A 66955-nucleotide genomic window follows, 5' to 3' on the forward strand; every position below is an offset into this window, starting at 1 on the left:
TGGGAACCCAGCTGGCAGTGTGGGGGTCACCAGCCTCCCTTCCAGGCTGACTCTGCCTCTGTCTCCCCAAGTAGGGTCCGGGTGAGTGGACTCCATGGGGTTCCTGGAGCCGCTGTTCTAGCTCTTGCGGGCGAGGGCTCTCCGTGCGCAGCCGGCAATGCATCCGGTGAGGAGGCTCCTGGGACCCGGCTGGGTGGGATGGGAGGGGGTCCCTGCCCCTCCTCTCTTGTCAGGCTGGACCAGCCCCTGGCCGCACCCTCGACCTGCCCACACAAGCTGTGCCTTTTAATCCCGCTAATCCAGCTGGAATGTGGGTGGGGTTAGCGGGGGTGGATGGGTGGGCAGGCTGGCTCTGGGGAAGGGTTTCTGGAGGTGCTGACCGCAGTCTGGCCACCCTGCTCCTCGAAGGTTTCCCAGGGAAGAGCTGTGCTGGGGGGACACCCACGAGTACCGCCTCTGCCAACTGCCCGTAAGTTCTATCCAACCACCCCCCAGACTGAGTTCTCCCTGGAGCCCTCCTGCTTCCCTACTCATGCCCCCAAATATCCTTGCCACCATGCCAGATTCTCTGGGCATCCCCGGGGCTGTCCCAGCCTCTGCTCCACCGATCTGTGTCCCCAGGAATGTCCCCCAGGGGCCGTGCCCTTCCGAGACCTCCAATGCGCCCTCTACAATGGCCACCCTGTCCTGGGCACCCAGAAGACCTACCAATGGGTGCCCTTCTATGGTGGTGAGTAGCCTATGCTCCTGTTAGTCCAGCTCCCTCAGAGCTGGCAGGGAAAAGTGGCTGCTAAGAAGGAAGGGGGACTTGGAGGGGTGCAAGAAGGGGGCATTGGCACTGGGGCTTTCAGGGATATGTAGGAGTTAGTGAAGTGAAGGGTGGAAAGCAAGTGTGAGTTGTGAAGAGGGGCAGAAGGAGGCAGGGTCTATTCTGCACAGGGTCGAACACGAAGCTGAGGATTTACTGGGAGCTGTATCCAGAGGCCAACATTTCTCAAACTTACACCAGTAGCAGGAAATATTGCCGCACTGAGCTGAAAATAGCGAGTTATATAATTGTGTGCCTGGGGCGGTGCGCCTCCAGATTTAAGGGAAACAGGCAGCTTCAGACGCCAGGGTGGGGGTAGACACAGATAAGAAAATCCTAGAATGGAGAAAGTTCCAACCATCAACCTCACAGATTTTTATTTCCTTCGCCCTAAGAATTGGCGGAAACTTGCCATGATTTCACCCCCACAAAGGCCCGCCAGGGCCAGCTCAGGCCCTATTCCAGGCTGGGTCTGCCAGCCAGCCTCAGGGCATCGGGAGCCAGAGGGAGCCTGAGCAGGGGGAGCAGGGATCAGGTCTGTGGGCCTCGGGTGTGGTCAGACTGTCCATTATGCCCCACTGCCAGGCGGAGGGGAAAACTGAGTCCCGGGGAGGGCCAGCAACATACCCAGGCTATGCAGGACTCAGTCAGAACTGGCCAAAACCTTTTTGGGGGCACCTTCTGGGTGCAGAGCCCAAGTGCCGAGTGTGTTCTGCCCACCTCAGTGCCCCAGAGCCTAGAACATTGTCTGGAAAATAGTAGGTGCTCGATGAGTGTTTGTGGAATGAACGTATGGAAGAATGAGTGAAGAATGGGTGATGATGTTAATAGTAGGCCCCTAATATTAGGACTGAACATGAATGAATGAATGAACGAATGAGTGCAGGCCCAGGATACTTGCCTGGGACAGTCCCAGCGAACGGGAAACAGAATGCCTAAGTTCCAGTCCTGGCTCTGCCTCAGCCTCCATGTGTGGCTTTGGCTGAGTCTCTGGGCCTCATCTGCCCAAGAGGATGGCTGCCTGAGGGGAGACTGGCAGGAAGGGGGCTGGAACTCAGATATGTCCCCCACTGCCACCGACTCCTCCCATCCCCAGCACCCAACCAGTGCGACCTCAACTGCCTGGCGGAGGGGCACGACTTCTATCACAGCTTCGGCCGCGTGCTGGACGGTACCCCCTGCAGCCCGGGCACCCAGGGACTCTGCGTGGCCGGCCGCTGCCTCGTAAGAACTCCAGGCCCCGCCCCCATCCCTGCCCCTTCTAGGTTCCACCCGGCCTATTCCCTCCAGGCCCCGCACCCAGACCCCATTCGCTAAGTTCCTGGTCCCGCCCTCTTCCCTAGGCCCCGCCCCCTACCAAGTCTCCGACCTCCCCTGCCCCACCTATCACTAGGCCTCATCCCCAGCCTCCTCCCACTAGGGCCCGCCCCCCAGGTTCCATCCTTTTAGTTCTTGGTCCTGTCTTCTTCCATGGGCCCCGCCCCTTCGACGGCAGGGCCCGTCTGACGGCGCGCGTGCCCTCCCCACCCCTTTAGAGAGCCGGCTGTGACGGTTTGCTGGGTTCTGATGCCCGCGAAGACCGCTGCGGCCGCTGCGGCGGCGCCAACGACTCGTGCCTCTTCGTGCAGCGCGTATTCCGGGATGCCGGTGACCGCCCTCCCCGTCCTCGCGCTCTCCCAGAGCGGGCCCTTTAAGACGTTCCGCGCTGATTGGGCAGTCTGCGGCCCAGCCCCCCTCGCTCAACGGTCTGATTGGTCATTGCTCAGTCCCCCCCTTGTTCATCGTTCTGATTGGTCATTGCCAGATTGTCCCGCCCTTCCCAGAGCAGACGGGGTTTAACTCCTTTGCTGCCGCACTTAAGTGATAATCATCGTAACTCCAATCCTTTAGGAAGCGTTTTCGAAGTACCAGGGCCTTGGCTAACCTTCTTACCGCAGTATCTCACTTAATCCTCAAATCATCCTTCAAATACACCCCACCTGCTCCCCAACGCCGTCCTTCCCTCCCGGCCAGGTGCCTTCGCTGGGTACTGGAACGTGACCCTGATTCCTGAGGGCGCCAGGCACATCCGCGCCGCCCACCGGAGCCGGAACCACCTGGGTATCGCAGGGTCCGAGGGAGGAGGCGCCCTGCTGGCTGCCCGAATCCAGCGGGGCGGGGCGACAGGGTCGGGAGGCGGGCGGGGCCTCTTCCGGGAAGCCCGGGCTGACCCTTCCCTTGCAGCGCTGATGGGGGGCGACGGGCGCTACGTGTTCAACGGGAACTGGGCGGTCAGCCCTCCCGGGACCTACGAGGCAGCGGGCACCCGCGTGGTCTACACCCGCGTCACAGGATCAGAGGAGACGCTGCGCGCCGCCGGGCCCACCTCCGAAGACCTGCTCCTGCAGGTGGGGACGGGCCTCTGAGAGGGCGTCTAGGAGTGTGGGGTTAAAGAATCCGTTGGGAAGCAGGGGGCGGGGCGGGGGGGGGGCTGGGTAGAGTGTGTGTTGGGGGACGCTGGGCCATCAGGTCCGAGGGCAGCTCCCTAGTATGTGACACCCCCCCACCCCCGCCGCCCAGGTCCTCCTGCAGGAGCCCAACCCCGGCGTTGAATTCGAGTTCTGGCTCCCCCGGGAGCGTTATGGCCCCTTCCAGGCGCAGGCTCAGGCCCAGGGCTGGTCCCTGCGGCAGCCGCAGCCTCGGGAGGTAGATCCTCAGCCCCCTGAGTCTCCCGCTGCCCCCACTGTTATCCCCCCACGGACCCCAGGCCCCACCCCAGGTGAGCTGGGGACAGCCTGGGCGGGGGCGAGCAGGGAGGCAAGGCCTGTGCCCCTGACTGCACTGCCCCCGCAGACCCCTGCCCACCCTGCCCTGACACCCGCGGTCGTGCCCACCGGCTGCTCCACTATTGCGGCAGCGACTTTGGTGAGAGGCCCTTGACCCCATCCCTCACCTGGCCCCTAATTGACCTGAACTTGACCCTTATCCAGCTGACCTCTGACCCTGGTCAGACTTTGTCTTTCACTCCTTGACCTGACTCCAGCTTGACCCCTCCTGACGCTCATTTGACTCCCTGATCTAATCCTTTGCCCTAATCTGACTCCTAACCCCTCACTGATCCTTGAGCTGACCCTTACCCCAGGCCTCAGCTGACCACAGTCCCCAAGGGCCCCCAATGCCCCACCTGACCCCCAGTTCCCTCGTCTGGAAAGGGGTGTGTGGATGGGCCCCGGGGCGGAGCGTCCAGCCGGGCTCAGCACCACCCTGCCCGCAGTGTTCCGGGCCCGCGTGCTGGGCCGCGTCCGGCAGGCCCAGGAGACCCGATATGAGGTGCACGTGCAGCTCATCTACAAGAACCGCTCGCCACTGCGGGCCCTCGAGTATGTGTGGGCGCCGAGCCGCTGCCCCTGCCCACCGCTGGCCCTCCATCGGGACTACCTGCTGGCGGCCCGGCGCCTCATCAGCCCCGATGGCACTCAGGACTGGCTGCTGCTCCCTCATGCTGGCTACGCCCGGCCGTGGAGCCCCGCCGAGGACAGCCGCGTGCGCCTGGCCGCCAGACGCTGCCCCCTCTGAGCCCCTGGACCAGGCTCAAAGTCAGCATATTTCCCCTATTGCCATAGCTTCCAGGGAGCTCAGAACTATCTCCCACCTGCAGCTCTGTGACTCCCCACCACACACACTCAGACACCCCTGCACTCAGTCAGATCCACTGTCGGAAGCAGGCACGCACTGGTGAGGAGGATACACTAAATGGACTCTTTAGCTCTGATTTTCTCTCTCACCCTGGAAACTCAGTTATTTTACTCTCAGAGACTCTGTGTCTGCTTTTATTCCCCTTGCCTCACACTCATTTGCTGGGAGACACTGTCACACACAAGCATGACCCCGATGAAGACATGCCTGAGGAGACCTTGTAATGTATCCATTTCCCCTCTTGCCCTGGCTACCAGGAAGCTCACAACTCTTTAACCCCCTGACACTCTGTCTCTCCCTTCTCATTGCCACTTAACACATGCACCCTCACGTATTCAGAGACACTGTTAAAAACAGGCATGACCCCCTAGTAAACATGCCTACCCAGGCACTGTCACGTACCAGTTTCCCCTTTTGCCCTGGCTACCAGGGAGTTCAGAGATAATCTTGACAGCTTCCGCAATTCGGGGGGAGGCGGGAGGGTTCCCTCCAGGCAACACTGCTGTTCACCCCTTTTTTGTTCCTATTTAATTTTTTTTTTTTTTTTTGCGGTATGCGGGCCTCTCACTGTTGTGGCCTCTCCTGTTGCGGAGCACAGGCTCCAGACGCAGAGGCTCAGCGGCCATGGCTCACGGGCCCAGCCGCTCTGCGCCATGTGGGATCTTCCCGGACCGGGGCACGAACCCGTGTCCCCTGCATCGGCAGGTGGACTCTCAACCACTGCGCCACCAGGGAAGCCCTATTCCTATTTAATTTTTACAAGCAGTTTTTTTTTTTAACAAGGGCACCCCAGTTTCACATACTTGGCTGCAGACACTTCAGGATGCCCTGTTACTCAGATCCACAGCCACGTTGTCACCACCTGTACACACGCAATCACGTGCACCTCATCCCCTCCTCCTGGTCCAGCCCCCACCTCCCCCCAGTGTGTCTGACCCTGGGGCAACCCTGAGGACGGGGAATATAAGCGGATGGGGGAAGGCGGGACTTTCTGAGGTTCCAAGCCCCCTCCCGATGCCCCTTGGGGCCACATATTCCTCTCAGGCCGTTCAGGGGGCCCCCTCCCCACCCCCGCGCAGAGCAGGCTGGTCAGAGCCCCCACCCTCAGCGTGTGCCCTGCCCTCATGTGTCCTGGATGTAGTCTCCTCATAGATTCTAGAGACAGGAAGGCAGGCCTAGATCGTGTGTGGATTGGAAGTGTCAGTGGGGTGTCACATAGTCACCCAGCAAACCCCCCCTTCTGCCTCCCCATCCTGCGTGGGGTGACTCACACCGTGATCTGGGACAACCTGCTCGTCTGTACCATCTGTGGTTGTGTCTTCCTCTGGGGCGCGGGATGGTGGGAGTGTGCAAGGGGTGCTGGACATGTGGGTCTCAAGGGACTCGGCCCCTGACTTTGGGGGTGACCTCAGGCCAAGCCCTGCCCCTCTCTGGGCCTCAGTTTCCCCATCTGTGTATACCCTTTCAGCCCCTCCCGGCCCTGACCTTGGGAACCTCACTCTTCCAGACTCCTTCCCTAGCCCTTCTGTTCATTCGTGCATTCCTCCAAAGAGTATTTATTGAGCACCTACTGTATGCCTGGGACCCAGCAGCGCCTGGGGCGGCCCCGGCCTGGCCCTGTCTTCTGTAACAAGTGCTGAAGCCGGAGAATCTCCTGAACTCCCCCCTCCCGTGGGGCAGAGTGGGGCACAGTTCTGGAGGGAGGCATGGGGTCTGGGCGCCCGCTGGTGGCAGGACGGGGGGGTGGGGGTGGGAGAAGGAATTAAGCGTTTCAGGTGTTACCTGCAGCCCCCAAGGGCTTCAGGTCCCCGATGGCCCCAGATGGTCCCCTCTGCCTCACTGCAGTGTGGGAGTGTGTTCAGTGTCTGGAAATGGGAGCCTCCGGCCTCTTCTTCCCCGGAGCTCTGTGGGGCAACCCTGCCATCTACTACCCAACTAGCGGGACCGCTTTGCAGGGGTGAGGTTCCTGCCGGGTTAGAGGCCAATGCAGGGCCCACTCTAGCAGACAGGATGGCCTGTGGCCACAGGAGCCACGATTTCCCACATGCCGTTCTCCGAGCAGCAACATTGTTTCCGGTAATGGTCATGTAACAAACAATCAATGGAACCATTTAAAGAGAGAAGAAAACATTGCAATTTTAAAGATACTCAAAATCAGCAACCCAGTTGAAGGTAGAACTAGCATTTGCACTTACTTGCCCAGCAAAAATTCCACGCTGCTTTGATGCTTTACTTTTAAAGACGAATAAAAACTCCAGGTGCAACAACAGAAACGGAGAGACTCAAGATCTGCATCTTTGTGTCTTTACAATCCCTGGCTCTGGGGTTTTATTATTTACTGTGTCCCTGTAGGAACACGCAGGGCCCATTTGGTTTAGAGATTGGATTGCTGCCCGAGGACACCACAGGTGATTACAGACCGAACTGCTTCTCAAGGGAAGCGCTCACAGCTGAGTCCTCAAGGGTCCAGAACAGGGAATTCCCCAAATGGACTTCCCGCAGGAAGCGATGTTTATTAAAGGATAAAGAATGAAAACGGGCAAGCTTGAAACTTGTGTCTATGTTAATAAAACAACAGTAATCACAACAGTTCTTTCATCAACCCCACAAAATATTGTATTCAACAAACTTGTGGAGTACCAGCTCTGGGGGGTGCGATGCTTTTCTTACTGTTTTGAATTCTCCGCAGACAGCACCCCTCTGTTGTCTGCGCTTCTCTCTCACCGACCCTGTACCAGTTGGCTCACCCACAGGAGGACATGAGTCCGGTTGAAGGGCTGCCGAAAACCCCTGGACTGTCTCACACCCTGAGGGTTAGTTGAGGGTTACAATGGCTTGACCACCTGGGAAAACAGTTTGACTGTTTCTGCTACAGCTGAACGCACACTTGTGTACAAGTTTGAATAATCATGTCCACGCCCTAACCCCTGGAACCTGTGAACAGAACTTTATTGGAAAACAGACTTTTGAGGATGTAATTTTTTTTGTTTGTTTGTTTTTTGTTTTTGCGGTACGCGGGCCTCTCACTGCTGTGGCCCCTCCCGTTGCGGAGCACAGGCTCCGGATGCGCAGGCTCAGTGGCCATGGCTCACGGGCCCAGCCGCTCCGTGGCATGTGGGATCTTCCCGGACTGGGGCGCGAACCCGGGTCTCCTGCATCGGCAGGTGGACTCTCAACCACTGCGCCACCAGGGAAGCCCCTGAGGATGTAATTAAGAGTCTCAAGAAGATCATTCTGGAGTATCCAGATGGACGCTAAATGCAGTGACAAGTGACTTGTAAGAGACACACAGAGGAAAGAGAGAGAAGACACCCGTGTGAAGACAGAGGCAGAGATCGGAGGGATGCAGCCACAAGCCCAGGGATGCCTGGGGCTCCCAGAAGCTGGAAGAGTCAGGAAGGACCATCTCCTGGAGCCTCCAGAGGGAGCACAGCCCTGTGACACCTTGATCTTGAACTTCCGGCCTCCGGATGGTGAAAGGAAAAATTCCTGTTGTCCCAAGCTACCCAGTTGGTGGTGACTGGTTACAGCAGCCCCAGGAGACTCAGAGGCTCACCCTACACCCTGCAGTCTCTGACAGGTATACGCCCAAGACAAATGAGAGCTCCGCTCACCAAAGGCTGCTTCTAGAATGTTCCTAGCAGCTTTAGTCACAATAGGCCCCTCTGGAAACAACTGTAACACCCATCAGCAGTGGACTGAATCATTCTCTGACCCTCACAGAATGACATGCTCTCTGCCAATGAAAAAGGATGATGCAGCAATCATTCCCGCAGCAGCGTGGTGAGTCTGAGTCAGACAGGAGGGGACAGAAGACCCCGTGGACATGACACAAGTGACCTTCAAGGCCAGAGGCAATGGAGGCAGGATGGGGGCTACCTTGAGGGGGAAGTGACTGGGAGGGGCCGGCCCTGTTGTCAGACTTGCCCCCACGTCGCGGGTTACACTCTTCTGTACACTTAAATTAAAACCAAAACAAATCTGAGGGGCTAAGTCAACGTCACTGCTTCCACCTGGGGAGACAGGTGTGTGTCCGCTCACCTGTGCTCCCAGGTGACCTGACCGGGGGGGCGGGGCCCAAGGACAATCTTCAAGGGGCACAGGGGGTGGGGCAAGGCCCCGTCTCCTGCCCTGGACCCAGGCCACACCACCTGCTTCAAACACCTGGGCCAGCAATAAGCAGATTAAGGGATCACTGTCCCCAGAGCCCAGGTGGACTTCTCAGCAGGGTGGGGGCTCATTAATAATTACCCTTGATCCTTTCCTCCCAACAAATCCAACATTCTCAAGTAAAAGCCAAAGTCCTCACCACACCTTCCAGGCAGGCACCTGCGTGGTCCACCCCCCAGACCCACCTCGTCTCTCGCCCTGGCCCATGTGGTTCCAGCCACACCAGCCTGCCTGCTTTTCTTCTAACCCAACAGGCACGGTCCTGCCTCAGGGCCTTTGCAGTGACTGATTGAATGAACTGGACCCACTGCTCACCAGTAGCACTCGCTCCGTGCTTCTTCCTCTCTCGCTGGTGTTCTCAAGGATGAGGACACAGAGCTGCCTCCTTTTCAGGAAAACTGTCTGTGATGGACAGGGTCACCACCAGCTGGGGACAAGCTGGGCTGCTCAGTGGGGAGAGGGATGACACGTCAAAGGATTGCAGTACTTGGCTGATGTGTTTGGGCAGGAATCAAAAGTGTCTCCAGATATGGCCCGATGGCCCTGGGACAGAATCACTTCCAGTTGAGAACCACTGACTTATGGCCTTGAAAGCCACTGCCCTGTCGGGGTTCATGGTTTCTCCTCCTAACCCTCCCCTTGTGTTGGCCCCAGAAGTTGTCACCAACCAGAATCTGGGAGAAGCAGAGCTCCGGTGTGTGTGGGCAGGGGGCGGAATGTGACAGGCGCTACAGTGTCCTCCCAGCTGTGGCTGCAGCTGCCTCACGGGAGATTTGTCTCTGGGCGACGGTAGCTGCCACTCGGAGATGCCCATGGGGTTAAGGCCCCCTCCCGGGGGTGGGCTGAAACCAGTGACTGACAGATGTGGAGGCACAAAACACGGGCCCCTGGGCTCCAGGGGGCCGATTCCAGGTGCAGTACCAGCTCCAGACCCTCCCCCCACCACCACTGCTTCACTCAGCTCCCCCCACCCCCCAGCTTCCAACTCAGGCTGTGCTTCCGGGGACATGAAGTTGAACGGGGCAGTGGGGGCAGAGTGTTCTGGTTCTTCATATCCTGTTGGGTTGGATTTGCTATTTTTTGCTTAAATGTTTTTGCGTCCATATCCACATGACAGGTGCATCACATTCCTTACTTGTTCTGTCTCTGCCTGTTTTTACAATCAGGGTTGTGCTGGCCTCACAAAGGAAAGCAACGGCAGGTCCTAGGAGGTCCTGTCCGTGCCCACCCAGCTCCCGCCTCCCAGTTTCCATGAAGGCCAGGCTGACGTCCACGGCCAGCCTCCCGGGGCCTCTTTGCTGAAGGCTGCCTGGCCCTGGCCCCTATGCTGCCTGCGGGGGCGCTGGGTGGAGTGAATGGATACCGCTCCCCCCAGTGACCGGCAGGGTGGTGGATCCAGCCCCTCAGGACCTGGACAGGATAAGTCTCAGGTGTGCATTCAACATGGGAGGGAGAGCCACGGGCCGGCAGGTGTGCTGGGTTTAGCCACACCTGCCTTATTGGCTTCTTTCCCCTCCCACCTCAATCTTCTCCCTCTCGGCTCTTCCTGGGATCCCTCCCACGTAAAGGACTTGTACTCAAATTCCTGCCCTGCCATCTGCTTCTAGAGGGAACGCAAGTGAGGTGGGGCTATTGCCTCTAGCTTGCTTGTCTGGAAGAGTTTTCACAACAAGGGGGTTATGGGGACTTCCCTGGCGGTCCAGTGGTTAAGGCTCTGTGCTTCCACTGCAGGGGGCATGGGTTCGACCCCTGGGCAGGGAACTAAGATCCCGCATGCCGCACGGCACAGCCAAAAAAAAAGAAGGGGATTGTGGTGAGTGGGCCTGAGAGCTACCCCAGGAGGGGAGAGAGAAAGCGTGAGGACAAGGATTGCCCGGGCTCATGTCCTTCTCAGCCACTTGGTGAGACCTCCATTCTGAACCTCGGTTTTCTCATCTGTAAAGTGGGGCTGCCCAGCACCTGCCCTGGTTGGAGGAGACCCTGTGCCCAAGAAGCCCCGCCCCCTGGAGCCCAGCGGACAGAAGGTGAGCTAAGGCTGGTCCAGATGAGCTTTACTGAGCCCTCCCTAGCAGGCCAGGCGTTTCAGCCGCCAGCAGTGCTGCAGGTAGTGGAATCCGTGACTGTGGTGGGGCCAGATGCAGGTGACTTCAGTGCTGAACTCGGATTGGCAGGAGACAGGCAGCTTGGGCATCGAGGTGCTGCTGGTGGCTTTAGTTATGGGCCGTTTCTGATGCCGTCTGCTGGACTTGGGGGTTGAGGCCTCTGGTCCATCGGGGGTCTTGTTGGGGGGCTGAGGGGGGATGGTGATGCCACTGGGAGACTGCACAAGGGGGTGTCCCTGGCTGGAGGAGGTGCTGGGACGCTGCGCGGAGCCTGAGGACTGGTGGGCCGTCTGGGAAGGGCCAGAGGAAGTGATGGAGGGCCGGGCGCACTGCTGGCCGTGGACCTGGGGCTGTCGGGGGGACTGGGACTGCCCGGGAGCCTGGGGCTGCCCTGGGGCCTGGGGCTGGCTGGAGGAGTTGGCTCGAGACAGAAGCCCACCCCGGAGCTTGCTGGGCAGCTGGGTGCCATTGGCAGAGCCAGTGGCAGGGGATTGAGGCTGGGAGTGGCCCAAGTTGGTGGAGCTCCTGAGGGCTGGCTTGCTTGGGGACGAGGGGCTGGTGGTGGACTCCACTGGGGAGGCGGCTGGGGAATCCACAGAGGACTTGGAGTGTAACGCGTCCTCCAGCTGGCCGGCCGGCTTTTCTGCACAGGGGCTGGGCAGGGACTTCACCTGTTCTTCGGGAGCTGAGTCACGCTTGCTTTGACTGTGGAGAGAGCGCCCTGAGGGTGAGTGAGGCGGGTCTGGCTGTGTCCAGGGGCCCAAGGGCTGCGCTAAGCCAGTGGAGACTGGGACAGAGGCTGCTGGGGACTGCTGGGGGCCAGCTTCACTTGAGTGGCCAACAGCCGTCCTTGGCAGGGAGAGAGGCAGGTGCCGGCACTCACACACACATGCACACACGCACGTGCGCACACACGTGTGGGCCCTCGCTACCTCCCAGGGGCGGGCATTACGTACAGTCGGCTCCGAGGGCAGTGAGGGGCCCACTGCCGCAGCCGCCGGGGTGATGAGAGCCCGGCTGCGGGCCAGGGCCTGCAGGACTGGTTCCGGAGAGCGTAAGAGACAGAGGCAGACAGTGAGAGGGGAAGATTTAGCGAGCACCCAGCGGAGGCGGTCCAGACGCCAGACAGAGCCCAGTCAGAGTCAGGAGGACAGCAGGCAGGAATGAAGGTGAGTGGGGCAGGGGGAGCCGGGAGACAGACAGACAGACAGAGACCGGAGAGACAGACACCCCTCGCCCTGCGAGCACGCACTGTCCCTCGTTATTCCGGCTGCCACGTCCAGGGTCCGCCCGCTGAGGTCGCTCACGATGCTGTCCACGGCCTCGTGATGCTTTAGAAACAGTGGACGTATGACGCGATGATACAGCATGTGAGCCCCGTTCCAGGGGCCAGGAACCATGCAGAACAACAGGAAGGCGCACTGCGGACACAGGGCAGGAGTTACACTCGGCCCCCACTCTGCGCCTCGGGTTGGGGGGGGTCTCCTCCATCAGATGCTGGGCTGGGGTGGACCTGGCCTCCGCATCAGACACCCCTGGGGATGGGCCTGGCCTACCCCGTCAGACACCCCTGGGTACCCGCTCCTGGGAACCCCAGCCACCACGGTGTGTCCCGGGTGGTGCCCACCTTGCCCGCATAGTAGAAAGGGAACCAGGACAGGAGTAGATCGCTGAAGAACTCGGCCAGCCCAAACAGGCTGTACACCACCCAGTAGGTAAGCCACACAGTGTCGTCCTCTTTGCTTGGGCTCTCGATAGCTTTGATCCTGGGGGAGGCAAGGCAGGGTCAGGGACTGCTCAGAGCCCCAGACGCCCCTCCCCACGCCCCCAAACCAGCGGGCACTCACGAAGCATATGCGGGGTATGCAAAGCCGATGAGGTTGCACAGCAGAGACGCCCCGTACCCGAACAGAAGATACAGGCTTAGCAGAGTGGCGGCTCCTGCGGAGAGGGGGCTGGGTGTGGGCTGCACGTACTGAGCCCAGTCTCCAGAGCCCCCTTGGCCTGGCCCATGCAGCCTGCATCCATCACTCCTCCCAGAAGCCTCGGCGGCCCCTCTAGGAGGGGTTATTGCCCTGCAGCACCTGGGCAACCCTCATCGTGGCCCTGAACCCCACTAACATGTTAGTTTCCACCACGGGACTGTGAGCTCCCCAAGGGCAGGCCGGCACCTTAGGACTGGTCTGTACTGAGTGGCTGCCCCGTGTTTGTTGAATGAATATGTGATCTCCACAATTATAACCACCTCACTCTGGGTCCTATAGGAGGGGCTGAGCACAAGAGGCTAGAGTTTGAATATAAGTAAATGGGAGAAAAACCAAGACATGATTCCTGGAGAGCGGAGAAAGGCAACAATTTCTAACTTTTTTCTTAGTCCAGGGTCTCTTCCCCTCACCACTGCTGACTCTGGGGCAGAGGGAACCACCCTGGGCACTGCATCTGGGGTGTGGAGCAGCATCCCTGGTCCCCACCCACTTGATGCCAGGAGCCCCCCACAGTCGTGACCATCAGATGTCCCCAGACATCGCCCGGTGTCTCCTGAGGGCTGCACGGCCCCCTCTGAGAGCCCTTGTCTTAGTGGGAGGATGCAAAGCGCCGTATTGAGAGTCCCCCTGACTGAGGAGAGCCCTCACCCACTATGAGACACCTAGCAAGTGTCTCTCTGTTTGCAGCCTCAGTTTCCCCAACTGTCAGTGGGGCGTTTAGTGGCCCTGTCTCCTAGCGCTGCTGTGGAGTTAGCTAAACAAGACTCAGTAGAAGGGACCCCGCCCTACACTTCTAGGGAACCCCTTCCGGTGGCCCAAGCACACTCCCAGCAATGAGGGCTCAGAGGAGAACGGTGTGGGGCATGGGGGCCAGGAGCGTTAGCCACTCTGAAATCATAATGGTCGCTGCTGCATTTATGAAGCGCTTCTTGTGTGCAGGTCTCTGTCCCTCCCTGCTCTGTCTCATTCAACAGCCAGGACGAAACGGAAGCTGGGTGTGGGGGGGGCTGAAGAGGCTCATGCTCATAACTCGGGGAGCCTCTGGCTCCTGGGAGCATTTACAGCCTCTTCCCCCACCTCCAGGCTGTTATCTGCAGAGAGAGACAGAGGCCACTAGTGGACCAAAGGGCAGAGTTCCCTCCACCCTCCTCTCCACCTGCATTAGCCTTTATCCTGGGGGTTTGGGGTCAGGAGAGGGAGGGGAATCCCCAGCTGGCCCTAGGAGGCCTGGTCACTGCCTCTTCTGGGTTTCCTCCTCGGTTACCTGGGAGGGGGTATTTTGGCCGTCTCAGGCCGGTGGGGCCCAAGGGTTCCGACATCTGGGAGAGGGGGTGGGGGAAATAGCACCCCTCCCCTGGCGATTGCTGCTAGCTGGGGAGAAGCAGCTCTCCCAGGGCCCCTCTCCACTGAATCCCTATTCCTGCAGCCTCAGCAAAGGGAGGATGACCTTGGACATGGGCGGGGACAGTCCAATCAGCAGCATATGGGGCGGGGGTGGGGTGGGGGTGGATGCTGCAGACAGGGCAGACAGCAGGGGCAGCCTCCCACTCCAGGCCTCGGTTTCCTCCCTGTGACCCCCCAGCCAACCCAGCAGGCCCCTCCCAACAGGCCCCTCCCCTGTGTTCTGTGACCTAAATTCCCCGCCCACTGGTATCAGGGATGTTGAAAACCAGGCAGGAGGTCAAGGGCTTGCTCCCAGGGGCAGGTCCCTGGCTGACCCGACACATATTGGGCACTAGGAAGCTGGGGGGACAGGTTTTGGACCTTCCTTGGGCTGTCTGGCATGGGAATCCCCCAGCTGGCAGGGAAATGGGAGGAAAGGGGACTCTAAGGATCTGTACACAGGTGCTCAAAACACGTGGCATGTCCTCAGCCAGAGCTGCCCCCCAGTGTCCGAACAAAGTGTCCTGTGATTCATTCCAGGGGGGCTTCCTGGAAGAGGTGGCAGAGGGCAGTCGGGTCTGAAGCACCAAAAAAGAGGGGAGGCACTTAAGGGACACTTACTGGACAGTTTCAGAGGGTGGCAGGGGCCACCCAAGGTCATTGAGGAAGAAAGGCAGAGGAGGGACTGGAATGGAAGTGACAATCGGGTTGGCTGGACCTCCCTCTCCGTGGGCCCCATCCAACCTTTCTTCAACCCCACCACAGCAGTCAAACAGCCCAACTCCGGATGGGGGAGGGGAGAGGGCAGGCCAAGGGCAGGGGTAGGGGGTGATATTAGCAGGAAAACAACCTGAGGGGAGGTGGGAGTGACCCTTCCCCTCCACGTCTGGAGCATCCCCTGGAAAACGGGAAGATCTCTACACTTGCTTCCATGCTGGAGTCCATCGGGGAAGAGGGTGGCAAGACTGGCAGGGCACTGGCTGCCTACCTGCCCCGTCCTCCCACGGGGCCAGCAGGACAACTGGAAGAACCGGACTTCTGCCTGGCGGGCACCCAGGGCCCGGAGGGAGGGAGCAGAGGACGGCTGCGGGGCCGAGAGAGGGGGTGGTCCTCGACCGAGGTCGCACAGCGGGGACGGGGAGGGGCTGCGGGTAGACCCAAGGTCCCGGTCCACGACCCTACCCAGGATCTCAGTCTCCTTCCTGAACTGTGGGCGCGCCCCGCCGCCTGAGCTGGACCCCGCAGCCGGAGCTGGCCGGAGGGTGCAGGTCCGAGGCCCCGGTAGCCCACGGCCTCAGTGTGCCCGTCGGCGAAATGGGGCGGCGGCCCCGAGAGCGCCCCCGAAGTCTCACCTGCGGCCAAGTACCGCTTGTCGACACCGGTCTTGGCTTCGAGCGCCCCTAGCGCTTCGGTGGCCAAATTCCTCTGTTCCAGAAAGCGCTCGAAGCGCTGGCGCAGGCCATCCATGGCACCGGCGGGCCCGGGGCTGGCAGCTTGAACTTGACCGCCACCCCGCGCACCTGCCGTAGAGCCTGCGCGCTGCCTTCCCTCCACGCGAGCCGCACCGCCGAACCCCGGGGCCACTCTCCGCCCCCGGGCTGGTCTCCGCCCCCGGGCTGGTCTCCGCCCCCGGGCTGGTCTCCGCCCCCGGGCTGGTCTCCGCCTCCTGTCCCCCTCTCTGGCCAATGGGAGGGCAGGGAGGGCAAAGGAGGTGGGGCCTGCCCCGTCTCCTCCGCCGCATTGCCCCAGGGCCGGCCGCGGCTACCGCAGCCGCCCCTTTGGAGGAAGGGGGCGGGGCGCGGGGACTGAGGGCGCCGATTGGCCCAGCGGTAGTGGGACGTAACTGATTGGAGGGGCGGGGTCATGGCCGGGGATTATTCGCTGAGCCGTTGTGGGTGGAGCTGGGTGAGGAGAGAAGAGTGCTGGGGAGGCGGAGCTGGTGGGAGGGGCTGGAGAAAGGCCAGAGCTGATTGGAGAAACGAGAAGAGATTCATTAGCAAAAACAGAGAGGGGGCGGGGCTGAACGTAAAGGAGGAGGGACGGAATCTGAAAGGCAGGGATGGGGCGGAGCTAAGATGAGGAGGTGGGACTTATTCGAAAGAGCAATTCTGGTTGGACTGGAGAGGAGGCAAGGCTTATTCTAGGGGGAGGGGATGTATAGGAAAGTAGGCGGGGCAAAATAAGGGGCGGGGTCAATTATAGCAACAGTGAACCCGCACCTCTGGGTCAGAAGAATTGGTGAATCATTGTACAAATGGGGAGACTGAGGCTCCAGAGGGTTCGAGTCTGCGGAAGAACAGGGTGAGCATGTCTCTCCCCCACCCTGCTGTCAGATCTTCGCGCCCATCAAGTTGGGGAGCTGCAAGGCCCCCTGGGAGTTGAAGGCTTTCAGGGGTTGCTATGGCGCCGGGGGCGGGGCGGGCGCTTGGGCCATCTCGGCGGTTTGGCCAGGAGGAGGGGCTTTTCTGAGGCCCCGCCCCCGCCGGCATGCGGCCCGCCCGGAGTGCGCTCTGGCTGCGCCTGACCTTGGCCTTGGGCCTGGCACTCGTTGGCCCCATGGCTGTGGTGTGGGCCTCACCCCGGGCTCCCATCTATGTCAGTAGCTGGGCCGTGCGGGTGTCCCAGGGTTACCAGGAAATCGAGCGCCTGGCGCGCAAATTCGGCTTCGTCAACCTGGGGCCGGTGGGTGGGACCCGGACTGACGGGAGGGGGCGAGGGCTGGACGACCCCAGACCCCGGCAGATGAGAGCGTACCTCGCTAGGTTCCCCAGATATCAAGGACCCCCCAGCTCACTACTGCCTAGACCATCTCCAGATCCTGGGACCCTCAGAGGGCATCTGAAGCTCCCACCTGGGCACCTGGTTGGGGGAAACGTAAGGAAGGGGGGCTGGCCCCTGTCCTGGGAGGGACTCCATCAGGGGAACCAGGTCCCAGCCATGCAGCTGCTCCCCTTTATTCCCAGATCTTCCCTGATGGGCAGTATTTCCATCTGCGGCACCGGGGTGTGGTCCAGCAGTCCCTTACCCCACACTGGGGCCACCGCCTGCGCCTGAAGAAAGACCCCAAGGTGAGCCTGGCCTTGAGGCTGCCTCCTGAGGGATGTCAGCACCTCTCGTTATTCTTGTAATTGTAATAAATGTCTGTGTGACCTTCGGCAAGTCACCAGCTCTCTCTGAGTCTTGGTGTCCATTTGGCCCCCTAGTCTATACAGTGGGGAGTCAAATGGGGAAGATCTGTGCAGAGCACTCACCCCAGGGCAGGTGCACTGTCAACAATTTCTTGTCACCTCCCCTTCCCTCCTCTATCTCACCCTGAAAGATCAAAGTTCCCAGGTACCCCATAAAGAGGCTGGGTTGGGGGAGGGGTGCTGATTGGTAAGGAGGCAAGAAGCATGACAGATGGAAACCCCACCGGGAGCACTGGGACAGAGAGGAGTGGTTGGTTCGAGACGTGGTTTGCAGGACAGAGGCCAGGGCTTGCTGATGGATTGGATGTGTGGGACAGAGAGAAATCAGGATCTGGAGCTGAGAAAACGGGGAGAAGATGGCCCTGATTGCTGAGATAGGGACGGGGGAACATGAACCAGGTTGAGGGGGTATTGGGAGCAGAACAAGGAAAAAGGGGAAAGGGCAAAGGTCTGAGAAAGGGCGGCCTGGGGCAGGCAGAAGGGCATGTGCAAAGGCCCTGGGGTGAGGCAGCCACTGTGGCTGCAGCAGAGGAAGGCTGCTGGGGGCCAGACAGGCAGGGGGCCTTGTGGGCTTTGGAGAGGTGTTGGACAGGCACGGGTTTCACAGAGAGGGTTCCACAGAAAGTAATGCTGCAGTGTGCCAAGAATGGGCTGTAGAGAGGCAGCAGGGCAGGGCTGCTGGAAGACCAGGGAGGAGGTGGGTGTGGCCATACAGGAGTGTCCTGCACCAGGGAGGGTGCGGTTGAAAGAAGTGAATACTGCAAGGGGATATGGGCATGTCTTGGAGAGAGGGATTCTAGAACAGGGATGGGGACGGGGGCAGAGGTGGGACCCCAGGAGCCGCAACCAGCCTGAATAGCAGCCACCACATGTCTGTGGGCCACCGGGGATGGGTGCTCTGAGGGCTTCAGTCCCCTCTGGAGCCAGAGCCCCAGGCACACGGGGACCCCCAAGAGCAGCCCCAGCAAACACGGGGTCCCTGGCCCCATCACACACCACGTGGGCCCCAGGACAAGTAGGTGACAGCCCAGACACATTAAGCCTCAGCCCCACACCGCTGACCCTTGGCAGATCCAGGGAAGAGGCCGATGCCAGACCCTGGAAGCAGATTTGGGCGCTTTGACCAGGAACTGGTGGAAGGGCTGAGGGGCAGGGCCCTCTAAAGCAGCCTGGTGTGAGGGCAGGAAGCTGGGAGGAGGGTGGGCTGCTCGTGGGTCCAGCCCCTCCCATGGTGTGGTCTCCCCACCCCCAGGTGCAGTGGTTCCAGCAGCAGACGGTGCAGCGGCGGGTGAAACGCTCCTTGGTGGTGCCCACGGACCCCTGGTTCTCCAAGCAGTGGTACATGGTGAGCTGGCCGGGCTGGGCGGCGGGGCCAGGCCAGGCCAGAGTCCCACTGACCCCGGCCCCGCCTTGCACAGAACAAGGAGGTGCAGCCGGACCTGAACATCCTGCAGGTCTGGAGCCAGGGGCTTTCTGGCCAGGGCATCGTGGTTTCTGTCCTGGACGACGGCATCGAGAAGGACCACCCAGACCTCTGGGCCAACTATGTGAGCCTGTGGGGCTGGGGTGGGGGCTGCCCCAGGTCCCACGGCTGGTCACAGCCCCTCATGTCTCCAACCCCCAGGACCCCCTAGCCAGCTACGACTTCAATGACTATGACCCGGACCCCCAGCCGCGATACACATCCAGCGATGAGAACCGGTGAGCCCAGCATCCCACAGGGCATGGGGGCAGCCCCCACTACCCTACGAGGGGCCAAGGGGCTGTGACGGGCACCTGTCTCTGTCCTGGCGCCAGGCATGGGACCCGCTGTGCTGGGGAAGTGGCAGCGACGGCAAACAACAGGTTCTGTGGTGCTGGCGTCGCCTACAATGCCCGAATTGGAGGTACTCAGGCCAGGAGGGTGGCGGGGCGCCTCTTGGCCCCACACTAGCCACTGGGCCATGTCAGGGCCCCAGGCTAAGGTCGGGGAGAGCTGAAACCCCCACAGACACCTCCATCCCCAGGGCGGGGAGAGTGCATGGCGCAGGCGGGGTGTTCACCAAGGCCGCCTGTGCAGGGGTGCGCATGCTGGATGGCACCATCACTGACGTGATCGAGGCCCAGTCGCTGAGCCTGCAGCCGCAGCACATCCACATCTACAGCGCCAGCTGGGGCCCCGAGGACGACGGCCGCACAGTGGACGGCCCGGGCATCCTCACCCGAGAGGCCTTCAGGCGCGGCGTGACCAAGGTGAGCTGGTATGGGGCACGGAGGGCCAGGGCCAGCATGCGAGGCCCACACCCCGTCCCCGTCTCTGGCCTGGTTCTCCATCTGCAGGGCCGAGGTGGGCTGGGCACCCTTTTCATCTGGGCGTCGGGCAATGGCGGCCTGCACTATGACAACTGCAACTGTGACGGCTACACCAACAGCATCCACACGCTCTCGGTGGGCAGCACCACCCAGCAGGGCCGCGTGCCCTGGTACAGCGAGGCCTGCGCCTCCACGCTCACCACTACCTACAGCAGCGGCGTTGCTGCCAACCCCCAAATCGTAAGCACCCGCCCCACCCGGTGCCCTGCCTTCCCTCCTGTCCCCTACCTTGCCTCTTCCCAGGGCTGCCCGGTTCACGTCTGACACATAGACTGGGGTTCAGGGACCAGGCCCCACGGTTGGCGCCCCTTCACATGCCCTCGTGTGTCCCAGGCAGGGCTGGCAGCTGGGCGGCTGTGTTCACGGCCCCAGACCTGCTGTCGTGCTCTGAGGTGCCTCTTCCTTTGAGCACTTGGGCCGTTTTGAACAAGGGCTGGGTTTTCCTGTGCACCAGGCGCCTGAGTCCCTCTCTGTGCACCCAGGTCACAACAGACCTGCACCACCGGTGCACGGACAAGCACACGGGCACCTCAGCCTCTGCCCCGCTGGCTGCGGGCATGATCGCCCTGGCTCTGGAGGCCAAGTAGGTGATGGAGGGGTCTCGCCTACTGCCGGAGCTCCCCAGCGTGGCCCCGGCTCACCCTCCCTCACCCACCCCCAGCCCGTTCTTGACGTGGAGGGACATGCAGCATCTGGTGGTCCGGGCGTCCAGGCCAGCGCAGCTCCAGGCCGAGGACTGGAGGACCAACGGCGTGGGGCGCCAAGGTGCGGCAGGACGGGCGGGGTTGGGGACGCCACGCCCACAGGACGATGACCACGCCCCTCCACACAGTTAGCCACCACTACGGCTACGGGCTGCTGGACGCCGGGCTGCTGGTGGACTTGGCTCGCTCGTGGCTGCCCACACAGCCCCAGAGGAAATGCACCATCAGCATCGTGCACACCCCCACGTGAGCGCCCTCCTCTGCCCCCTGCACGCCCACATCTAACCCCAGCCACGTCCCCACTGCCACGTCCCCAGACCTCTCCCCCAACCCTGGTGGGTGGACACGTGGAGGCAGGCCCCGCGGTCTCAGTTCACCCATCTGTACAAGGAAAGGGCAGGATCTGAGCCCAGACCCTGCCTGCTGGCCGCCCATCTCCCAGCAGGCCAGCAGGAGGGGCCCTCACCTCACGTGCTGCAGCCCCCAGCCCCATCCTGCGGGTGATGCGCGTGAGGAAGAACGTGTCGGCCTGCTTCGGCCACGCCAACTACATCCGCTCGCTGGAGCACGTGCAGGTGCTGCTGTCCCTGTCCTACAGCCGCCGTGGGGACTTGGAGATCTCGCTCACCAGCCCCATGGGCACCCGCTCCACGCTTGTGGCCATCAGGTGCGGGGGCAGGGGACCGGGCCACAAACTCTCTTTCCTGAGCAACCCCACGAGGAAGAGACAAGTGCCCCGTGGGGTCAGGCGGGCTGGACCCCACCCCTTGGCATCACAGACACTTACTGTGCTCGCGGCTTGTCAGGACTCTGGTTGTGAAGCCCCCCCTTATCCCCCCGCCTGCCTGTCTGTCCCAGACCCTTTGACGTCAGTGGCCAAGGCTACAACAACTGGATCTTCATGTCCACCCACTTCTGGGACGAGGACCCGCGCGGCTTGTGGACCCTGGTCCTGGAGAACAAGGGCTACTATTTCAACACAGGTGAGAGCCGGGCACAGGCTGGGGCTCGAGCCCCACCTGCCCCATGCTCTAGAGCTGGCGGCCTCCTTACTGCCCCCAAGCCCAAGGCACAGGGCTCCCGCTGGTGTCCTCTGAGAGACTGAGCACACAGGGCTGGAATGTAATAGGTGTCTGGTTACCAGTGCACAGTAGGGGTTCAGGTATTAGGGGCAGGAGGTATCCAGTTACCAGCGCTTAGAGGGTACTGGGCGACCCTGGGCACCATCTGAGTCTGGGGATCCGGGGAGGGTGCAGGCCCAGAATGGCAGGACGAGGCTGCCGACAGCCTTTCCCTCTTCTCCCTGTGCCCACCACGACCCCTGCCCAGGGATGCTGTACCGCTACACGCTGCTGCTCTATGGGACGGCCGAGGACATGACTGCGCGGCCCTCGGGCCCCCAGGTGACCAGCAGCGCGTGTGTGCAGCGGGACACAGAGGGGCCGTGCCAGGGTGAGTGTCCGGTGCCGCATGGCCCACCTGCTGGGAGGCGGCAGGCGGGCAGTGCGCGTGTGCGGCCTGGGGCAGGGGACGGGCGGGCCGGGGCAGCAGGTCGTGGCCTCACAGCCCGGTGGACGTGTCCCTCCCTCGTGCAGAATGCCAGAGCCCCGCCTACATCCTGGGCCACCTCTGCCTCACCTACTGCCCACCGAGGTACTTCAACCACACCCAGCAGGCGGTGACGGCTGAACCTGGGCGCCCAGCCGCGCCTGCCCTGCGGGTCTGCTCCAGCTGCCACCCGTCCTGTTACACCTGCCGCGGCAGCTCCCCGCTGGACTGTACCACTTGCCCCCCGCCGTCCATGCTGGACGCGCAGCGGGGCTCCTGCTCGGGACCCGACCCCCCTGAGGGCCCCCCCCAGCCCACTGCAACCGCCTGCCCCTGCCGCCACGGCCCGGCGCAGGCCGTGGTGCTGGCCCTGTTGGCCGTGGCCTTCGGGAGCCCCCTCCTCTGCCGCGTCCTCCTTGTAGGCTGCCCGCCACCATGGGTGGGACCCCCTGGAGCAGGGGGCCACTCCCATCACCACTCCAGACCCCGCTGCAAGCTGGAACCCAGAGCTGGTTGACAAGGACAGCTAACGTGCGCCTCCACCCAGGTCCCTGGTGGGCACCGCTGCCCCACTGTCCAGACGGGTGCCCTGTGGGAACCTGCCCTGGTAAGGCCCTGGCTGCCACCGAGGCCGTGGGCCAGGGGTGGCCGCGTGGGACCCTGCACCCCGGACTTGGCAGGTCCAGGTGAAAGAGGGGGAGAGAGAGAGAGAGAAGTCTCGTTGCACAGTTTGGATAGGGAGAGGGTAGGCTGGGGCAGAGCCCGGCAGTGACCACCATCCCTTCCCTTTCCAGAATGGAGGAAGCGGGAAGGAGAGCAGATGACACCATCCAGGGTCTCGGGTACCACGTGCGACCTCAGAGTTTGCAAATAAAGGTTGAATAGGAGGTGCAAGTCTGTGGGCTCCTTTGGGGCACCGGCCCCTTCTCCATGGCATGGTTGTGGGAATCCCCTGCGTATCATGTGGAATCTGCCTTCCCCGGGGCGTCTGTCCCTGGAGAAGGGGTCAGCTGGGGTTTTGGGGGTGGGGTAGGGTAGGGTCCCAAGTGATACCCACCCATGTGCTGCAAAGCCTCTGAGGCCCCACGATGCGGCCTGGCCCCCTGTGGCTCTGGCTCCTCTTCCATCTTTTTTTTTTTTTTTTTTTTCATTTATTTTTGGCTGTGTTGGGTCTTCGCTGCTGCGTGTGGGTTTTCTCTACTTGCGGCAAGTGGGAGCTGTTCTTCGTTGCAGCGCACGGGCTTCAGTAGTTGTGGCTCACGGGCTCTAGGCACATGGGCTTCAGTAGTTATGGCGCACGGGCTTAGTTGCTCCGTGGCATGTGGGATCCTCCTGGACCAGGGCTCAAACCCATGTCCCCTGCATTGACAGGTGGGTTCTTAAACACTGCGCCACCAGGAAAGCCCTCCTCTTCCATCTTTATGCGTGAGTTTCTCTTTAACGTGGAGAGCTAACAGAAGTGCAATTTGCAAAGGACAGTTCACGCAGCGTTCCATCCACTCAGCCTGTCTACCAGCTTCCAGTAATTACACCTTTGTCTATTTTCTGAGGTCGTCGGGATGCTGAGGGAATTATGAGCTGGGGTACATTGATCTTACTCCTTCAGGCCTCGACCTCCTCATCTGGAAGATGGGTTCTCTACCTCTCTGGAACAGAAGGAGGATCCTGAGGTGCAGGGGTTTGGGTGTGGGTGTGGGGTAAGTCATGGATGGAGTTAGTAAGAGTCCCTCCTCTGTCCTCACACACACCAGTGGGGTGGGGACATGTTCCTCTTGATTTTCAGAGCGGGGAGGCAATTTCCACAAGGAAGTGGAGGCTGGTTATGCCTTGACCATGGGCTGCACTTGAACTCCAAGGGGCGGTCCTGGTTTGTTTCAGGAGCCCCAGAGACAGCCCCGGTATCCAGTGGCCCTGGGCCCCTGAGAATCTCCTTGGCCACCAGGCCCAGGTTGGCCAGCCTCAAGCCATGAAGGAAATGAGGCTCTGTCTAGGGCTGCAGCTGGACCCAATGGAAGCAGGTGGCTAGTGAGGGAGGGGAGACAGCCAGCTGCTCTCCGAGTCCTGCCCACGGCCCCCAGAGTCCCACCAAGCTCAGCCCCTAGTTCTGAAGTTAGGTCCAGTCTGTGTGTCCAGAGGCACCCGGCCTCCCTCTCAGAGCCTCGGTGGCTGCACCCGTGCAACAGCATTAAGTCTGGCACCTGCCTCACCAAATACTCTCAAGGATCCAAAGAGGTAGTTTTCCCGCCTGGCACATAGTAAGTGCCCAAAACATGCCATCTTGGGGCAGCCACTTTGGGAAATAGTTCCACAGACAATTAAACATAGAGTTACTGTAGGCCTCAGCGATTCTGCTGCCAGGTACGTGCCCAAGAAAACTAAAGACACATTCACACAAAAACCTGTGCAAGGATGTTCACAGCAGCCAAAATGTGGAAACAGTCTAAACATCCATTAACAGGTGAATGAATAGATACAGTGTGGTCCCTCCACACATGGGAGCATCACTCAGCCATGAAAAGGAGTGAAGCACTGACACTCCTTACGACATGGATGGACCTGGAGAACACGATGCTCAGTGAGAGAAGCCAGGCATAAAAGGACACACGGTGTGTGATTCCACTGATGGGAAACGTCCAGAACAGGTCTCTCTATATATTCCCAAACCATTGACTTGTACACTTTAAACAGGTGGACTTTATGGTATGTAAATTGCTTTTTTCTTTTTTTTCTTTTGGCCGCGCCTTGCGTCTTCTGGGATGTGGGAACTTAGTTCCCCCACCAGGGATTGAATCCAAGCCCTCGGCAGTGAGAGCGCAGAGTCCTAACCACTGGACCGCCAGGGAATTCCCTGTAAATTACTTTTTATAAAGTTGTTTAGAAACGCAAAAACCTCCCTGGGCTCTGAGCCTGTCTTCCCTTGCTACCCAGGAGGGGAGGGGCCAAGATCACCGTCCAGCGCTACGCCCGCACCCCGGTGGGGAGGGGGTTTTAGAGACAGGAGAGGTGAGCCTGACGGGGATCTGGGAGGCCGGACCAGACGCGCGTGCTACGCCCCTGGCCACCTCGCTGGGGCTGGCGCAGCTGGCATTCACGGAACACTCGCTGTCCGCCCGCCACCTGGCGTGGGCTGCACAGTAACTTTGTTCCCACGACAGCCACGTTGGGGGCCGTGTCCCCCTTTTGCAGAAAACCGGGCTTCGGATGCCTTGTTAGGCATCGAGAAGAGCCGGGATTGGACCCTACGCCCACCCCTTGGGCTTCCAGGCCCGGCGCGGGGAGGATGATATCGCGTCCTTATTAGTTCTGGGCCAGTCAACTTCGCTGCTCAGACGGTACCCGGACCCTAGCGGGCCCGGCCCCTTTAAGAGGGGCGTGGCTTCGCGGCAGGCGGGAGCCGGAGGAGGCCGGAAGTGCGCGTCACGGGCCTGTAGGGTGGGTCCGCGCGCCAACCGGAAGCGGAAGTGGCCACTGGGCCGCCGTTGCGGTCTGAAGGCTTTTCGCCAGGTGAGGCGGCGGTCGCAATGGGGGCTTCTGCGGGAAGCTGGGACCTGGGTGGAGACGGAGGCTGAACCCCCTGGCCCTGTGCTGTTCGGCCCTGGGAGGAGCGGGGCAGGACGGGCTTCCCCGGGAGCGGGGTTCCGGAGCGCGTGTAGGTTTTGCTGGGCGGCAGGAACGGCCTGGTCCATGCTCCCTTCTCCCACCTTGCAGGGATGGGCTCCAAGGCCAAGAAGCGCGTGGTGCTGCCCACCCGCCCGGCGCCCCCCACGGTGGAGCAGATCCTGGAAGACGTGCGGGGGGCACCCGCCGAGGACCTAGTCTTCACCGCCGTGGCCCGGGAAGGTAGGGGGAGCCCAGGTCGGGCGGGGGAGAGGCGGCCCAGAGACCCCAGCAGGAAGGGGCGGGGGAAGCGCCTGGCTGCCTTTAAGACATACTGGCAGAGTTAAGTAATCAGGACGGAGACTGTCTGGCCCTGCAGTGCCAAAAATACTTAGGTCTGGCCTTTTGCAGAAAACGTGTGCCCGCCCCTTGTTCAGAAGGTTGGAAGCACATGAGTGTCATACAGTTGTAGGGTGAATTTTGTGTTCCACTCTGTGAGGTTCGTTTATTCATTCAACACACCTTCATTGAGAACCTGTTGTGGGTCAGGTTCTGGTCTAAGCACTGAGGTGGATAGATGATCAAAAGGGATGGACCCTGGCGGTCGAATGGTGAAGACTCGGCGCTTCCACTGCAGGCGCCACGGGTTCACTACCGGGTCGGGGAACTCAGATCCCTCCTGCTGCGCGGAGTGGCTAAGTGGGGGGGGGGGGGAACCCTGCCTGCCCTCGGGCCATTCTAGTGGGTAGAAACATTCAATATGTAGGGCTTGTGGGATGATAGAAAGTGAGAAACGCTTTGGGGCTTTGTTTTTTGCTGTTGTTTGTTTGGTTTTGGTGTGTCTTTTTTTAAAGTTGAAGTATAGTTGATTTACAATGTTTTGTTAACTCCTGATGTACAGCAAAGTGACTCAGTTATACGTACATACACATTCTTCTTCATATTCTTTCCCATTATGGTTTATCACGGGATATTGAATATGGTTTCCTGTGCTCTAGAGTGGGACCTTGTTGTTTCTACAGTTTGTATATAATAGTTTACACCTGCTAATCCCAAACTCCCAATTCGTCCCTTCCCCGCCCCCCCTCCCCTTTGGCAAGCACAGTTCTGCTCTCTATATTTGTGAGTCTGTTTCTGTTTCGTAGATAAGCTCATTTGGGTTGTTTTTTTTCTTTTCTTTTTCTTTTGGCCGCGCTGTTCGGCATGTGGGATCTTAGTTCCCCGACCAGGGATCGAACCCATGCCCCCTGCAGTGGAAGTGTGGAGTCTTAACCACGGGGCCACCAGGGAAGTCCAATTTGGGTCTTTTTATTTATTTTTTATTTATTTTGCGGTACGCGGGCCTCTCACTGCTGTGGCCTCTCCTGTTGCGGGGCACAGGCTCCGGACGCACAGGCTCAGCGGCCATGGCTCACGGGCCCAGCCGCTCCGCAGCATGTGGGATCTTCCCAGACCGGGGCACGAACCCGTGTCCCCTGCATCAGCAGGCGGACTCTCAACCACTGCGCCACCAGGGAAGCCCCTTATTTTATTTTTTTATTTAAAAATTTTTTTAAATATTTATTGATTAACAAATATTTATTGAGTATATATGGTGTACTGCTCTAAAGTGAATGGTGTTTTTTTTTTTTAATTTATTTTATTTTTGGCTGCACTGGGTCTCCGTTGCTGCATGCGGGGCCTCTCTCTAGTTGCAGCAAGTGGGGACCACTCCTCGCTGCGGTGCACGGGCTTCTCGCTGAGGTGGCTTCTCTTGTTGCAGAGCATGAGCTCTAGAGCACGGGCTCAGTAGTTGTGGTGCACGGGCCCAGCAGCTCCACAGGGCGTGTGGGATCTTCCTGGACCAGGGCCCAAACCCGTGTCCCCTGCATTGACAGGCGGATTCTTAACCACTGTGCCACCAAGGAAGCCCTGGGTCATATTTTAGATTCCACATATAAGTGATATATGGTTTCTGTCCTTCTTTTTCTGACTTACTTCACTTAGTATGATAATCTCTAGGTCCATCCATGTTGCTGCAAATGGCATTATTTCATCCTTTTATGGCTGAGTAGTATTCCATTTGTGTGTGTGTGTGTGTGTGTGTGTGTGTGTGTGTGTTTGTACACACACACACCATATCTTCTTTATCCATTTATCTGTTGATGGGCATTTAGGTTGTTTCCATGTCTGGCTATTGTAAATAGTGCTGCTCTGAACATTGGGGTGCATGTGTCTTTTTGAATTAGAGTTTTGTCTGGCTATATGCCCAGGAGTGGGATTGCTGGGTCATATGGTAGCTCTATTTTTAGTTTTTTGAGGCGCCTCCATAGTGTTTTCCACAGTGGCTACACCAACTTACATTCCCACCAACAGTGTAGGAGGATTCCCTCTTCTCCACACCCTCTCCAGCATTTATTGTTTGTAGACTTTTTTTTTTCTTGGCTGCGTTGGGTCTTCATTGCTCTGCACGGGCTTTCTCTAGTTGTGGCGGGCGGGGGCTACTCTTCGTTGCAGTGCGTGGGCTTCTCATTGCGATGGCACAGGCTCTAGGCACACGGGCTTCAGTAGTTGTGCCTTGCAGGCTCAGTACTCGTGGCACACAGGCTTAGTTGCTCCGCAGCATGTGGGATCTTCCCGGACCAGGGCTCGAACCCGTGTCCCCTGCATTGGCAGGCGGATTCTTAACGACTGCGCCACCAGGGAAGCCCCGTTTGTAGACTTTTTAATGATGGCCATTCTGACTGGTGTGAGTTGATACCTCATTGTGGTTTTGATTTGCAGTTCTCTAATAATTAGCGATGTTGAGCATCTTTTCACGTGCCTGTTGGCCATCTGTATGTCTTCTTTGAAGACATGTCTGTTTAGGTCTTCTGCCCATTTTTCGATTGGGCTGGTTTTTTTTGATTGAGTTGTATGAGCTGTTTGTATATTTTGGAGAGTAAGCCCTTGTCAGTCGCATCATTTGCAAATATTTTCTCCCATTCCATAGGTTGACTTTTCGCTTTGATGGTTTCCTTTGCTGTACAAAAGCTTGTGAGTTTGATGAAGTCCCATCTGTTTATTATTTTATTTCCATCATTCATTTATTTATATATTTTTGTCTGCGTTCGGTCTTTGTTGTGCCACATGGGATCTTCACTGAGGCATGTGGGCTTCTCTCTAGTGTGGCGCACGGGCTCCAGGGTGCGTGGGCTCTGTAGTTTGCGGCACACGGGCTCTAGTTGAGGCGCGCAAGCTCAGTAGTTTGCGGCATGTGGGATCTTAGTTCCCCCACCAGGGATCAAACCCTCATTCCCTGCGTTGGAAGGCAGATTCTTTACCACTGGACCACCAGGGAAGTCCCAGTTTTGCTTTTATTTCTGTTGCCTTGGGAGACTGACCTAAGGAAATATTGGTACCATTTATGTCAGAGAATGTTTTGCCTGTGCTTTATTCTCGAAGTTGTATGGTGTCATATCTTAAATTTAAGTCCTTGAGCCATGTTGAGTTTATTTTTGTGTATAGTGTGAGGGAGTGTTCTAACTTCACTGATTTACACGTGGCTGTGGGACGGTTTTTTTTTTCTTAATAGTAAAAAAAAAAAAAATTCCATTCTTTGTTCCATGTAGCCACATTTCAAGGGCTCAGGAGCCCCTGGTGGCTCAGCTGGAGGGCGTTTCCATCACTTGGAACATCGTGTTAGACGGGGCGGCCCGAGGAACAGGAGCTGTATTTATCCCTGGCTCGCGGCTGGGTCTTCAGAGGCCACTTGAGCCCCAACTTAAGGATCCTGGGCCCATTTACCCCATGAGCAATGCCGGGGCCACTCGAGGGCGAGGGGCTTCCCCTGCCGGCCTGTGTTCACATCTAGGACCATACCTGGCCTCCGTGTGCACTGTCTGGCCTTTCCCACCTTGTTACTAAAGCAGATAAAGTGATTTTTAGTTAAATGCCAGCGTTTCTGGGCCTGTTTGTAGACAAGGGAACCAGGCAGAGCGGAGAGGACCTTGACGTATCTCCAGGTGGCCCTGAAACCTGTGCTTTTCCTGCCCTGGTCCCCCCACCCCTCCGCCACGCCCTTTAGGAAGCATGGTCGTTGGGAAATGTGCGTCCATGCCCTCCTGGCCTCCTCTCACCTCCCTGATTGCTGAGAGCACAGGTGAGGCCGGCCGGCTCATGGTCAGGGTCAAGGCCCTTTCCAGGAGCTGGAGCCCACCCCAGGCGGGGCCGAGGGACAGTGGAGTCTGGCCTTTACTGTGACCTGTGCCCTTCGGTTCACTGCTTTCTCTGGGGGGTAAACTGAGTCCCCTGTGTGGCTAGCGGGCAGTGATGCTGCCGTGTCCTGTCCCCAGACCCCCCAGCCCCCTCGGGGAGGGCCGAGGACACTGAGGCCCAGCGGGAGCAGCTCTACCAGCAGAGCCGGGTCTACGTGGCCACGAACCAGCGGCTGTGGCGCGCGGGCGCCCAGCTGAAGCAGCAGCGTGAGGAGCTGTGGCGGGCACGTGAGGAGCTGGAGCAGGAGGTCAGCCACGTGGGCCAGGTGGCTCTGCCGGGCACCGCGGCCGCCACCTTCCTGGGCTGACCCGGCTCCCCGGGGCCTCGGGGCCTCCGCTCGACACCTGGCCTGGCGCACCTCACCTGACACCTGGCCCCTTGGTCCCAGAGCCAGGGTCCAGGCTCTCTGTTCCGCGGCCTAGGCACGCCTGGCACCCAGAGACCCTGGGGGACACAGCCCGCCCAGGGGGTGGGGCTGCCTCAGCCAGGCACAGGCCCCTCCCCAAGGGTGGGGTCCGGGTTGTGCGCATGCCCCTCACCCTCAGTTGCCCCAACTGGACTTACTGTGGGGCCCAGCCCTCGAGGGCCCTCCGTCCATCCTCCCTTCCTTCCTCTGGCGACCCTGCTTCACTGCCCACCCTCCATCAGGCTGAACTGGTGGGACCCACCCCTCTGGTTCTGCCGTCTCCGTGTTAACTGGGGGGCCCCAGGGGTCTCAGAAGAGGGTAGGGAGTTCAGTGTCCTCCCTGACGCATAGTGGCTAAGGTTATGTGAGGAGCTGTGGCCCCCCCAGGGCCCAGATCTGAGATGGGGCCTCGTGGTCGGTGCCACCCCTCAGGGCCCCCGGCACCCCGACCCAGGGCCTGGGTGCTCCCCCAGGGCACTTGTCTGTCTGTCAGCTGTGGGGTTCTGTCACATGGGGGCGCCATGAGAGGACGTGGTGGTCAGTCCACTGCCCCGGGCCATCACCCAGCTGCCCTCCTGTCCGTACACCTTCGTCTGTGGACAGGTGGGTGGTGGGGCAGGAGAGGATCTTGAAAAGGGCATCACCCTAAAAAACCCATCCCATGAAGACCAGAGAAGCAGTAGGCTGGCTGGAGGTGGCCCCAGGGCCAGGCCCGTCGTGGATGAGCCCGAGTCCCTCTGATGAAATCCCTGTGTGTAGCTGCCTGAACAGTGCCCCCATAGACCACTCCTTTGCAGGGTCCCCAGAAGCTCGGGGCAGTGCTGGGACCCAGCACGCAGGGCCCTGACAGGGGAGACCCTGCGCATCCCAGGAAGAAAGAGTGTCTGCTTCACCCTCAGAGACCCCAAAACTGGAGACTTGACTTTGGAGGCCCAGGAGACAAGCCCAGTGCGGGCTTGTCTCTAGTGGCAGCAGTGGACGCCAGGCTGCCTCCTCCAGGGTGCGCTGGCTAACAGCGGGCCCCTGGGGTGAGCTGCTTCCCCTCTCCCTGCCTGGCCTGGCCTCCGGGTGGGGCCGCCTGTCTTTGGGGCACTGTCCACCCTCCAGATCCCCCCCGGCATCAGGCAGAGACACTCCACTGACTCCTGCCGGGTGCCTCCCCCTGCGCCTGTTCTGAGCGCTCTCCCTGCACCCCCGGGTCACGCTGGGGCTCAGCCCTCGAGCGTCCCCTCGCATCCTCGCGGTTGTGGGGAGTGAGGCTCTGCAGGTCGCACGTTGGACCCCCACCCTGGCTTGTCCCCCCTGGAGATGGGCGCAGGCATTGTGGAGCGCAACTCAACAGCTGTTTATTAAAGGTGCATGTGAGAAGCCTGGTTCCGCGGCCTCCTTCCGCCAGACGATGGCTTTACAGTTGGGGGGACAGGATGGGACGGGGCTGTACGTATTTACACATGTCCGGTGGCACTGTAGACCCAGGAGGGAGATGCAGGGTGGAGGGGGAGCCTAGATAGCTGGGCTTGGGCGGCAGCCGGCAGGGTGGCAGGGGTCAGGTGATGCACCGAATCTAGCACCCAGCTCGTGGTGTCCGTCTGCTCCTGGGCCGAGGTCCAGGAGTGGGTGTCCTGTGTCCCCTCAGCGGGTGGCCGGGCAGCATCCTGAGGGCTTCAGACTTTGGTCCTCCAGCCCTGCCTCAGACGACTGTCCAGCAACCGCCAGTGCCTTCCTCCAGGAAGCGCATCTTCTCAGGGCCCTGGGCCCCCATTGGCCTGCTGGGCTGGGTGATGAGGCATGGCTGGCCCCGCTGCAGGGGTTGGAAAAGGCAGAGGTGCCCCTGACAGGATGGCCCCAGCCTCGGGAGAGAACGCCTGGTCCAGACAGAGGGCAGCGGGGGCGGCCGGGGAGGGTCCTCTGCCCCCAGTCACGGTGGCTGCGCTGCTCGCCAAGAGGTAGCTCTGGGAGTTCGCCCCACGGCCCACGTGGGGAGACAGGCACACAGCGGCCAGAGCGCCGCCCGGGTCTCCCAGTGCGGGGGGCTCCCACCCCGGCCCTCACGGCTAGGCGAGCTGGGGTGGGTCCCCCTTTTCCAGGGGAGGCTGGCCCATGGTGGTGGTGGGCAGCATCCTTCAGCCCCCATATCTGAGAAGGCGCTCGGAAGACCCCCCAGTCCCGCCCTTCTGGCTACTGACGGGGACTGGGGGCGGCTGGTATCTGAGACGCATCTGATCGTGATCCTCCTGGGGGCCGGGTCCCTGGCACCCTGCTCAGCCCCCGGCCTCCTTCGCTGCTGCCGGCTGGCCCTCCACAGGAGGGGCACGTGGTGCAGCCCTTCTCGCGTGCTGCATTCAGGCCCTCAGGCAGAGTCCTGGCGCCTGTCCTGCAGGACGGTGTGTCGGGTGTGAGGGAGAGGTTGCAGTCTGTGTGTCTCAGCAGCGGCACGGTGTCCAAGGGAGGGGAGGGACAGTCGGTGGTGCCCGGGGTGGAGATGGGGCCCCTCCAGCACCTCCTCTTGACTCAGCCCTGCTCCCCCTCCTCCCAGAGAAGGGATGGATGCCGGCACAGGGTCCCCGGCCCCAGGAGCAGCTCTGCAGGGCGACTGTGACTTTAGATCCGCGGGGCGACTGAGAGCAGCCCCGCCCAGAGCTGGGTTCTGCAGGGAGGCGGTGGGCGGCTCTTCGTGCAGGTATGCCGGGGCTCCCCCCTCTGCCTCCTCTGGGACCAGCTCCCTCCAGCACCTGTGGGCTCCAGGGCCCCCGCTCCGAGTCCCACAGCTGTGCTGGACCTCAGGGAGGAGGCCGTGCCCGCACGGAGCCCACAGATCCAGGGCTTCCCGCGTCGCAAAGGAGGTTGAGATCGAAAAGGGCAAGGCCGGGGGCCGGTCGGGCGCCTCCCGGGACATCCTCAGAATGCAGTCCAGGCCCGGCGGCGGGGCGGTCAGCCGGGCCCCGGCCTCCCCTCGGTGCCCCGCCCGCCTCGGCCAGAGCCCTCGCTGCACGCCTGCCTCTCCATGTTCCTTACGAGGATTGCGGGGGTGCTGCGTCCAGACCACCCCCGGCCAGTCCCGGGGTGCTCCAGGCTCCCTACACTCGCCGTCTCGGGTGGGGCTGCCTTTCTGTGGGGCTCAACCACGCCCCTCCCCCGTGCCCCCCGCTGAGGCTGAACAGGCAGGCCAACCGGCTAAACCCTCGTGAACAAATTACTCAGCCTTGCCCGTAATTACAGGCTTCCTGCTCTGCCACGGTTGCCTGCCAATGCCCCCAGCTGGCAGGCTCCGGTCCCCCACGTCGGCGGGCGGGCACTGTCACCTCCCTGCGGCTCCCCGAAGGGGAGGGGAGGGGGTGTGGTGCTGATGCTGGGCCCGGTGGGGTCAGGAGCCCAGGAGGGCACTGCTGAGGACAGCCCCTGCCAGGAGGGTGGTCTCCGCGTGGGGTCTAGGCTGGCACGGCGCCCTCGTAGGCGCCCCCTGGCGGGGACGCAAGGTCCACCCTGCAGCTCACTTTCCTTGCAGAGCCCCCTGGGCACGGAAGCAAGCGCCTACGCAGTGAGGGTGGGGCCCGTACAGGCAGGGCTTAGGCTCAGAGGGCGGGGGCCCGGGTGGGCAGGCGGGTGCTGGGACCACGCTTGGGGCAGCCAGACGGCCCTGGGCCGGGAGAGGACGTTCTGGAAGGCCAGCCCCGGCCCCTATCCCAGGAGGCCGGTAGGGGCGGGGGCGGGGGCTTTCTCCACGGCAGAGTCAGTGGTGGCTACCACCATGGGGCTGGGCACGTAGTTGAAGGGGGGGACGCGGGCGGAGCGGCTGGGGGAACCGTGTCGGCTGGCGGGGACGAAGGGGCCGGGGGCGGGCGCCTTGGCGGGACCCGGCCCGTCCACGTCGCTGCCGAGGAGGAGGGAGGGGGCGCCGCCAGTCGTGGCCTGTGGGGTCACCCAGCTCTCCAGGCTCGGGGACGTGCTCGAGTTGGTCTTGGTAGCCGCGAAGTCCTCGGTCTGGACCACGGCGTCGCTGGTCTTGCGCTGCGGAGGGCCTGTGGGGCCGTCCTCCGGTGAGGAGCCCAGCAGGGGCAGGGCGCGGGGGGGCAGCGTGCTCCGCAGGATGTGCGGAACGTCCTCGTCCCGGATGCGACGCCACGTGGTGCCCGGCGCGGCCTCCCCGGTGCTGCTGCGGGGCGCGTTGTCTGCCGCAGGCACGGGGGCGTCGGGCCCGCGGGCCACACTGATGTGAGGCAGGGAGGCGTAGCGCTTGACCGTATCGGGCCGGGCGGCTGGCGTGCGGACGGGCAGGCGAGACGGGCTCTCAGAGCTGGTGCGCCGGGGCGGCCGCTCGCCCAGGCCGGGCCGGGCCGTGGGGGGCCGCTGGGGGGCGGGAGCCTGCCGGGGGGCCGCCCGCAGCTCATCACAGCGCGAGGAGCATAGGAAGACGGCGGGTAGCGCGGGCCGGCCGCGGCGGGGCAGGCCTGCCTGGGCAGCCGGGGTGGCGGCCTCGGCGGCGGACAGTTCGGTGCGTCGGCGGCGCAGCAGGCCCGGCGACTCCTTGATGAAGGTCAGCTGCCTCCGGAAACCGGAGCGGTCGGAGGCCTCGCTGCCGCTGGAGCGGGCGGAGGCCACGCTGCCGCTGGAGCGGGCGGAGGCCACACGCACGAGCCCTGGGCGGCCCCCTCGGGCCCTTGGACCTGGTTCCGGGGCTGCCTTGGCCAGGGGTGGCGGCCCCCGCCTGGTGGGTCTCTGCATGAAGGGGATCCGCACGGGCGACTTCTGTGTCTTGTGCTGCTTGGCCAGCAGGGCCCGGGCGGGAGTCTTGGTTGCGGGGGAGGCCCCGGGGCCGGGCAGGGTTCCTGCGGCCTGGGTGGCCGGGGGTGACCGCCTCGGCAGAGGCTGTGAGGCCGGGGAGGTCTGGGAGGAGCTCGACGAGGGGGTCTTGGCGAGGCGGGCAGGTGGCGTGGCACTCCTCTGAGGGGGGCTCAGCGCCGCCAGCTCCGAGATCTTGCCGGGTCGGTGCAGGCTTCGAGACCGCTGCTGCCCGGGGCCAGGGATTTTGGCGGGGGCTGCTGGCTGCACTGGATTTGGGACTCCCGTCTTTCTCGGCACATTGCGGGGCCCAGGGGCACCTTTGGACTGGGCCCGGGTGGCTGGGCTGGGCATGTAGATCACCGTACGTCCCCGGAGCACGGCTGGCACCCCGGACGCGGCCTTCTGAGTGCCACGTGGCTTCTCCAGGCCGCTGCTGCGCTGGGCCAGAGCCCTGTCCCGTTTCTCTGGCCGCATGGCACTGCCCGCCTGACCCTCTGCCCTTGGCCTTCGACCCTTCCTGTGCAGGGGAAGCTGCAGGGTGGAGCCCACCGACCGCCCTGAGGCAAAGGACAGAACGGAGTCGGACTCAGAGGAGGCCTCGTGGGTGGCTGCCGCCGCTGCCTGGTGTAGCCACGTGACGATGGAGTTGGCCCCCTCCTGGATGGCGCGCCACTCGACGCTGTCCAGGTCTGAGGCATGGTCCGAGCCCGCTGCCTCCTCACTGTGCTCCCGGGGCCCCTCTGCTGGCCTCTTCTCCTGCTGCACCGCTCTGGACTGGCGGCACCCTGGGCCAGACACCTGGGGCCGGCGCCTGGGCACGGCTGAGCCAGTGCAGCGCCGGAGCAGCTCTGCCTCGGCCCGCGGGCGGGGGGCGCTGTCCCGCCTGCCCCCGGGGCCTGGGTCCTTGGTGACCCCTGGCTCGCGGGCTCGGGGCCGGCTGGCCGCGTGCTCAAAGGGCTCAGGCTCGCTCAGGGAGCTGGCGGAGGAGCTCAGGGAGTAGCATGGTGGCGTCTCATCAGCGATGAGGCTGGGCTGAGCCCGGGCGAGCGGCGCGACCTTGGGCGCAGCAGCCTTGGGCGGCGCGACCTTGGGCACGGCCTGCACCTCCTTCCTGCCACCAGCCGGGTACTCCCTCTTTACCGCGCGGGGGATCGCAGATGCCCGCCGCGGGGGTGCCACCGCCGCTGCCGCGGACGGCTCTTCGTCTGAGTCGTTGCCGTAGAAGCAGTACACGGCCTCCTCGGTGGGCGTCGTGAGGCACAGAGACTGCAGGGCCCCGTCCCCACGTGCCTGGCCTGGGCGGGAGCTGTCCCTGTCCCTGCAGGCGCTAGGGGGCCGGCAGAGGGGCAGCTCCAGCCCTGCGCGGCTCCTGCCAGCCCCCCGGGGCTGCTCTGTGCTCCGGCCCGTGCCCCCCGCCCTGTGCCGGTGCCCAGTGGGCTGCCTGGTGGGGGCGGCACGGCCCGCAGCCTTCTGCCCCTGTGCAGGCCCGCCATCCCCGGGGGGTCCCTGCAGTGTCTCCTCGCTGAGGGAGGTGGCGCTGGAGAAGGTGACCGGCGTGCCCTCGGCCGAGTCGGTGCAGGACTCATCCTCCCGTGCCGGGGCGGGCACCAGCATGTAGACGGGCACGGGCAGGGTGCGGTGGCCAGGCACCAGCGCCGAGGCCACTTTGCGGAGCCGGGCGGGCACGGCCCCACCCAGGCACTCGCGCAGTAGCTCCAGGTCCCGGTCGGTGGATGTTGGCCCTTCGAGGCGGCCGCTGGCCTCGTCCCGCCGGCGGTGCCCGGGGCCCACGCCTCCCGCACTGCTGCGCTCAGGGCAGGCCGGGGGCAGCAGCCGCAGCTCCACGTCCTTCTGCACATAGAGCTCATGCAGGGCCAGCGCGCTCAGGCTGGAAGCACACGAGAAGTTCTCGTCGGGCTTCTCCACGGTGAAGCGCACGCTGCCCGCGTCCAGCTCAGACGGCAGCCGGCAGCGCTCCCGGCAGTCGGCGATGTCCAGGAAGCGCTTCACGTAGCTCTCCCACTGCAGGCTAAACTGGGTGACCTCACGCTCGCCCGGCGGCACGGGAGCCGGCGGGGGCGTCTTGCTGCGGCTCGGTGGCATGGTCTGCCCGGGGCTGTCGGGCAGCTCGCTGGGGCTGACTGTGCCGCTGCCCAGCCCGCTGCACGGATCGCTGGCGACGGAGCTGGCGATGGATGGGCTCTCGAAGCTGCCCAGCGAGCTGACCGAGCTGCAGCGGCTCAGCACCAGCGGCGTCTCCTGTACGCAGTTCTCAGACGAGCTGGATGGCGTGGCGTCCTCCACCCCCAGGCCCCGGCCCCGCTGAGGCACCGGGATGGCCATGGGCAGGGAGGCGGCGCCCGGCCCCTGCCAGGCCCCGTCCAGCACGGTCTCGCTGGGGCCGGCCTCCTCCAGCCCCTCCAGGGACGAGTCGCTGTCGTCCAGGTCCCCGGCCTCACTGGGCCCTGGGGGGCCGGCCGAGGACAGTGAGGACAGGGAGCTGCAGCGGGATAGGCAGAGGGGCGCCTTCTCCACCTCCAGCTTCTCGGGCACCTTGCTCAGGTCCTCTGCGGGCAGCCAGGCCTGTTTCCGGGCCCTGGGGGCCAGGGACCCCGCGCCCGCTCTGGCGGTGCCCTCAAGCAGCGGCACATGCTGGTAGGTGGGTGACAGCTTGATGGTGCACACGCGGGCATCTGTGGCCGTGGTGTCCCGGGCCTTGGGCTCAACCTGGCCGCTGGGCAGGTTGAGGTCAAGCCGGCTGGGCCGCGCCTGGCCACACAGGGGTCCCTCGCAATGCTCAGCCAGCGCGGCCAGCGAGCAGGGCTGCGAGTGCTCGCGGGGACAGTGCCCGTCGCTGGTGCTGCCGCTGTTAAGACTGTCGTTGGAGAGGCTGGCATGGGCCGCCTTGAGCCGCAACAGCGGGTGAGCCCGGCTGCCGGCCTCTCGCCGCCCCGCCTCGGGCCCCCGGCAAGGGGAGCAGGAGTGCGCGCGGCCCTCCCGTGGGGCCTCCTGCCCGGGATCCCCAGAGCTGAGGCTGAAGCTGTCGTCAGACGAGGTGTGCAGGGCCGAGATGTCCTCCACCAGCCGGTCGATGCGCGCCACTGCCAGTGCCAGCTTGGCCTTGGCCCTGGCTGCCACAGCTGCCTCCCCGCCGGCCTCCTTCTCGGACTCCAGGCCGCCCCGGCGGGCGGGCGGGGCGCGGGCCAGCGCCTGGCCCTGCAGGAAGGGGCTGCCCAGGAAGAGGGGCAGCACGGCGGGGCTGGCGGGCTCGGCAGTGGCGGCAGCGGCTGTGGCCAGGGAGGGTGCGTCGTCATCATCGAAGCAGCCCGAGTCGGAAGCGTAGTCCTGGGCTAGGCCGTCCAGGTGGCGCAGGGGCGGCAGCGGCTTCTTGGAGGCGGCCTCGGCCTCGGGCAGGCCCTGCTTCTCCAGGTGGTCGAGCGCCTGCGCCAGGTGCCGCGCGTCCAGCGCAGCCTCCAGCGCCCGCTGCTTGCGCACGTACAGGCTGGGCGCACAGGCGCTGGGGGAGACGGCGGTGGCCGCCGCCTGGTACTTGGCGGGCCGGTGGGCCAGCAGGTTGCGCAGGGCGGCGGCGCTGCCCATGGCGATCATCTTGTGCTTGGAGTGCACCAGGTTGCGCAGCATGCCCACAGCACCCAGGTCCCACAGCAGCTCCTGGTCCCCGGCGCTGCGGGCCGACAGGTTCCAGAGCGTGCCACATGCGTTGCTCACGATGGTCAGGCTGTGCGACGTCAGGTGCTGCAGCAGCGTCTGCAGGCAGTTGTGGTCCCGCAGCACCTGCCTGCGGGGGCCGGAGGGGTGAGGAGGGGCGGGAGGGGTGCGTCAGACCCCCGCCCAGCCCGGACCCCAGCCCACCGGACACCCGCCCGCCGGCAGGACCGTGGCCACGTGGGGCAACTCAAAACGGAAGGTGCCCAGGTAACATTGCATTTCAAAGGAAGGGATACATTTTTAGTAAAAGCATATCCCAAACATTGAATGCGCTGTACTTGTGTGAAAGCTTTCATTTATTAATCTCAACAAACTATTTATGAAACAATACTAATGTGTTAACAATACTTATTATTTACTTTTTCTTTTTTTTTTTTTTTCTGCTACGCGGCCTTCTCATTGCTGTGGCCTCTCCCGTTGCGGAGCACAGGCTCTGGACACGCAGGCTCAGCAGCCATGGCTCACGGCCGGACCGGGGCACGAACCTGTGTCCCCTGCATCGGCAGGCGGACTCTCAACCAGTGCGACACCTGGGAAGCGCCTATTACTTATTATTTAAAATGAAATTTCATTAAAACCATCTCATTTTATTTCTTTAATTTTTATTTTACATTGGAGTACAGCTGATTTACAGTGTTGTGTTACTTTCAGGTGTACAGCTGAGTGATTCAGTTATACATGTACATATATCCGTTCTTTTTCAGATTTTTTTCCCATTTAGGTAATTACAGACTATTGATTGGAGTCCCCTGTGCTACACAGTAGGTCCTGTTGATTTCCTATTTTATGTATAGTAGTGTATAGTATAACTCGTTTTAGGGCACCTAAATCTTGTGATATTTGGGATATACTAAAGACAGACTTCTGTTTGCTTTTAAAAATACTAAGCATTGTTTCTTAATTATTGGCATTACTAGTAAATAAATGTTTTAATTTACATGGTAAGATCTTTAGCACAAGTATCTCCCATGCAACATTCGGGAATATACTAAAGATGGTGTTTTTAAAAGAAAACAAAACTCTAAGTATTGTTTGTTAATTATTAGCATAATTAGTAAATTAATGTTTTAATTGACAAAGTCTTTAGCACAAGCATATCCCATGCAGTATTTAGGATATGCTTTTTCAAAGTTACGTGTTTTCATTCATCTGACGCATTATTTATAAGTAGTATTAACAAATAATTTTATTTATTTTCATAAAGAACACATTTTTACTATTATTTAGAAAATAACGGGGTTTCTGTTTTTTTTGTTTTGCAGTACGCGGGCCTCTCACTGTTGTGGCCTCTCCTGTTGCGGAGCACAGGCTCCGGACACACAGGTTCAGCGGCCATGGCTCATGGGCCCAGCCACTCCGCGGCATGTGGGATCTTCCCGGACCGCGGCACAAACCCGTGTCCCCTGCATCGGCAGGCGGACTCTCAACCAGTGCGCCACCAGGGAAGCCCCTATTACTTATTATTTAAAATGAAATTTCATTTAAACCATCTCATTTTATTTCTTTACTTTTTATTTTACATTGGAGTACAGCTGATTTACAGTGTTGTGTTACTTTCAGGTGTACAGCTGAGTGATTCAGTTATACATGTACATATATCTGTTCTTTTCAGATTCTTTTCCCATTTAGGATATTACAGACTTGATTGGAGTTCCCTGTGCTACACAGTAGGTCCTGTTGATTTCCTATTTTATGTATAGTAGTGTATAGTATAACTCATTTTAGGGCATCTAAATCTTGTGATATTTGGGATATACTAAAGACAGATTTCTGTTTGCTTTTAAAAATGCTAAGTATTGTTTCTTAATTATTGGCATTACTAGTAAATAAATGTTTTATTTTACTTGGTAAGATCTTTAGCACAAGTATCTCCCATGCAACATTCGGGAATATACTAAAGATAGTGTTTTTAAAAGAAAACAAAAATCTAAGTATTGTTTTTTAATTATTAGCATAATTAGTAAATCAGTGTTTTATTTTAATTGATGAAGTCTTTAGCACAAGCATATCCCATGCAGTGTTTAGGATATGCTTTTTCAAAGTTATGTGTGTTTTCATACATCTGAAGCATTATTTATTAGTAGTATTAACAAATTATTTATTTAAACAAAGAACACATTTTTACGATTACTTAGAAAATAACGGGTTTTTTTGTTTTTTGTGGTACGTGGGCCTCTCACTGTCGTGGCCTCTCCCGTTGCGGAGCACAGGCTCCAGACGCGCAGGCTCAGCGGCCATGGCTCACGGGCCCAGCCGCTCCGCGGCATGTGGGATCTTCCTGGACCGGGACACAAACCCGTCTCCCCTGCATCGTCAGGCGGACTCTCAACCACTGCGCCAACAGGGAAGCTCCTATTACTTATTATTTAAAATGAAATTTCATTAAAACCATCTCATTTTATTTCTTTAATATTTATTTCACATTGGAGTACAGCTGATTTACAGAGTTGTGTTACTTTCAGGTGTACAGCTAAGTGATTCAGTTATACATGTACATATATCCTTTCTTTTTCAGATTCTTTTCCCATTTAGGTTATAACAGACTATTGATTGGAGTTCCCTGTGCTACAGAGTAGGTCCTGTTGATTTCCTATTTTATGTATAGTAGTGTATAGCGTAACTCATTTTAGGGCATCTAAATCTTGTGATATTTGGGATATACTAAAGACAGATATCTGTTTGCTTTTAAAAATACTAAGTATTTTTCCTAATTATTGGCATTACTAGTAAATACATGTTTTATTTTACATGGTAAGATCTTTAGCACAGGTATCTCCCATGCAACATTTGGGAATATACTAAAGATGGTGTTTTTAAAAGACACAATATTGTTTGTTAATTATTAGCATAATTAGTAAATTAATGTTTTATTTAATTGATGAACTCTTTAGCACAAGCATACCCCATGCAGTGTTTAGGATATGCTTTTTCAAAGTTATGTGTGTTTTCATACATCTGAAGCATTATTTATTAGTAGTATTAACAAATTATTTATTTTAATAAAGAACATTTTACTATTATTTAGAAAATAATGCTTTTTTTTTTTTTTTTTTTTTTTTGTGGTGGGGTGGTACACGGGCCTCTCACTGTTGTGGCCTCTCCCATTGCGGAGCACAGGCTCCAGACACACAGGTTCAGTGGCCATGGATCACGGGCTCAGCCGCTCAGCGGCATGTGGGATCTTCCTGGACCGGGACACGAACCTGTGTCCCCTGCATCGGCAGGCGGACTCTCAACCACTGTGCCACCAGGGAAGCCCCTATTACTTATTATTTAAAATGAAATTTCATTTAAACCATCTCATTTTATTTCTTTACTTTTTATTTTACATTGGAGTACAGCTGATTTACAGTGTTGTGTTACTTTCAGGTGTACAGGTAAGTGATTCAGTTATACATGTACATATATCTGTTCTTTTTCAGATTCTTTTTATTACAGACTATTGATTGGAGTTCCCTGTGCTACACAGTAGGTCCTGTTGATTACCTACTATGTATAGTAGTGTATAGTATAACTCATTTTAGGGCACCTAAATCTTGTGATACTTGGGATATACTAAAGACATATTTCTGTTTGCTTTTACAAATACTAAGTATTGTTTCTTAATTATTGGCATTACTAGTAAATAAATGTTTTATTTTACTTGGTAAGATCTTTAGCACAAGTATCTCCCATGCAACATTCGGGAATATACTAAAGATAGTGTATTTAAAAGAAAACATAAATCTAAGTATTGTTTCTTAATTATTAGCATAATTAGTAAATTGTTTTATTTTAATTTATAAAGTCTTTAGCACAAGCAGTATTTAGGATATGCTTTTTAAACGTTATGTGTTTTCCTACATGTGAAGCATTATTTATTAGTAGTATTTACAAATAATTTTATTTATTTTAATAACACATTTTTACTATTATTTAGAAAATAATGCTTCTTTTTTTTTTTTTTTTTTTTTTTTTTTTGCAGTTTGCCGGCCTCTCACTGTTGTGGCCTCTCCCGTTGCAGCGCACAGACTCCGAACACACAGGCTCAGCGGCCATGGCTCACGGGCCCAACCACTCCGTGGCATGTGGGATCTTCCCGGAACGGGGGACGAACCCGCATCCCCCTGCATCGGCAGGCAGACTCTCAATCAATCACTGCACCACCAGGGAAGCCCTGCATTTTTATTTTTAATAATTTAATTTAAAATTCAGTATATCCCATGCAATATTTGCGATATTCTTATACTTTTTAATAGCTATGTATTTTCATACATTAGAAGTATTACTTATTATTAATGTTACCTAGTATAGGTAATAAATAGTTATGCTAATGAAGAATAAGCATTGTTTTATTTAGTAATGTTGCTTAGTGAATAACATTTTAGTAAAGAACAAGTAATTATTATTATTTAGAAAATTATGTATATGTTTACTATGTTAATTTACAATTTAGTACAAGTATATCCCGTGCAGTGTTTGGGATGTATTTATACTAAAGATAGTACTTTTAAAGTAAACTGAAATCTAAATATTGTTTGTTATTAGCATTATTAATAAATAAGGTTTTATTTTAATTGGTAAACTCTTTAGCAAAAGTATATCCCATGCGTTATTCGGGAGGTATTTATACTTTTTAATGGTTACGTATTTTCATACGTTAGAAGTATTACTTACTGTTAACGTTACCTAGTAAGGAGTTAATCTGTATGTTAATGAAGAAGAATCTTTGTTTACTACTTAGCGCATAATAGTTTGAAAAAGAACAAGCATTATTAATATGACTTAGAATGCTACGTATATTTTTACTAAGTTAATTTAAAATGTGGTATGAGTATATCCCAGGCAGTATTGGGGACGTATTTATACTAAAAACAGTCAGCGACCGGGGATGCATCGTGCCGACCCATTCGCAGGTGGACGGGGTGAGGCTCCCCGTGGTTCAGCGCCAAGGGGGAGCCGCCAGCCCCACGCCAGCTGCTCCTGGGCTCCACCTGCCCAGCACCCTCCCCCGTGCCCACTGCTGACCTGTAGTCCTCACGGGTGGCGATGAGGCTGGACACGTTGCGCAGGATGCCGCCTCCACTCTCGATGATGGCCAGCGAGTTGCTTTGGCACTTGTAGGTCAGTGTGCTGACCAGGAAGCCCAGGGCGCCGTCCACCTGGCAGATGGCGGCCTTGTTCTCCGTGCTGTGCGCTGAGAGGTTCCACAGGGCGCTGAGCACGCTCTTCAGGGTGGACTCCTGGGCACAGGGCAGGAGCAGGAGGGGGTCAGCGGCGGGTCCCCAGCCCCACCCACCCCCGCGCCCTCTCCCTCGAGGCGCCGGCACAAGGCCCCCAAATGCCTCTTCGAGTAGAAGTCAAAAGTAACACAACCAGGGGCTTCCCTGGTGGCGCAGTGGTTGAGAATCCGCCTGCCGATGCAGGGGACGCGCGTTCGTGCCCCGGTCTGGGAAGATCCCACATGCCGTGGAGCGGCTGGGCCCGTGAGCCATGGCTGCTGAGCCTGCGCGTCCGGAGCCCGTGCTCCGCAACGGGAGAGGCCACAACAGTGAGAGGCCCGCGTACCGCAAAAAAAAAGAAAAGTAACACAACCGGCCACAGCAAGATCTTTTGGGTTGGAAGCCCCTGGCCTGGACCCGCTGCCAGGCGGCGGGCTGTCCATCTGGCTTGACTTCCCCCCAAGGTGGCGAACTCACCACCTGCTGCCGGTGCCTCCCAGCCACGTGGCTGGCAGCCCGCAGCCGTGGCCCCCGCCACCCCGCCCAGTGCCCACCTTGGAGGCTCGCAGGACGCACTGCATCAGGGCCGTCATGCTGCCCACCTCCCTCAGCACCTTCTTGCTGTTGATGTCCGCCCTCCAGGACAGGTTGCGCAGAATGCTGGACACCACCTGGGCGAGTGCAGGGCAGGCTGTCTGGGCCCGGGCCAGGCTTCAGGGTGGCTCACAGGGCCCACCCGCAAGCCCCACGGCGGCAGGTGGCAGAGCCCAGGGTTGCCCCCAGCCCCCGGCAGCACCGCAGCCCCCCGGGTACCTGGTGCAGCTCCTCGCTCTCAGACGCCAGCTGGGCCACGATGGCCTCCATGCAGCCCCGGCGGGCGCACAGTGCGGCCTGTGGGGTGACACGGGAGTCATGCCGTGGCGGGGGGTGGGGCGGGGGCACCTGCCGCGTTGACTGAGCACCTACTATGTGCTGGAGCTCGAACCCCACCCCCCACCCCATCTTCACCACCACAGCGGAGGGAGAGCACTCGCCCTGTTGCTCTGATGAGAAGACTGAGGCTCCGGCAGGTGCAGACACCCTGCCCAGGCCCAGAGGCCCCCACTCCACAGGGGCGGCAGCAAAGGGGCCGAGAGGATGGTGGCCTGGACCCCAGGCCTCAGTCTCCCCGCCTGTCCCCGCCTCTCAGTGCTGCTTCGAGGCAGGGAGGAGGCCAGCAGGGCTTGGCCTGGGGGATGCCGGCCCGCCCACCGGCCCGCCCACCCAGGCACCTTGTTGGCGACGTCCCCGAAGGTTAGGTTGGTGAGGGTCATGCCGGCGTATCGGCGCAGGGCCAGGTTGAGAGGGTCCCGGGTCATCTTGTGCATCTCGTAGTCGACCTGCAGTAACTCCGCCACGGCCTGCAGCCCACCTGTGCGGACACGGCAGGGCTGGGGGGGGGCGCCCCTCACCACCCCGCCTGCCCACCTCCCAGCCTCTGCCCACGCAGCTCACTCTACCCATATGCCCTCCCCTCCTTCCGATCTGCTCTCCTCAAGCCCACCTTTGAAGCCCAACTCTGAGGACACCTCCTCCAGGCAGCCTGGCTGGCCCAGCCCCCTGCGTGCCCTGCGCCTTCACGCCCGCCTCTTTTCTGCCCTCAGCCCCCAGTCACACTTCGTCCGGCTGCCGGGCCTTTGCACATGCTGTTCCCTCTGCCCAGGATGCTCTTCCCCACTGTTCGCCCAGTTTCCTGAGTCCCCTTCTGCTCAAGAGTGACTTCCTCAGGGAAGCCCCCAACTCCCCAGATGAGAAGTTCCCAAAGCATTAGCCAGCAAGCCGCTGAGGGCAGGGCTGGTGGCTGCCCTGCTGCGTCCCCAGGACGGACCAGACGGCGTGTGCTCAGGAGCCACTGCTGATGGCCCACACACGCGACTTTTTTTTCCTTTTTTTTTCTTTTTTAATTTTTTGGCCATGCCACGCAGCATATGGGATCTTAGTTCCCCGACCCGGGATCAGACCCGCGGCCCCTGCGGTGGAAGCACGGAGTCTTAACCACTGGACCTCCAGGGAGGTTCCTGCACACACAGTTCTTTACTCACTAGGACAACTGGGTTCTCACTTTACAAAGAGTAAATGGTTGGTACTTCCCCTGGTGGTCCAGCGGTTAAGACTCCATGCTTCCAAAGCAAGGGGTGCCCGGGGTTCGATTCCTGGTCAGGGAACTAGATCCCACATGCTGCAACTAAAAGCCTGCATGCCCCAACTAAAAGATTCTGCATGGGGACTTACCTGGTGGCGCAGTGGTTAAGAATCCACCTGCCAATGCAGGGGACATGGGTTCGAGCCCTGGTCCAGGAAGATCCCACATGCCGCGGAGGAACTAAGCCCATGTGCTACAACTACTGAGCCTGCGCTCTAGAGCCCGAGAGCCACAACCACTGAGCCTGCGTGCCACAACTACTGAAGCCCGTGCACCTAGAGCCCGTGCTCTGCAACAAGAGAAGCCACCGCAATGAGAAGCAGCCCGTGCACCACAACGAACAGCAGCCCCTGCTTGCCGCACTAGAGAAAGCCCACGCGCAGCAACGAAGACCCCAACGCAGCCAAAAAAATTTTTTAGTTAAAAAAAAAAGATTTTGCATGCTGCAACTAAGACCTGGTGCAGCCAAATAAATAATTTTTTTTAAAGAGTAAATGGTCAGCGGGAGCAGAAGGGAAAAAACCTGCAGGAACCCAAACACACGCAGCCCTTCCCCCTCCTCCGGCAACAGGATCGTCCTCAGGACCCAGGACCCGTGAGGCGGTTTTGCTGAAGAGTACGCCAGTGGGGACCACCCTGGGGAAGGGGCTCAGCAACACAAACCTACCAACTTCCAAAGCGAACCTGTACGTGTGTGTACACAGCAGCACGAGTCACAACAGCCAGAAGGTGGAAACAGCCTGAGTGTCCATCACCAGATGATGGAGGAACACACCGTGTCCCTCCACACACGGGGACGTCCCTCAGCCACGAAAAGGGGTGAAGCCCCGACCCTCGCTACCACATGGACGGACCCGGAGAACACGATGCTCAGAGAGAGAAGCCAGACACAGAGGGTGTGATTCCATTGATGGGAAACGTCCAGAACAGGCAGGACCACAGACACACAGCATGGTTCGTGGTTGCCAGGGGCTGGGGAGGGGGATGGGGGGCTGAGTGGTTAATGGGGACAGGGTTTCAGTTTGGGAAGATAAGATTAAAAATGGTTAAGACAGTAAATTTTATGTTACATATAATTTACCACAGTTTAAAAAAATGTTTAGGGAACTCCCTGGCGGTCCAGTGGTTAGGACTCGGTGCTTTCACTGCTGAGGGCCCAGGTTCAATCCCTGATTGGGGAACTAAGATCCCATAAGCTCTGCAGCGTGGCCAAAAAAAATTAAAATTTAAAAATGTTTAAATACGTAATTATAAGTCGGAGTGGGGAGCTTCCAAAGCCTTTTTGCTTCTTAATCTGGAAACTCCACTCCCGGGAACCCACACAAAGGAAAAAAATAACAATAGGGAAAAAGAGGTTGAACTGAACTGTGCGTGGGGCACGTTCACTGGATGAGCCACTCAGCTCATCACGCATCCCTTGCCTGACTGACAGACACCAGTGACATGCCAGCATTTCCGTCTCGGGACCCCTGTACACGCTGAACATTTTTTTGAGGACCCCAAAGAGTTCACTTGGGTTACAGCTCAATATTTATCATACTGCCACCAACAACAAAACAAACATCCCAATCGAAAAATGGGCAGAAGACCTAAATAGACATTTCTCCAAGGAAGACATACAGATGGCCAAGAGGCACGTGCAAAGATGCTCGACGTCACTAATTCTTAGAGAAAGGCAAATCAAAACTACCATGAGGGCTTCCCTGGTGGCGCAGTGGTTGGGAGTCCGCCTGCCGATGCAGGGCACACGGGTTCATGCCCCGGTCCGGGAAGATCCCGCATGTCACGGAGCGGCTGGGCCCGTGAGCCATGGCCGCTGAGCCTGCACGTCCGGAGCCTGTGCTCCGCGACGGGAGAGGCTACAACAGTGAGAGGCCCGCTTACCACACACACACAAAAAACTACCATGAGCTACCACCTCACACCCGTCAGAATGGCCATCGTTAAAACGTCTACAAATAACAAATGCTGGAGAGGGTGTGGAGAAAAGGGAACCCTCCTACACTGTTGGTGGGGATGTAAGTTGGTGCAGCCACTATGGAGAACAGTATGGAGGATCCTTAAACAACTAAAAATAGAGTTACTGTATGATCCAGCAATCCCACTCCTGAGCATATACCCGGACAAAACTATAAATTTGAAAAGATACATGCGCCCCTGTGTTCATAGCAGCACCATTTACAATAGCCAAGACATGGAAGCAACCTAAATGTCCATTGACTGATGAGCGGATAAAGAAAATGTGGTATATATAGATACAATGGAATATTACTCGGCCTTAAAAAAAAGAATGAAATAATGCCATTTGCAGCAACACGGATGAGCCCAGAGATTATCACACTAAGTAAAGTATGTCAGACAAATACCATATGATACCACTTTTATGTGGCATCTAAAATATGACACAAATGAACTGATCTACAAAACAGAAACAGACTCATGGGCACAGAGAAGAGACTTATGGTTGCCAGGGGGGAGGGGGTTGGGGGGAGGGATGGAGTGGGAGGTTGGGGTTAGCAAATGTAAACTATTATATATAGGATAGATACACAACAAGGTCCTACTGTAGAGCACAGGGAACCATATTCAATATCCTGTGATAAACCACAACGGAAAAGAATATGAAAAAAGAATGTACATGTAACTGCATCCCTTTACACCTGAAACTAACACAACATTGTAAATCAACTATACTTCAATAAACAAAAAATATTTACCACGCTAGAAATGAAAACGGAGAAATCTTTTAACCCCAGAACGCACAGCCCAGCGGTCCTCAGAGTAGGAGTGCCTGGAAAAACCCCTCTGAACACACAGGTGCACGAGAGTGAAAAAGGCAGATCGCATCTTCGTGGAATTATCAACATAGCACTGAGTGTGCAGGCCTCTCGGAAGGAGCTTGGTAACCTCCAGCCGTCCCTGGACCGGCTGGCGGAGGAAGGACTCCAGACCTGTGCCCTCTTGTGAAATGTCTGCCACTCCAGATGCCCGTCCCGGAAAGGTTGCGCCTGGGCGCTCCCCCCCACACCCACATTGGGTTTCGAGCGCCCGAGTCTATGTGGCCGGACCACGTGAGACCTTACAGAACCTTTGAGTGGTTTGACCATCTGCTGGGTGAGAAGTAGTGCCTCGTTTGGCCCTTGATGTTTCCTTTCCCCATGTTTTGATTACTTTTATGCGGAAAAGATGCTGCAGTACTCCCAAACCTAAAACTTCACGGGGTCGCTCCGCCTTGACCACCCAGTAGCTCCGATTCACCTTTTCTCCTGCCTTCCCGGCCTCTCCCCTGTTCTCTGAGCCCCAGGACCACTAGTGCCGAGAATCTGCCCTGCACTGGGTGAGGCCCGGAGGCCGTCCAGATCGGGGGTAGCTCCAGCTCGCAGGGGCGGCGAGGGGCACTCACCCAGCTCGTTCATGGCACGGCGGTATTCCTCGTCGAAGGACAGCTTCATCACGGCGCAGGTGGCCTGGCAGATCTGTGGCTCGATGGGGACCGGGGCTGTGGGCAAGGGGACTGGGTCAGAGCCCTTCCCCTGCAGGAAATGTCGCCTGGTGGGTCCCCGCCCCTCCCTGCAGTCTCCACCCTGCAGACCTGCCAAGACCTGGAGCTTTACAAAGTGCTGCCCGCCGGGCGCGCGGGGTCACCCCCAGAGCATCGGCCCCTCTGAAGTGAACAAGGAGGGGCCCGCCTCACCCCGCCTGGTGCTTAGCATCTGATACTAACTTTGCAGGCGGCCCCAACAGCTAGGAATCTCAAACTCTGCCCCCGCCTATCGAGGGTTAACTACAATCTATCCATTCAATCAACGACCGTTTCTTGAGCGTCCACCTTGTGGCTATCCCTTTGCCAGTCTGTCTTCACAGGTTCCCAGGAGGCCTCAGCCGGCGCGTGGCACAGAGCAGGTGCCCGGCAAAAGCCAGAGGCCGCTGTTACTGCCAGCGGTGCTGCCCTGGCACCCGGGGAGCCCAGGCTGCCGCCCAGCGCACAGAAGCTGCTCACTCACTCACCGCCGCCGACGCCGCTGCCCTCGGGCCCACCGTCCCGGGCCTGCAGCCAGTCCCAGCAGGTCTCACAGTAGGCACGGATCTGCTCGAGCACGTGCAGGACGCGCATTTCCTTGCGTGCCAGACCCTGGTCCGGCTGGGAGAAGACGATGTTGTGCAGCGCTGCGTTGGCGCGCATGCGCGCATCCTTGGCTCCCGGCGCCCCTGGGGTCCCGTTGCGACCCCCAGCCCCCGCCTCGGTGCCGTGCAGGATCTGCAGCAGCAGCGGCAGGCAGCCCGAGCGGCGCATGGCCACGCAGCTCTCAGGTGAGCTGGACATGGCGAGCAGCGTCCGTGCCGTGTCCTCCTGGTCACGCGTCGCCAGCATGGACAGCAGCCAGAAGACCACCTCCACCTGCGAGGGGCAGGAGATGTCAGGGTGGGGAGCCCCGCCTGGCTCACCTGGCCCCAGACGGGCCCACCTGCACTCCCCCTAAACGGATGAGAGTCCTATGACTTCAGCCCAGGAGAATCTCTTGCTCACCCCACTATCCTCACCCTGCATCCTCCCGGGGAGCAACACACACACACACACACACACACCACTGCAGAGATGCCCCCAACCCATGAGAGCCAAATGTCCACCCCATCAGCCTCACCAGTACTCCTAGGGGTGGCCCCCTGCATCTAAGTGCAGAGTGCCCCTCAAATACACAGAACAGGTATCCACACCCACGCCAGGCTCCGCACCACAACCCAACCTCCCGACTCACTCCAACTCAGGATGACCCTCCCACACCTGGGGATGCTTTAGGGAGGCCTGGAGAGGGAGGGGCCTTCAAATGCAGCAGGGATGCAGGACCCACTTCACTGTGTATCCCAACCCAGCCGGCCGCCACTGCCCCCACCCCGCCTCTCAGCATCCCCCCCCAGACTCCCCTCACCTTGCTGTTGCCCGGCTGAGGGGCACCATCCTCAGGGTGCGTGGGGACCTCGGCCTCTGGGTCCTCATCCATCGGCATCGACTTCACTGCCAGCAAGGCCTGTGGGGAGAACGCCAGGCCTGCGGGTTCCGCCCAGGGGCACCCCACAAAGCGCCCAGGCTGCTGATGCCTGCCCTACCCCCACGACGATGTGGCGGGGGCCGCAGACGGATTCCTGAACCCTGGGCAGGGCGTGGGGGTCTCCCTGCTGCCTGGGGCTGTCACCACGCACTAGGGCTCTGACTTCGCCCCTCCTGGTACCTGGGGCTCGGTCTGTTGCACCCGGTCCTGTGCCGACAGCAATTCCTTGTCTATCTGCTCCAGGCGGGAAGCACGGATCTGCGTGGGAGAAAGGGCACACTGAGGAAATCCCACCAGGCTCCGACTCCGCCCACACTCCCAATATGGCCCCGTCCCCAGTCCAAATCCTGCCCCATGCTGACTCCACCCAGTCCCTGGTTTGGCCCCATCCATTGCCAAAACCCCACCCTGGGCTCTGACCCCGCCTCCTCCTTGATATGGCCCACCCACTCTCAACAGCCCCCCCCCCCCAGTTATCTGACTCCACTTCCTGATCCCACCCAAGGTCCAACCCTCAAGCCCAGGCTCTGGCCCCGCCCACAACTGAAACCACAGGCCATCCCTCCGGACCCACCTATTTTCTGACTTGGTCCCGCCATTTGACTGTCAACGCCCAAGTCTTGGTCAGACACGGTTCCTCGCACTGGTGGCCCCGTCCCTATCGTTCTGGGACTCTGTTCTCTGAGCCGGGGTCTGCGCTAAGCCCCCTATGGCTCCGTTCACACTCAGCTCTTCACTCTGGCTCCGCTTCCTGCGTCAGGCCCCACCCGCAGGACTCTCTGTCCTCTGATTCGCCCGCAGGCATATAACCCCGCCCATTAACAATATCTGCGCTCCTCCCACAACAATATCTGCGCTCTGATCCTCCCGCTGGTGTATGGCTCCGCCCAGGCTCCGCCCCAGCCGCACCTGCGCCCGCTGCACCATCTCGTCCGAGGTGCCGAAGCGCTCCTCCATCAGCGAGCGGATGTGCTGGGCTTCGAACTCCAGCTGCTGCCGGATCAGATCCATCTGCATCGAGAACTGCTGGGAGGGGCGGGTGGGCCTCGGTGAGTTGAGGGGGGGCGATACGCGGGCGAGGGCTGGGCCTCCGCTCCACTCCGCCCCCCGCCATGGGCGGGGCGGGGCGGGGCGGGGCACTGCAAAATCCCGGGCAGTTCCGCGCGCTCACCGTCTCCACGTGCGGGAGTTCGTCCAGGCGCTTGGATAGGCCCTGCAGCTGCGAGTAATACCAGAGCTTCTCCTTCTCCTCCTTCTCGATCTCATTCAATAGGAAACACCTGGCGGAGGGCCGGTCGGTGGACGCGGGCTCACGGAGCGGGAGACGTTGCCATGTGTTTGTTTACCCTGACTTTCGTAATCATTTCTGGGGTGCTTACTGGGTGCCAAGTTTAATAGGTAGTGTGGCAAAGTCTCGCCCGTGGTGCCCCTGGCACTGGGGGGGGGATGGAGTGCAGAAAGTATTTGAAAGTAAAAAAGGTGACTCCTTTGTGAATTTTGGTCCTCGGAGAAAGGCTCTGAGGAGGCTGTTCTAACACCTCTCGAACACCGGCTAATCTCCCTCTAGCCTACACAGGGCAAACTTCAGGCTCGGATTGCTTCCAGGTGCAGTAGAGTCTCCCTCTTCACACCCTGTGAGGAGACACTGCTATTCCCATTTTACAGAGCAGAAGTCTGAGGCTGGCAGGGGCTAGAGTTCTTGCTTGAGGTCAGACGGCAAAGCATGGACTTAACTCCAGGCTGCTCCAGAACGTCCCTGTCTGACTGCACGCAACGCAGCTGAGCTGAGCTAGGCACCCAGACCCTGCCTCCTCCTTCTGGCCTCAAGCCCAGACTTCTTGGGCCGCAGCCCTTTCTCCACAAAGGCTGCCTTGAGTCTCTCTGGCTCCAGGCCTGACTGTGAGCCCTGGCACTGGACACAGCCCTGTCCCTGGTGACGCCTGTGTGTCCAGGACCCCTGGGGACGTCTCCCAGGAGCCTTCCCCTCTGCCAGGAACACCCTCCCCCCGCCCTTGTCCTCCAGCTGAGGTCAGTTGGGCCAGGAAAGGGGGCTGAGGCACCACATGGGGATGGGGCAGGGAGTGGGCAAGGGGTCTCATGATGTGGGTGGAGCCTTGTGACCACTGCCTGTGGCAAGGTTCCCCGCCATCTCACCGTTCCCGGTCCAGTTCCTCCAGCAGCTGGATGGTGGCCCGGCTCAGCTCCCCAAAGCTGTCCTTGGAGGGCCCAGAGCTGTGCACCGGGCTTCCCTCGGGGGTCCGGGCAGTGGGCTCAGGGACCAGAGCCGGGGGCTGGAACTTGAGGTTGTACAGGCTGGTGATGTCCATCTGCAGGGCTGGATGGGCGCAGAGGGAGAGGCTGACGTCAGCACGCCCCCTGCGCCCCCTCCTCCCAGCTCCCTCAGGAAGCGGACCAGGGTTGGCCCCAACGTGCGGGGGGGGGGGTCCCCAGGCCAGCCCCTCACCTTTCAGCTGCTCCAGCACCTCGGTCTGCCCCGAGGACACCAGCACACGGGCCTCCTGCTCCAGCTTGCCCTGCAAGTGCTTCAGGACCTCCTGAACATGGAGGCCGGAAAGAGAGCGGTCAGTGGTCCAGCCCCCTGTGAGGTGCCCCTGTCCTGCCTGCCCATCCCTGGGCCCAGCGCCCTGGTGTTTGTCCCTGTGACCCGGGTCCACTCCTCCGCCCAGCCTCCCCTCGCACCTTCATGCCCGACGTTTCTGTCTCCAGCTTGGACAAGTGGCTTGAGTTATCCCGAAGCTCCTGCCTCAGGTGACTGTTCTCGGCCTTCAAGGCCTCCACCTGCCGCACCAGCTGCTCGTAGGGCGCCACGGAGCTCGTCATCTTCAGCTCCTGCAGCGCCTGGGCCCACGGGAGAGAGGGATGATCTGAGGGTCTGGGTAGGGGGCGGCCCTCGACCTAAGTTCCAGCCCTGGGTTGGGTCTCAGGCAGGGGTGGCTGGCGTGGACTGCTGCAGGCGGGATGGTGCTGGCCCAGGGCATCTGGGGGACAGACGGCCTGGCAGGCGGAGTGACGAACATAGGCAGGGACAACGGGAGACAGAGGGACAGAACTGTCGGAGAGGTGTTCAGACAGACAGCTGAACTGACCAACAGACAAGACACAGACAGACGCTGGCCCTCACTGTGGGGCTTTTAGACACACAGACGGACAGCCAGACAGTTGAAACTGGCAGGGGGACTCACCAGTCCAATGCCACCAGGCTCAGAGACACACAGCCAGAGAGAGAGAGACAAACAGACAGATGGACGGACAGCCAAGACCCTCTCCTGAATGAGCACAGCCGCCCAGAGGCTGGGTGGACAGACTACCAGCTGGCCCAGATGCTAGCCAATAAGAACGCCGTGAAGGTTCTAAGAAAGCGATGGACGGGCTGATGGTGGCCCCAGCAGCTGGACAGCCAGCCAGCCAGACACAAACCCACCGTAGTCATCCTGGGGGTCTGCAGCCTGGACACCCCCTCCAGCAGCAGCTGGATCCGGAGTAGCTACCTGCTCGGCCCTGACGCCCCTCCGGTCAGCCCTCTGTCCCTAGAGCCCCCGGAGGCCCCTGCCCCCGCCCCTGGAGCCGCCACTGCCACTTGCTCTTTGTGTGTCTGGCTGCCCTTCTTGCTACAGCCCAGCCTCCTCCCTCTGTCCAGCTAGCCGGTATCTCCTCCCTGGCTTGGCCCTCTTGACCGAGCCGTCCCACCACCGGCCCCCCTTTCCTCTTTGTTCCCTTCCCATCAGCCCTCACCCCCTCCCTCCGCCTTTGTCTGAGATGCACCAATGGCAGCCCATCCCCTCCGCCACCTCCTCCCTGGGAGCCCCCTCCCCCTGCCCGCCTGAGCCCCCTCCCCAAATCAGTCAGCCGCCCCTGCCCACAGGGGGGCACCTGCCCCTTCCCTCTCCCTCCACCACCGGGGCACACCCATTCCTTCACTCGCTCACTCATTCTCCCTCTCCTTCCCCCCAGGAGCCCCCCCACCCACTGTGGGCACAGCTGGGCCTGGAGTAGGGGTAGGGGGGGCTCGGCCCCAAGGAGGAGTCAGTCCGTTCTAACCACTCAGAGGACCTACTGCGTGCCTGGCCTTGGCATCTGACACCTTGTCACAGTCCTGAGCCTTGAGCCTCAAGGATCAGCATTTGACTGTTCCCAGAGAGAGAAGCCGAGCCTGGGGGGACGCAGCAGGCACGACTGGGACCCAGACACAGTCCCGGAAGCGGTCACAAGTCCAGGCAGTGCTGGAAGCACACAAGCCCCTCCCCCGCTGCAGGCCTCGGTTTGCACATCTGAGGAATGGGGAGAACTCGGTCTACCAGGCTTATCTTACGGGCCGACTAGAGGGCCAGGTGGGATGGTGGTCATGGAGCAGACAGGACAGTCCCATGGGTGACAGTGTGTCAGGTGGGGGAGGCTGGCGCCTGAGGACCACAGTCCCCTTTCTTACCCTGATACTGATCCTGCCCGAGGTTCAGTCGGGGGTCCCAGCTGGGGATCAGGACCCACTGGCGCTGTGGCAAGATCCCTGGGGTCCGGCTGGGGCCCTGTGTCCTGGCTGAGGCCACCATGCCATGCCCAGCCAGGGGGAAGCACTAGTCCCGCGCATGCCCCTCCCACTCGGCAAACCCAGACCCCTCCTGGGGCCCTCTCCCCAGGCTGCCCCCAAGGGGCTCTTCTGGAATGGCCCAGACAGAGCTTCAGACCTTTCACTCCCCCCACAGGAGTGACCCAGTGGTCACTCCTGCGTCCCCATCAGACTGAACTTGGTAGCAGGGCCACGCATCAGGCTCCCTCCCATTCCAACCTGGGTCTCCAACACCACACTCCCACCAGCTCCTCAAGCTCTACCCAGCTGGCCCCTCCCAGGGCAGCCTCGCCAGCCTCTTTCCGGCCTCCCACGATCCCCTTTTCATGCACAGACAGAGGGAAAGTTGCGAGTTGGATTCCATTTCTCCCCTGCGCAAATGCCTCCACGGCTCCCCACTGCCCTCAGCATAAGCTGTGAGCCCTCTGCATACAGCCCGCATCACTGCCAACGGCAGCTCTCTTTCCCCCAGGCCATTTCACATGCAGTTCTCCTGCCCGGAGCACCTCTCCTAACTCCTGCCATCGTCACAAGGCCACCTCCTCCCTCCTGCCTGCCCCTCACCCCCAGGCTGCCTCGGGGGACCGCATCCGAGATGTGTGCACCGATAGGAAAGCACCAATAGCTAGGGGTTTTGTCTGAATGACAGTGAGGGGCCGCACGTCCTCTAGTTAAGCTGCCACCCAGAGAGGTGCAGCACCATTCCCCAAGACACACAGTGTCTTGTCCGAAGACTCTGGGAGGTCTGGGTATTGACACCTGTGAGTGGGTGTTTGCATGGGATCAACTGCAGCGACACAGACGCCCACCTCCCTGGGACACAGTTTCTCCTCTGGCTCCGCCCTGAAGAAACGGAGGCTCCAGCCTGTGTGCTTACAGGCGCGGCAGAGAGAAAAGGACAGAGACTCCGGCAAGGCGGAGGCCGCACCCGCGCTGCCCTCCACCCAGGGAAGGCGCCCGCTTACTTTAATCTCACTGGGGTTGGGCTGGCTGCGGTGCCGAGGGCCTGGGGGTTCCTCCCTCCGCGCAGCTACGCCGGCCCCGCCCAAGTTCCCAGTCCTCCGGGGCTGGGGCGGCCGCGGGGCGCGGGCTCCAGGGCTCCGGGGTTTCGGCGGGGCGGACGAGGACTCCGCGTTAGACAAAGCCCAGTCCGGGCCTCGCCAGGCGGCGCCGCCACTCCGGGCGCTGGGCGAGACCACCGCGAGCGGGGGAGGATGCGGGATGCAGGCGCGGCGGCCAATGGCGGCACGGGAAGATGGGCTGGTGCCATGGCAACAGCCAATGGCGGCCTGGGGCTGGGACCGCCGGCGGGTGCGGGGCTTCGGGCCTCCGAGCGGGTTCGGCGGAGTGTGTGTGTGTGTGTGTGTGTGTGTGTGAGAGTGCGTGTGTGTATGGGTGAATACCCCTTAGGGAAGGGAGCCTCCCAATGACCATGACCTTGTGTCCTCCACTCCATTCGGGGTGAAATGGCGTCTCAGAACCTGCAGTGGCTGGATCTGCAGAATTTGAGTGTAAGCCATCCAGTTTTGGGTGTTACATCAGAACCTTAGGGTGGAGGGAGGGAAGCTCCAGGGGCGGGGCAGGAAGCCCCTCCCCACGGATACGGCCTGGCCTGGATCCGATGGGTCAGGGCAGGCCAGGGTTGGGGATCTAGCTGGACCACCCCGTCGAGCGTCCTGGCTGACATGGGGGGTGAGCGTGGGGGATGGGCAGGCACGCTGGGACCCTACATCTCTCCCTGTCCCCCTGCCTAGCAGAGTGTCAGCGCCTCCATGACTCCATGGCCCTTCCTACATTCTCTGAATCTCTGACTCTGTGTCTGTCCCCTGTGGGACCCATAATTCACCCTCGCACAAGGGAAGCCATTGGAGGCAGGGGGCTGGGCTCCCAGGAGTACCCGTCCCCAGCTGTCTCAGATCGTCAGTAGGTCCCCGGAGGCCACTTGAGGGTTTAACACCCAGAGGCCGAATCTGCAGCTGCCCAAAGGACGAAGGAGACATGGCTTTGGGGCTTGCCTCTCTCTTCTCTTGGCTGGGGGGGCCAGAGCAAGTCGTTCACCTGGAGACCCTCAGTTTCTCCCTCTGTAAAATGGGGAGGTGGCTGCAGCCTTTGTAAGGGCTGGTGCAGGGAAGGACAGGACAGGAGGGGCAGCCAAGGACACAAGGACCACGGCCACCATGGTGTCTCCTGTTGGGCCGGCTGCAGGAGGCCCCTTGTGTCCCACCCTGGGACAAAAACACTGGAGGCGCCGAAAGAACTTGGACCTTGGGTGTTCCAGAGCCTCCGGAGCCAAACACAGCCGCCCCCAGCCTGGGGGACCCGGGAGCGAGTGCAATGGGCAGAAGGGCTCTTTCCAGAGGCTGGGAAGGCTGCACTGAGAAGGGGACACCGGTGCTGGGCCTCTTCAGCATGAATCAGAGCTGGGCATGGGATCAAGGAGGGGAAAAGCATTCCAGGCTGAGGGAACAGCACATACAATGCCTGGAGCCAGGAGAGATCAGAGCCCACTCAAGGCATATGGACTTCGGTGGTGGGGCTGGACCAGGGAACTGATGCGGCGTTTAGAGAAGGAGGAGTCCTGGGGCTGAGCTGACCACGGGAAAGCAGGGCAGACTGGGCAAAACCGGAATGGGGGCGGGGAGAGCACAGAGCCCAGAGCCGACTTCAGCTCCACCTTGACTCCCCTGCATGACCTGGGGCATGGCCTCAGTTTCCCATTTTGTTCACTGGGAGGTGGTTAGAGAATCCCTGCCCCAACCCCCATGGGACGAAGTCTCAGCTCCCCCATCCAGTCTTAGATGCCACTGCTCTCCAGGCCCCTCTCAGCCAGAACGTTAGAGCTGGCAGGGGGCTTGGAGGGTACAATGGCCAGTCTTGTCCTCATTCACAGGGGAAAACTGACGCTCAGGGCAGGGAGCACGTTGCTTGAGTTCATGCGCAAGCCCAACCAGGCCCTCCCTGGGCGTTCCTCACCACTCTGGGTGGGGCTGGGGCCTGGAAGGTTGAGAGCACATGAGGGCTGAGACCCCAAGGCAAAATGCCCTTGTCCGCAAGCCTCTGGAACATCGCGTCCCTGACACCACCCCAAATCCTTGACCCTGTAAATCTTTGAGCCACAGCCAGAATCGGGCATCACTGTAAATTCTAGAAAGACAAGAGCCTTCTGAACCCTCAGAGCCTCCCAGGACCCCAGGCCCAATCTCGGGGTGCCAAGGCCTAGTGGGGGGCCTCTTCCCAGTCTCCCTCCCTGGTATCGTCTGCTCCCTCTACCGCACAGGGCTCGATTCTCCCCATCGTCACCATAAAACAACGCCCCCCGAGCCTGGCACACAGCCAGGTTCATTCTTGGACCTTCTGAGCCTGACCCCGGGCATCTCTGCCCCCTTGATTCGCCCCCCCCATTCCCCACTGAGCCTCCGCCGTGTCAGGGGCCGGGGGCGGAACCAGGAGCGTCCCCCGACTCGGAGCTGGATTGGGGTGGGGGACAGGGGAGCAGGAAGGCAGCAGGTGGTCATGAGATCACAGAGACGGGCTCAGGCTGGGTGACTGGGCAGGGCCCTGACAGGTGAGGAGAGAATGCCACTGGAGGTGGGGGAGGGGTGGGGCCGGCTGGTCCAGGCCGCGTCCCCGAATCCCGACCCGGGATGGGTCGCCTGACCACGGTTCTGGGCCTCAGTTTCCCGTGCGTGCAGCGGACGGGCTCGAGGCCCCTTCAGCACCGCGGACAGCTCCCGCCGGCCTCTGGGCTGTGCCCTCTGCGGGCGCCTCCGCCCCGCGCTCAGGCTCCAGCCCAGCTCGAGGCGTGACCTTGGGCTCCCCGCAGCACCCTCCCAGCCTCAGTTTCTCTTAAAGAGGGGATGTTATAGCCCCAGAATTCAGATTTCGGAGGCCAGCAAAGCGCTCGGGCCCGGTGGGATGGATATTACTATGGACATCCGCGAGGGCGAACATCTAAGTCAGCCCTACGCTCTGCGGCCAGAAGGGGAAACTGAGGCCTGGAGAGCTGTAGGGCGTGGCACGGTCCCCCACCCGCCTGCGCACGACGGAGCCTCGGCAGAGCGAGTCCTCGCCGCAGCGCCCCCGCCGCAGCCCTCCCGCCGTAGCCAGTCTTCTGGTCTGCGCAATGAGGAGGGGTCCGGGGGTCTGTCTCGGAGGCAGAAGGCTGGGCCCGGCGTGGCCGCGCCTGCGCAAACCCGGAGTGGGGGGGGGGGATTGTGGCTGCGGCGCGGGGGAGGGGCTGCCAGCCCTGCGAACAACCTGAGGCGGTTTCCCTGGCAACGGTCTCCACAGCGACTGCGCGAGACCCCAGACCCTTGGCGATTCCCTGCGCGTGCCCTTGCGCCTCCCGCTGCCGCGACCACCGTTCCCGCGGTCCTCACCCCATTCCGGGCTGCGGCTCTCCCGCCCCAGCCGCGCCCACGGCCAGACCCCACGCGCCGCGGCCGGGACCCCCGCGCCCTACCTGGTCCCCGAAGAAGGCCGAGTGCAGCAGGCTCAGCAGCCCCAGGAGCCCCATGGAGCCGCGGCCGCCTCAAACAGTCTGCGCCCCGCCCCTCGGCCGCCGAGGGTGGGGGTGGGAGGGACGGGCCGGGAAGCCTGCGCCTGCGCGGAGCAAGGGACTGAGAGGGGGTCACACGGCGGGGCAGGCGGGGACTCTAACGCGAAGGGGGCGAAAGAGGGGAGAACTGGGGGGCCCTCCCAGGCGGGGGAAGGGAGTCTCGAGGGACTGAGGACTTGGGAGGGGCGGCGTGAGGAGATACCGAGTGAGGGAGATGGGGGCGGGGACCAGCGTGAGCGGAGAAGGAGGGGGGAGGGGCGGGGGTCCAACGGGGTTGGGGAGCCCTAGAGAGGCGCGGGAGGGGTCCCTGGGGGCGGGGGAAGAGCAGGGAGCGGCTCTCACGGGAGCTGGAGAGGCGGTCCGGTGTTGGGAAGTGGGCCCGGGGAAGGAGGGGTCCCCTGGAGGACAGAGATCTCGAAGGGACGTAGGGGGGCGCCGCCCTTCGGCCTCAGTCGGCTGCCCGCTTGGACAGTGTCCCTGCAGTGGCCGGGGCCGCGCGTTCCGTTCATTAGTCATTCAGCAAACGTTGACTGCGCGCCTGCTGCTTGCCGGGCTCTGAACTGGGCGCTGGGCACGCGGGGGACTGGTGGGCGACACCACACGTAAACCAACTTTCAGTCATTTACCAAACACTTAAACACCTACTGCGTGCTGGGCCCTATGCAGTGAACAAAATAGTCAAAGCCCCTGCCCGTGGGAAGCTGACACTGGGGGTAGAGGGACCGATAGTCAACAGGAGAACATGTTGGCTAGAAGTGGGCGCTGAGGAGGAAACAGCAGGGGAGGTGGGGGGCGTGGGGGGCTACTAGGAAGGGCACTTGAGTGGAGACCTGAGGGGTGACCCAAGAGAGAAGAGCATCCCGGCAGAATCAACCGCTAGCGCAAAGGGAGGGGCAGGAGGTGAGGACGAGGAGGGGACTGGGCGGGTCAGGCCGTGCAGCGCCGGGGTCGGGGGACGAGGGAGCCAGCCCCCAGGGCGGCGGGCAGAGCAGGGAGGCGCCCCGCTCGCTGCTCACACGCGCCCTCTGGCGGCTTCGGGGAGAACAGGCCGTCGGAGGTGCCGGGAGACGAGGCGGGATCCGGGGCGACTGAGGGCGTCCGGGAGGGGTGGGGTGTGGGAGATGGGGAGGATGGTGTGGGGTGGGGAGGGATAGTAGGGGGGGGATGGAAAGGGACGGTGGGAGTGGCGGAGGGGGCGTTATCACGAGCTCTGCTAAGTCCTGGGGAGTAGAGAACAAGCGGCGAGAGAAAGGGGCGCTACTGTAGCGGGATGGTGAGGACCGGCCTCCGCAAGCAGGTGCCGAGAATCAGCGGGAAGGGCGTCCGGCGGAGAGCGGAGCCCGTGGGAAGGCTGGGAGGTGGGAACTGGTTGGGAGAGGACGAGGAACAGCGGGGGGCGGGGCTTCCTGGGCCACGGCGGACCCTGGGCGTTCTTCTGGAGCCTGGGGAGATCCCAGGAGGATGACACGCATTAAATTGACGTCCAGGTGGGAGATGGTGGAGGGCTGGCCAGGGTGGTAGCAGTGGGGCGGTGGGAAGCGGCAGACGCAAGTTAGGTTCTAAAGCTAGCTGACCGACGGGGGTGGGAGAGGGGTGTAGTGCCCCGAGCCCCAGCGAGGGAGTTGCCTCTGAGATGGTGGAGATGGCGCGCAGGCTTCAGGGGCCCAGGACAGATTCAGGAGGGACGGGACAAAGAAGCAGGAACGTAGCGCGGCCTGAAGGCGGAGCCCGGGCCGCCACCAGACAGAAGGGCTGGGCGGGGACGTCCGGGTCTACAAGGACTCCTGCCTCGCCCCCTGTACCGCCCCGATAGTAGTCCAAGATTCAGGCGCCACCTGGCGGCTACAGTGCGCGCCGCAGTCTGGATAAGACAGTGTTCGAATCAATACTAATACGCAGTCTCCTAATCTGACGTAACTATTATACAAACTGCAGAAAATTAAAGTGATGATCATTGCCACTCCTGCCCTAAGCCCACCCCGGTGACCTGTGGTGGCCAGGCTGGAAGCTTCCCGTGAACGCTCAAAAGGTGACCCTGGTTATGGGGGGCCTGATGAGGGGTTACACCGATGCTGCTGTCCCAGGGAGGGTCCTGCTCATTTTTACAAAACAAGAAACTGTGCTAAAGGTTCAGTCAGTAACTTGACTCCGCAGGCCAGGAAAGCACCGGAATGAATATGAATGGGTAGGTCTGTGTGCCAATAACACTTTATTTACAAACAAATGGCAATGTTTGCACACCCCTGGCAGCACCCATCCCCACTTCCACCAGCACAGTTCCACTGCGCAAGATGGAGGGGCTCACACCCCTGGCACATGCATTTTGCTCCTGCAGGAGGGCCTAGCAGCTCCAAAGTTACGCACGTCTGTACAGCTTTTCGTGCTCAGGGTCAAAAACCACCTCCCTGCGAAGGGTCGGATTTGCCCAGGGCATTCCTCTCTACTCTTCCAATCCAATGTAAAAAACGTGTTTACTTCAGCAATTGCTTTCTCTTTCCTTTTTAAAATATTTATTGATTTACTTATGGGTGTGTTGGTCTTTGCTGCTGCACGCGGGCTTTCTCTAGTTGCGGCACATGGGCTTCTCATTGCAGTGGTTTCTCTCGTTGCAGAGCACAGGCTCTAGGACTCCCCGACTTCAGTAGTTGTGGCACACAGGCTTCAGTAGTTGTGGCTCACGGGCTCTAGAGCACAGGCTCAGTAGTTGTGGCACATGGACTTAGTTGCTCGACAGCATGTGGGATCTTCCTGGACCAGGGCTAGGACCCGTGTCCCCTGCATTAGCAGGCAGGTTCTTAAACACTGCACCACCAGGGAAGTCCTTTGTTTTTTTTGGCTGCGCTGGGTCTTTGTTACTGCGCAGGCTTTCTCCAGTTGTGGCGAGCAGGGGCTACTCTTTGTTGCAGTGCACGGGCTTCTCATTGTGGTGGCTTCTCTCATTGTGGAGCACGGGCTCTAGGCGCGCGGGCTCAGTAGTTGTGGCGCAGGGCTTAGTTGCTCCGCGGTATGTGGGATCTTTCCCCACCAGGGCTGTAACTGGTGTCCCCTGCGTTGGCAGGCGGATTCTTAACCACTATTCCACCAGGTAAAGCCCAATTGCTCTTTTAAATTATGGAATTTCCAAAAAGCAACTGAGGCTACAGTGGAGGGAGGCTACCTACTTCCTTTCCAGTTGTGGGGCCGGGCAGGCAAGGTCCTGTTCTGACTGAAGTGAATCTGGTCCATGTTGCCCAGAGACTTTCCATGGCAGCCCTCACAAAGGCCTTTAAACTCACTGCGAGGCAGACAGCTAATCTCACCCAAGCCTCACGTGATGTATTCAAGTTTCTAGCTGGTTCTTCTGAAGCCCGATCAGGTTCAGGGGGCCATCCACAAGCGTGTCAGTATTCTATCCATTGAATGGGCTGCCAGCCCCTCACTTCTCACCTTTGCCATCACCCAGGTGTCCCATCTAGTGCGCTGGACCCACGGGCTGCCTTCCCCACTCATCCTTCCCTCCTGCCAGGTGTAGGTCAGGCCCACCTGTCCTTTTTCAGCCCACGGAAGCTCATGGTTTCTGCAGGGCTCTGGCTCCTGGCATGTGCGCGTGTTAGGAACTAGAGGTCCAGCAGCATTTTGACGTCTGTCTGTTTATACATCAGCCCTGTTCCTAACGGGTTGCTCTCTTCTCCTTAAGGGTTTAAAGGAGCCCTCCATGAATCAGGGACATGAGACAGACTGCAGAGAATCTAGTCTCGTCACTTGGGTCCTTCTGCCAAACTGGGCCAACCCGAGTGCTTAATCCTGTCACGCAATCTGTGTCCTGCCTTCTCCACTCGAGGTTACAAACGATGAGCTGTGCTTTCTGTTCAATTTAACTCCAGACCAAGATATAACAGCACAAGCAAATTACGTTAAAACTGAAATTCCGGGAAAGGAACCCAGAGCAGCAGTCACAGGGGGAGAAGCTCCTTTCAATCATCTCCTCCCCATCTCCATGGCTGGACTGTGGCCGCCCCTCACATTCTAAACTGAGGTGCAGACTTGGGTGCCTAAAGGCCACCTGCAGAACACCCCCCTGCTCCCCACCTTGGCTGATGGCAACTCCAGCCTTCCAGTAGCTCAGGCCAGAACCTGGGAGTCCCATCCACTTTCTTCCACATCCCATCAGCAAGTCGTAGGGACCCCTTAGGGCCTCACTGCTGCTTGGACAGTCACGGTGCCTGTCCATCCACTGGGGCATCTGCCATCTTTCCCATCGTGAAGGAAACAAGATCTGACCAGGAAGACTTAGGGAACACGGTGGAGACCCCACCCACAGGACACCCCAGGAAGGCTCAATCCAAGGCTCCGGGCCCCGGGGTTACTGTGGTTTTCGGAAGCTGATCAGGAGCACAGGGAGAGCCAAGAGGAGGCACCGATGCAGGCAGCGCAGGCCCCTGGACATCCCGGGACTTAGCACAGAGCCCAACCCACCCGTTCCCTAGCCTCAGCCTACCCGAGGGGCTGTGTCTACAGCAGGAAACCCAGGGCCACACGCTGTCCAACGATGGCCCGTGACCCACCTGAGCCTCCAGGTTTTGTGACCAGGCCCAGCCCCCTTCCCTGGGGGGTGGACCAGAAGCACCACACGTGGGAAGGACTGGTCGCACTCAGGACTAGACAAGTCTCTACCTTTATTGGCCAGCAGCCTACTTAAGGGGGATGAAGCGGGAGGAGTGGGTGGCCCCAATGCCGGGCCGGCCATGCTTCACAGGCTTGTAGGTGATGGAGAACTCGCCTAGGTAGTGGCCGATCATCTCGGGCTGAGGAAGAAGGGAGCAGGGTGGTCAGGCGGGCGTGGGTGGCCACGCCCCGCCCACCCCGGCCCAGCACAGCCCACACGCACCTTGATTTCCACCTGGTTGAAAGTCTTGCCATTGTAGACGCCCACCATGCTGCCCACCATCTCGGGCAGGATGATCATGTCGCGCAGGTGCGTCTTCACCACCTCCGGCTTCTCCATGGGCGGCGCCTCCTTCTTGGCCTTGCGCAGCCGTTTCAGCAGCGAGTGCTGCTTCCTCCGGAGGCCGCGGTTCAGCCGCCGCCGCTGCCGCGCGCTGTACAGCTGCATCAGCTGCTCACTGCAGGCACAGCGCACAGAGCAGGAGGCCTGAGACCCGGCTCACCCTCACCGCCCGCCCACTGACATTCCCGCTTCCCGTAGGGCCCTCAAAGCAACACTCGCAGCCCGGCCAGGGCCCACGGCACCCGCGCCGAATGTTCGGGATAAAGCCCTCCGGTTCAAGAACCGCCCCCCCCGCCCCCGCTGTCTACAAACAAGGAAGCCGAGCCAGGAAAAGAGGTAGCTCAGGTGAGGCGGCGAAGCCGCCGAACTTCACGGGCAAACTGCTCTGCCCCGAAGGCCTCAAGAACCCAGGAGCGGGGCCACCCTGAGAAACCCACAGCCAACGAGGACCCTGTGCTGTGCCCCCAGGAAGCCGGTCCCTCCGAGCCAGACCCGCGTACACCTCCAGGAAAAAAGGCGTCCCTGGCTGTCCGCAAGCCTCCCTCCCCATCTGGGGGCCAGGTCGTCGCACCCACCCTGCCTAAAAGCTTCCATCTCCTCCAGCCAAACCTTAGACCAGGGATCGGCAAACTCCCGCCCACGTACCAAATCCCAGCCTGCAGCTGCCCGATCTCAAGAGGCTCGCGAGCTAGAACAGCGTTTACATTTCCGAGTGAACGAAAACACGTCCAAAGAGGACGCACAGAAATCCTTTTAAATTCGATCCTCAACGTCTCCACGCGGAGTTTTATCCGCACGCAGCCCCGCCCTCTCCTTTACACACGGTCTACGACCGCGGCCGCAGCCCCCAGCCCTCGGTCACCCCCGCCGCCGCCATCCCCCTCCCCTGCCCGGCCGCCACTTACTAGGACATGTCCAGCAGCTGGTCGAGGTCCACGCCGCGGTAGGTGAACTTGCGGAAGGTCCGCTTCTTCTTCTGCTCCACTTCCGCCTGCGCGGGCCGGGATACTGGTGAGCGGGACCCCGAGACCCATCTCCCAGCCTGCGGCGGCATAACCGGGCCCGCGGCTCCCGCCGAGAAACGTGCGGCCCTCCCGGGCACGGAAGCCCACGGGGACGCACCACCTCGGGCCCGTCCTGGGGCGGCCCGGGGCTACGGGGGCTCGGCTGGGACAAGCGGGCCGACACAGGCCTTCCCTGCCCCGGGTCGTTCCGACACCCAGCAGGCCCGCCCCGCGCCCCCATGTCCGGCGGCGGTTCCAGAAGCCTGCAGGAGGCTGCCGCAGCCGCGCGGCCTGATCCCGGCCTCCACTGCGCGGCCAGAGCTCGGATGGCGCCGGATGGGCCCGGAACGGACACACTAACCGCGACACTCACCATCTGGTCGGCTCTTCAGAAAGGATCGTCCTTTCCGCGCCTGCGCAGTTATCGCGCGGCCTCTCACGTGCCCCGCCCCCGGGCTGCGCGCGCTTCCGCTTCCGCTTTCCCAACGGAGGACGCGCGCCCTCTGCTGTCCGGAGGCCAGAGCTCTGGCTGCGAGGAATAAAGGAGCCTCTGCCAACCTTGGGTGCTCGGACCCCCCAGGCTGGAGCCGGCCGCCTAGTATTTGGGAGCCCCTTCCTCAACTGGGGGACGTGGGACGCGTCGCCGCCCGTTTTGGAAACTCATATTCGTGCTCCTTAATCTCCATAATGAAATCCACGTAAAAAAGTGTTTATGGAGTGCCTGT

The 66955-nt window shown here is 60.1% G+C and overlaps 5 protein-coding genes across 5 annotated transcripts in view; 3 read left to right on the plus strand and 2 right to left on the minus strand.

Moving 5' to 3' along the window:
• The window catches only part of ADAMTSL5 (ADAMTS like 5), a 4915-nt gene extending 552 nt beyond the window's left edge, over window positions 1-4363 (plus strand). Inside the window, exons 3-12 of the mRNA XM_065873871.1 lie at window positions 75-166; window positions 409-469; window positions 622-730; window positions 1905-2032; window positions 2344-2455; window positions 2822-2908; window positions 3032-3195; window positions 3368-3566; window positions 3641-3712; window positions 4062-4363. Of these exons, the coding sequence (XP_065729943.1) occupies window positions 75-166; window positions 409-469; window positions 622-730; window positions 1905-2032; window positions 2344-2455; window positions 2822-2908; window positions 3032-3195; window positions 3368-3566; window positions 3641-3712; window positions 4062-4363 (1326 nt within the window). The remainder of the gene's footprint in view (window positions 1-74; window positions 167-408; window positions 470-621; window positions 731-1904; window positions 2033-2343; window positions 2456-2821; window positions 2909-3031; window positions 3196-3367; window positions 3567-3640; window positions 3713-4061) is intronic.
• Window positions 4364-16610: 12247 nt separating this feature from the next.
• Window positions 16611-21823, plus strand: PCSK4 (proprotein convertase subtilisin/kexin type 4). The gene is made up of 13 exons (XM_065875331.1): window positions 16611-16805; window positions 17087-17191; window positions 18564-18656; window positions 18730-18858; window positions 18936-19012; window positions 19109-19197; window positions 19371-19543; window positions 19631-19843; window positions 20146-20246; window positions 20325-20428; window positions 20496-20613; window positions 20855-21034; window positions 21697-21823. Exons 1-13 carry the CDS (start codon window positions 16611-16613, stop codon window positions 21821-21823), a joined length of 1704 nt encoding a protein of 567 aa, XP_065731403.1.
• Window positions 21824-25625: 3802 nt separating this feature from the next.
• Window positions 25626-30055, plus strand: C3H19orf25 (chromosome 3 C19orf25 homolog). The gene is made up of 2 exons (XM_065874551.1): window positions 25626-25755; window positions 29826-30055. Exons 1-2 carry the CDS (start codon window positions 25626-25628, stop codon window positions 30053-30055), a joined length of 360 nt encoding a protein of 119 aa, XP_065730623.1.
• A 3777-nt stretch (window positions 30056-33832) lies between these two features.
• APC2 (APC regulator of WNT signaling pathway 2) lies at window positions 33833-53937 on the minus strand. Its single transcript, XM_065873872.1, has 14 exons — window positions 53797-53937; window positions 53561-53651; window positions 53251-53431; window positions 52268-52376; window positions 52006-52122; window positions 51277-51354; window positions 50977-51075; window positions 50057-50447; window positions 49452-49547; window positions 45138-45277; window positions 44680-44757; window positions 44421-44537; window positions 43673-43887; window positions 33833-38735 (listed from the first exon to the last, which is right to left on the minus strand). The coding sequence occupies exons 1-14, from the start codon at window positions 53935-53937 to the stop codon at window positions 33833-33835; spliced, it is 6756 nt and encodes a 2251-aa protein (XP_065729944.1).
• A 10934-nt stretch (window positions 53938-64871) lies between these two features.
• RPS15 (ribosomal protein S15) lies at window positions 64872-66606 on the minus strand. Its single transcript, XM_065873873.1, has 4 exons — window positions 66349-66606; window positions 66132-66217; window positions 65107-65341; window positions 64872-65023 (listed from the first exon to the last, which is right to left on the minus strand). Exons 1-4 carry the CDS (start codon window positions 66604-66606, stop codon window positions 64910-64912), a joined length of 693 nt encoding a protein of 230 aa, XP_065729945.1. The 3' UTR covers window positions 64872-64909.
• Window positions 66607-66955: the final 349 nt, after the last annotated feature.

The sequence above is a fragment of the Phocoena phocoena genome, chromosome 3 (genome assembly GCF_963924675.1).
Source record: "Phocoena phocoena chromosome 3, mPhoPho1.1, whole genome shotgun sequence".
Lineage (NCBI taxonomy): Eukaryota > Metazoa > Chordata > Mammalia > Artiodactyla > Phocoenidae > Phocoena > Phocoena phocoena.

Bases quoted from the DNA above. Each gene is read 5' to 3' on its own strand.
- RPS15 (XM_065873873.1), bottom strand. From the start codon at position 66,606: ATGGTGAGTGTCGCGGTTAGTGTGTCCGTTCCGGGCCCATCCGGCGCC. The intron at 65,342-66,131 runs GTAAGTGGCGGC...CTGTGCCTGCAG, and splicing joins CAGCTGCTGGACATGTCCTA to TGAGCAGCTGATGCAGCTGT. The intron at 65,024-65,106 runs GTGCGTGTGGGC...CTTCTTCCTCAG, and splicing joins TCAACCAGGTGGAAATCAAG to CCCGAGATGATCGGCCACTA.
- PCSK4 (XM_065875331.1), top strand. From the start codon at position 16,611: ATGCGGCCCGCCCGGAGTGCGCTCTGGCTGCGCCTGACCTTGGCCTTG. The intron at 19,013-19,108 runs GTGAGCCCAGCA...TCCTGGCGCCAG, and splicing joins ACATCCAGCGATGAGAACCG to GCATGGGACCCGCTGTGCTG. The intron at 20,614-20,854 runs GTGAGCGCCCTC...TGCAGCCCCCAG, and splicing joins AGCATCGTGCACACCCCCAC to CCCCATCCTGCGGGTGATGC.
- APC2 (XM_065873872.1), bottom strand. From the start codon at position 53,937: ATGACGAGCTCCGTGGCGCCCTACGAGCAGCTGGTGCGGCAGGTGGAG. The intron at 51,355-52,005 runs GTGCGGCTGGGG...TCTCCCACGCAG, and splicing joins AGATGGTGCAGCGGGCGCAG to ATCCGTGCTTCCCGCCTGGA. The intron at 49,548-50,056 runs GTGAGTGAGTGA...CCTTGCCCACAG, and splicing joins GGGCAGCGGCGTCGGCGGCG to CCCCGGTCCCCATCGAGCCA.
- C3H19orf25 (XM_065874551.1), top strand. From the start codon at position 25,626: ATGGGCTCCAAGGCCAAGAAGCGCGTGGTGCTGCCCACCCGCCCGGCG. The intron at 25,756-29,825 runs GTAGGGGGAGCC...TCCTGTCCCCAG, and splicing joins CACCGCCGTGGCCCGGGAAG to ACCCCCCAGCCCCCTCGGGG.